At 42.8% G+C, this 72,089-nt stretch overlaps 1 protein-coding gene across 1 annotated transcript; it reads left to right on the top strand.

Moving 5' to 3' along the window:
- The first annotated feature begins 24,647 nt into the window (after positions 1–24,647).
- Positions 24,648–49,748, top strand: LOC147603919 (cytochrome-c oxidase/ electron carrier). The gene is made up of 3 exons (XM_086796093.1): positions 24,648–24,891; positions 41,809–41,981; positions 49,374–49,748. Exons 2-3 carry the CDS (start codon positions 41,811–41,813, stop codon positions 49,419–49,421), a joined length of 219 nt encoding a protein of 72 aa, XP_086652219.1. The 5' UTR covers positions 24,648–24,891; positions 41,809–41,810; the 3' UTR covers positions 49,422–49,748.
- Positions 49,749–72,089: the final 22,341 nt, after the last annotated feature.

Here is a 72,089-nt window from a genome sequence, read left to right as displayed (position 1 = left end):
TCGTGTTTTTTTAAGTGGGGTAGGATGTAAGATTCCTCCCCTAGCCCTTCAACATGTCCAGTTTCTCCCCCTGTAGTAATCAACCCTCCTTTTCAGAATAATAACAGATCTTGTTTCTACCTATTTAGACTTAGCGAGAGAAAATGTTCTAGAGAGAGATTATTCAATTTTTAGATATTTTTAGATGGAAAAATATCTCTTCTTATTAAAATAAATTTCCCTGAAACAGAAGTTCAAAAAGAATTTCAGAAGGTACATTAGAAATAAATTATAATCTATTCAAAAGGCAAGGCCTAAGGATCAAGATTTTCTGAAAATTTTAGATTAAGGTTCTGAGGGGCCAATTAGATTAATCCAAATGTAGGGAGGAGATAAATTGGAGAAATAAAGAAAATCCCCCCAAAAATGAGTAAATACTCACATAAGATGAAGAGTTGACTAAGGACAAGGTTATTAGTTAAAAAAGAAGAGATATTTAGAGGAAATGATGCATTTTTGACACCTCAGTGTGGGGAAATTCTCCTCATGAAGGAGGCCCCTATTTCACATAAGTGGTGGAGTTTTAAACTCTCAAATAATGAGATATTTCATCTCTCCTCTCTCCTATTTCAACTAGAACCAAAAAGTAAGCTAAACTGACCTAAAAATGGTCAAAAAGTGACCAAACTCATCTGGAAAATTCTAGAATCAGTTTGCTTGGTTAGAGGCTCACTTTTTCCTATAAATAGAAGCCTCCCTCTTTGTAAAAGCTTAATAGTGTTTTATGCACTGTTACTCTGCTCCTCCCCAGAGCCAAAAACATTGAATTCATTGATAATTCACTTGTTTTTGACTATTTCCTCTACAAAGAATTGGTGGCCACACTTGATCCAAGCAAGAGTAGAACGCTCAATCCATCAAGCCAAAGGATAGCTCATAAAACTCCATGCAAGTTAGAAATTCTACTTTTTTCTAATTCTATTCTATGGTTTATGATTTCTTGCTTCTTTTAAATTAAAATTGGATGTTATGCCTTGATGGAAAGGCTTCCCCCTTCTCTTCATTGAATTTAGCCCTTCTTTATCCAAGATGTGTAATCAATTAAATAGAGTAAAACTTTTCGTATTGTTCGCTCTTAAAAAAATGAGAATTGATTAGATTAGAGTGCTAAATTCATCTTGGGTTAAATTCTAAGTAGAATTAGAATGCAAAAATTGAAAAATGGTCAGCCGCACAAAGGAGGTTATGGCAAAAGTTTCTTAAATTTTGTAGAAATAAGTTTTATCTTTATGTTATTTGAAAAGAGTAATCCCCTTCGTTTGTGTATTCTAAAAGTGTTATTTTCATTCTATGCATAGAAAAATGTATATTGGATATTTTTTATTATAAAAGTATAATTTTCATTAGATTCAAATTCTATGCATAGAAAGATGCATATTGGATTTTTTTTATTATAAAAGTGTGATTTTCATTAGATTTAAATTCTATGCATAGAAAGATGCATATTGGAAATTTTTTTTAATATTAAAATGTGATTTTCATTAGATTTAAATTCTATGCGTAGAAAGATGCATATTGGATATTTTTTAATTATAAAAGTGTGATTTTCATTAGATTTAAATTCTATGCATAGAAATATGCATAAAGGAATCCATTTTTATTTCAAAAGAGTTATTCTCATTTTATGCATAGAAAGATGCATAAAGGAATTCATTTTTATTTCAAAAGAGTTATTCTCATTAATTTTGATTTTATGCATAGAAAGATGCATAAAGGAATTCGTTTTTATTTCAAAAGAGTTATTCTCATTAATTTTGATTTTATGCATAGAAAGATGCATAAAGGAATTCGTTTTTATTTCAAAAAAATTATTCTCATTTTATGCATAGAAAGATGCATAAGGGAATTCATTTTTATTTCAAAAGAGTTATTCTCATTTTATGCATAGAAAGATGCATAAAGGAATTCATTTTTATTTCAAAAGAGTTATTCTCTCATTAATTTTGATTTTATGATAGAAAGATGCATAAAGGACATTCATTTTTATTTCCAAAGAGTTATTCTCATTAATTTTGATTTTATGCATAGAAAGATGCATAAAGGAATTCGTTTTTATTTCCAAAGAGTTATTCTCATTAATTTTGATTTTATGCATAGAAAGATGCATAAAGAAGTGATGCTTCTCTCAACCAGTCATGTTTGATTTTTCCATGTCTTATCCATGGTCTACCCAACAGCATGGGATACGATTCCGAGTTGCCCTCCATACGGAGTACCAAAAACACAATGGGGAAGTTGCGTCTGGTTACAGTGATATGTTCTCCTCGGACAAGTCCGAACGGCCTTACTCTGCTTTGATTGGCCATGCGCACCAAGAAAGGAGATGGGTGGAGCTTGGTGATCCCTAATTCCCTAGCTGTTGATTCTGGAAGTATGTTTACTCTTGGCCCACCATCTACAATGGCTCCTCTGATTTCTTTTCCCCTCAAATGTACTGTTATTTGGGGCACCACATTATCTACTTCTGGAACATCCTTTGTCTCCACCACCTGACATTCTGCTTCTTGTGCTGATTTAGCTTTGCTCTGTGAGTGGTTAGACTTTTTCGTTTGTCCCTTGGGACTCAATAGCTTCTTGATGAGCTGCTTCCTGTAGTTAGGCACTAATGACAGTAGAGCTGATCAAGGCTTATGTCCAGTTTCATGGTTTTGAGGTCCTCCCACAAGTCATACTGCTCCTCATTGTTTAGTTTGCTGCTTTGTTGGGCACTTTTATTTTCTCTCCTCTCTCTTCCTTAGGCTTTTTCTGAGGACTCCGCCTCTTCTGAGTGTTGAGGTGCTGTTTCAGTCCCTTTTGGGGATACTTTCTTCCCTTGTTCCCTGATTTGTGTCCCGTGAGGATCATCTTCTCTCGCATCAAATTCTTTTGTATGAATGCTTCATCCAAGGTGCCCTGGGTCTTTATTTGTGATCTTGACCGGGTTTGTGCAATTTCTTTCCTACCCTTGGCTTGTGCATTTTACACTTCTCTGACTACTTAATCCCTGACCTTCCTTTGTTCCTCCCAATCCAAGGGGGTTTTCTTTTATTCCACGACTTCAGGTGTCAGATGTTCTGCTGCATCTGCCTTTTCCTTTTCCTTTTGGCTTCTGGTGACAACAGCCACCATTGGAGCCCTGAGCTGTTTGATTTCTACCATATTCACGGCAGGTGATGTTGCTTCTACTGAATCTCTAAAGTTTCCCTGAAGCTCCTGCTGATGTTTTAAGTATATCGGACATTCAATTTTCCTATGTCCTGACTTCCGGCAATAGTAGCATTGGAATGCACTATGCTATTGTCCACCACCCCTTCCTCTACCAAACCCTCGGCCATAGTAGGATCTTTGTGGTGTCAGCACAGTAGCCATTGGATCTGCTCCATCAACTGCATTCACTACTGCTACTACCCGACTTCTTCCATTGTATCTACAATTCTCTGTCAGATGCGTGAGTTTGAGAGATGGCACATGTTGGCTGCATCTTGCATTCTTCTTGTAAATGCCCCTCATTTTTGCAGATTGGGCAGAACACACTAGGTCTGTAGTCTGACATGCTAGAGTGTTTGCTCGAGCCTGTAGCCAACTTTTCAGCAACCCTCTTGGCCAGGACATTCACCTCATCCCTTTTGCCTTTTTGTTTACTTTTCTTGCTATGCTTGGCTTCCTCCTCAGCCCCTGACTCATTATCTGATTCCTCTGTGTCTAACTCACTGCTTGAATCGCTGTCTGATGAATTGTTCTTTTGTTCTTTTTCTTCTGGAACTTCTTTTCCAAGCCCATGTTCCTCTCTGCCCTTTTGGCTGCCTCAACTAGTCCATCAAACCCTTGTAATGCAATGTCTATTGTAGCCCATGGTTGGTTTGATTCTCTTGTGTAGTTCGTGCAGAAACCAATCCGCCAAGATAGCCTCAAATGGCTTATATTCCTAGGTTAGTCTCGCACATAATGTGCAAAACTTTGCGACATAATCATCCACCACTGTGGCAGGGACTTCTGCCTCAGGCTTCTAAGCTTCTCTTTCAACTCAGAAGGTGTTTTGACTGTTCAAACCCTTCTGAGGAATGCTTCCTTCAGTTCTTGGAATGTGGTAAAATGGTCGTGTGCATACTAGGACAGCCATTCTGTAGGAATGTCCCCAAATGTGGCTTGGAACTGATCCCTCTTCCTTTCATCAGCTACATTCCCCCGAGGATGGTTCCCCCTCCACACTGCTTCAAACTTTGTGACATGTGTGTCAAGGTCCTAAGACTTTTTGCCCTTATATATTGGATACTTGTGATTACCTCCCTGATTGGCCATTGGGGACATAGAGGCTACACGTTGCCTAGCCCAAGAGAAGCGGGCTCTAGTTTAAAATTAGTATATGAATACGAATTAATCCTAATCTTATGGAACTTTATTTATGTTTGTATGTGTATGTACATACATACATTAAAAAAATAATCCACAAGAAAGTGCACCTGTGAGCAGGGATTGCATATGCACACTCGACTTTACAGGCCCAAAATGATAAAAATACCAAGATGAAATTGTTTGGGATATTGGATAGGCAATGTTTGAATTTGGGAGGAAATTTTTGAAACTAGGGTTTTTGAATCCAAGGAGGGAAATTCAAAATTCAATGGATAAACACTCATGCCATACTCATATTCAAAACGAGGGAGAGAGAGGATAATGGGGATTAAAATTAAAATTCAAAGTCACATTCAAAAATTGTGAATCTAAAATGGGGGAGAATGGCACTACTGCCATTCTCCATAATGCCATGGGGGAGAATGTTAGTGGTGCCATTCTCCCCATGAAGGTGATGGGAGGCCTTGATAATGGCACCACTATCATTCTTCCTTGAATGTAAGGGAGAATGGCAATGGTGCCATTCTCTCCTTCAAGGTGACGGGAGGCCTTGAGAATGGATTCACTACCATTATTCCTTGAGAATGGTAGTGGTGCCATTCTACCCTTCAAGGTGATGGGAGTTCTTAAGAATGGCACCACTGCCATTCTTCCTTGAATATAAGGGAGAATGGCAATGGTGGTGCCATTCTCCCCTTCAAGGTGGTAGGAGGCCTTGAGAATAGCACCAATGCCATTCTTCCTTGAATGGGGAGAATGGTAGTGGTCCCATTCTCCCCATAAAGGTGATGGGAGGCCTTGAGAATGGCACGACGGTCGTTATTCCTTGAACGTAAGAGAGAATGGCAGTGGTACTATTCTCCCCTTCAAGGTGATGAGAGGCCTTGAGAATGGCACCACTGCCATTTTTCAAAGAATGTAAGGGAGAATGGTAGTTGTGCCATTGTCCCCTTCAAGGTGATGGGATGGGAAGCCTTTAGAATAGCCGTGGTGCCATTCTCCCCTTTAATGTGATAGGTGGCCCTAAGAATGGATCCTCCCCTTCAATCAAAATAATGGGATGCCTCAAATTGGAACCACTGCCATTTTCTTGAATTTAAGAGAGGTAGGCAGTGGTGCCATTTCCCCCCTTCAAGGTGATGGGATGCCTTGAGAATGGCACTAGTGCCATCCTTCCTTGAATGAAAGGGGAGAATGGCAGTGATGCCAAGGTGATAGGAAACCTTGAGAAAATGGTAGCCACTGCCATTCTTTCATGAATGAAAGGGGAGAATGGCAGTGATGCCATTCTCCCCTTCAAGGTGATAGGAAACCTTGAGAAAATGGTAGCCACTGCCATTCTTTCATGAATGTAAGGGAGAATGGCAGTGGTGCCATTCTATCATTTAAGATAATGGGATGGGAAGCCTAGAGAATGGCAGTGGTTCCTTTCTCCCCTTTCAGGTGATGGAAGGCCCTGAGAATGGCAATGGTACCATTCTCCCCTTTAATAAAGGTGATGGGAGGCCTTGATAATGGCATCACTGCTATTCTTCCTTGAATGCAAGGGAGAATGACACTGGTGCCATTCCCCCCTTCAAGGTGATGGGAGGCCTTGAGAATGTCACCACTACCATTCTTCCTTTAATGTAAGGGAGAATGGCAGTGGTGCCATTCACCCCTTCAAGGTGATCGGATGGGAGGCCTTAAGAATGACACCATTGCCATTCTCCCCTTTAAGCTGATGGGAGGCCTTAAGAATGACACCATTGCCATTCTCCCCTTTAAGCTGATGGGAGGCCCTAAGAATGGCAGTGGTGCCATTCCCCCCTTCAATCAAGGTGATGGGAGGCCTTGAGAATGGCACCACTACCATTCTTCCTTGAATATAAGGGAGAGTGACAGTGGTGCCTTTCTCTACTTCAAGGTGATGGGAGTCCTTGAGAATGGCACCACTGTCATTCTTCCTTAAATGTAAAGGAGAATGGTAATGGTTTCATTCTCCCCATGAAGGTGACGAGAGGCCTTGAGAATGGAACCACTACCATCTTCCTTGAATGAAAGGGAAGAATGGCAGTTGTGCCATCCTCCCCTTCAAGGTGATGGGAGGACTTGAGAATGGCAATATTAACATTCTTCCTTCAATGAAAGGGGAGAATGGCAGTCATGCCATTCTCCCCTTCAAGGTGATGGGAGGACTTGAGAATGGTAGCCACTGCCATTTTTCCTTGAATGTGATGGAATGGTAGTGGTGCCATTATACGTCTCAAGATGATGGGATGTGAGGCCTTGAGAATGCCAGTGGTGCCATTCTCCTTTTTCAAGTGATGGAAGGCCCAGAGAATGGTAGTGGTGCCATTCTCCCCTTCAATCAAGTTGATGGGAGGCTTTGAGAATAACATCACTCCCATTCTTCCTTGAATGTAAGGGAGAATGGGCCATCCAGTCTTGAATGTAAGGGGAAACGACAGTGGTGCCATTCTCCCCTTCAAGGTGATGGGAGACCTTGAGAATGGCACTACTACCATTCTTCCTTTAATGTAAGGCTGAATGGCACTGGTGCCATTCTCCCCTTCAAGGTGATGGGATGGGAGGCCTTGAGAATTGCACCACTACCATTCCTTGAATGTAAGGGAGAATGGCAATGGTGCCATTCTTCCCATGAAGTAATGGGAGGCCTTAATAATGGCACCACTGCCATTCTTCCTAGAATGTAAGGGAGAATGGTAGTGGTTCCAAGAATGGTACCACTTTCATTGAGAAGGTGATGGGAGGCCTTGAGAATGGTACCACTTCCATTCTTTCCTTAAACAAAAGGGGAGAATGGAGGTGATCCCATTCTCCCCTTCAATCAAGGTGATGGGAGGCCTTGAGAATGGCAGCCACTGCTATTCTTTAAATGTAAGGGGGAATAGTAGTGGTGCCATTCTACCCCTCAAGATGAAAGAGTGGTACTATTTAAGAAATGGGTAAGTTTTGTCTTTCCTTATTTGTCATCTATTACATATTTATGCTACTTTGTCAAAGTAAAAATTGAAAATTCGTCAAAAATACAAAGGAGACTCTACCAAAAGTTTTCTGAAATTTCCCACAGTATACAAAATCTTGCATATTGTTACAAGCTCTTAACTTCAAGACTGCATGGGTATGGATGCCATCATTCTTAACCCATAAAAAACGTGACTATTCTTGTCCACCCACCATCACTCGTAGAGGAGTATATTAGGTCTAAGTAGGGGGAGGGACATGTTGAGGCCTTCAGCCTACATGATTTTGATTACCACTTTCAAAATTAAGAAAGTGGGAAAAGGGCCATTGGAACTCATCCCAAAAGGGGGATATTATTAATTTTTAATCAACAGTTCCAGCCCTGTCCTCCAAGGGGTATAGTGTAGTAGGGAAACTTGAATACTGCTGTTAAAACCCTAAGATCTCTCTAGATAATTGTTATGCATAAACATGCATAAATCAGGCATAAACTCAACCACCCAACCACCCCCGAGCCCAAGGGATGCACACATGAATACATCATACCTCTACCTTGATGTCCCATACCATCAAGAGGTATAATTCCAATCCAATAGCATGTCGCTATAGTGTGAAATGGTAGGTGAGTAGATATGGACCTCTACACAAGAGACCATAGCATAAGCCTCCAAGCCCCTGCCTTGAGTGTGCCCCATGTCCCTATTATATAGGAGGGACCTCAAGTGACTCTTGACTCTTCATTTCCCATGTGTGACCCTTGGATGCTTGACCCTAACCTTAACCCTTAAGGTTAGTCCTAACCCATGCTCCACACTAGAGCTTGTTCCCATGCTCCCATGCTCACAAGCCTAATGTGGGTTAGCCTCCTAGTATATGCACACATAATGTGCATATAACATACTTCCCCTCTCTCAAAACATTGCACTCTTGCAGTGAAAAGAATGAGAACTGCATTGAACAATATCAACCGACTCCCAAGTCGAATCCTCTATTTCCCTATCTTTCCACCTAAATTTAACCTCAGGGATTAGTCAACTACAAAGTTTCCTTTCTATGAATTCAAGTACCTTATCAGGTTCATATGGAACATAGGATAAATCTTCGACTTCAATCAGTTCTTGAGGAGTAGCTGTGTTATCCTCACCTCCCAGTTTCCCTTTCAATCTATTGATATGACATGTGGAGGTAGTTTTAAGTTCAAACGCAACCGTGCCAATCCGATGTATAACTCGAAAACAGACCGCAATATTTAGGAGATAAATTCGAGCATTTTTCTATTGACAAAGTCTGAGAATCTTTAGGAACATTAAAATAAACCAATGCTCCTGGTCCAAAAGACCAAGATGAGCGTCCCCTACTATCAGTATAAAATCGTACTCTATCCTAAGCACTCCTGATCAAATCTCGAGCTTCGGTCAGCATTTCCTGCATATCTCGCAAGAAATCCCTCGATGCATCAAGCTCGATGTCCTTAAGACCGACATTAATAGGTGCCCTGGGTTGATACCCATACATAAGTATGCACCGACTAAAACCAATAGCTGTATATTTAAAACTGTTATAGGCAAATTCTATCATTGGAAGATATTTTTCCCAATATGATGATTTTCTAGAGACATATGCACGAAGCATATAGTCTACAATATGATTCATATGCTGTGTTTGCCCATTAGACTACGGATGATCAGAGCAATTCACATTCAAAGCAAATTCCTCGTTGTAAACCATTCGGAATAAAGTAGGAAAACATGGCATTATAATAGCAGAAATCAGGGATTCATCGGTGCCCCGACATACCCACATCTACATATGGAATAATCGACGTCCCGAGTTACCCATATCAACATAGAGAGTCATCAGCATCTAAATGAGTCAAATATGTCCATCCGTAAACCATCAGGTTGACTATATAAATCACCTAAAGTACGGAACTAGAGAAAGAAATGCCAACAAAGGAAGAATCCAAATTTCCTTATCCGAACACAACAAGATAAACTTGTTTAAACTCTAAAGAAAGAGATTTCAACAAGTGAATATGCCGACGAGATTACCCTCACATCAAAACATGTAGGCTATAGATAAAAGAAGTTTATCTAGAGAATGCCCACACTATAACTTCTAGTGAATTTAGAAAATGAGATTGTCTTTGAATGTTGAGGTCAACATGCTATAAGTGATGTAAGCAAAGCAACAATCTTGAGCCCAAATTATCCCATAAGTTTTATATGGACTCATTAGGTTCTGCCTAGATCACTTTAGAATTTGACTTAGGCTTAAGAAATTAAGCACAAACCACACTTAAATAAGTGCAAAATAAATTATCATGGAAAAGTGTCAAAGGTGAAACACACTCTGAACGCAAATAATAGCCATCAAAAGAAATTAAGGAACATGTCCAAAAAGAATGGCTAAACAATGGTAAAAAATCATGAAAATATCATTTAGAATTAATCCAAACAGAAATATCCACTAATACGAGGTATAATCGTATTAATAATATGTGAATAATCTGTATCTATCTAATGTCAGCAAGAGAAAACGTACTTCAACATTAAATAACCCTCAAAAATGTTAAATTCTTGAGAAAAAGATTTATCATGATTTTTTCCTAATTTTTCCTAATTTAATAGGGCCTCAAAATACGATAATTTTGAATTCTTCCAAACCTATCTTATGGCATTCCAAACCTATATTTTTTCAAAAAATTTCCTGCAAATAAATTTGCTAAAATACCATTGATATTTTAAAAAATACCAATTTCTAGGATTTTTAAAAATAATTTCTAAAAAATTCCTAATTTTTCCTAAGAATCCCATCGTTCACGAAATTTCCAATTCCGCCCGACAATTCTCAAATCTAATGACAATTTACAATTTTAATGGATTTTTTAAATTTTTGGATCAAAAAGTATATTTTAAACGAATTTGAATGGTCACGGGTGCCCGAATGGACACACCACATGCCAAACACCAACCCCACATTTTCCTAAAATTTAAAATAACCTTTGTCTAATTTTCAAGAATTTTTTAAAAATTTTAATTAACCCCAAACGCATTTAGAATACAAATGGTCAAAAAATTTTGAAATTCCAATGGTTTTCCCGGAATACGGAAAGCTAATAGTTTTGGGAAAATGAAAAGACAAAAAAAAAATCGGAATATGAAAGGTCAAAAGTTTCCGGAATACGGAAGGACAAAAGTTTTTCCGAAATTCGGAAAGCCAAAAGGTTTCGAGAAAGCGGAAAGCCAAAAGTTTTCTAGAAGATGAAAAGCCAAAAAATTTTAAGAGAAAAAAAAACCAAAAATTTTCAGAGATTTTTCCTCAAATCCCATAATTTCTCATAATTTTCAGGCTTTTTTCAACCTTTTTTTTGAAATATTTTCAAAAGATTTTTTTATTTAAAAAAAACTCATTTTAAAAAAAATATACAAAAATTATATTAATAAGGGCCATGGAGGATTGGCCACATTTGGATGCTCAATAGGTGATTATATCTCCATGGGTCAGGACTTTTCTTGTGGCAAAAAAAATGACATGTATGCTAGGATACAAGAATTTTTTTTGCTAGCATGTGACCCTACCAGGGAGTACAAGAAAAGGAGAGTAGTTCAATGGGAAGCAAATTTCATTTTCTTGGACTTTCCCATTGGGGAGAAGTTGGGTGTTGGCTCTCCATTTCCTCCTAGAGGAACTTGCTTTTAGAGGACTATGTCAAATACGGTTTAGCCGCGCTTCTAGTTTGGGAGATAATGGATGGCTTGCTATGCTTTGCTTCATTGTAGGTAATGTAGGATATTCATATGCTAATTGATAAGTGTATGCCTCTTTTCTTGATTTATATGATGATTTTAAATACTGTGCTACATTGCCAAGTCCTTTATTGACATGGATGGAGAGGTACATCAAAGTCCAGGACCTCCACATGCTGAGAAGAGTGGTGGTGTTGGACAAGAATGAGTATGGCTTTGTTAAACATTATGGGGAGGACATGCCGGTACGTACATCCGCTTCATCTCTATTATTGAAAATGGTTTCTATTGGAATAGATTTCCATGTTACATGAAGTGTCTACTCTTGTGCAGCTTCGTACTTCTATGTTGGTGTTTGCATGTCACAATGGAGCCACGCTGCTCATATTCATGGTCGAGAGCCTTTCCCTATTTGCGAGCGATGACATGTGGACCCACTACATGCTAGTGGCACATTGGACTCATGGGCTCTCATCTACGAGTGCACCACTTCAAGGCGCTAGGAGCGCACTAGAGCACTCATGTGGTTTTGCTTCTATGATTTTGAGTTTGCTATGTGTGCCGAGAGGTCTAGTATTGGAGATGGATTGCTGCACAAGCCCTCTCATGAGGTCATGTCAGGCTAGTGGTGGAAGATCTTGTTATTCATTTGATGTGGATGCACTCATAGTGGATATGCATGTGTTACCACTAGTGCAGGTATCCGTTGGCAAGAGAACTCGTAGGGATAACAAAGAGTTTGGGGAGGATGATTATTCAGCAAATCCCACTTCTAATCCCTTTGATGACTAGTGAGACACTTTACTTTCATTTTGCAGTACTACATTGTCTAGTGACATGCTTATTTATGTTTGATTTAAAAATGGCTCTTGTCATGGCATATTTTTTTCCTAAACCCATATGTTTTATTTTCCTTGTGATTGTGGCGTATAAGCGAATGGTTGACTTAACATCATTATATTCTTGGTCATTGTATTCCTCGATTCCCAATATGAACTTATTCTTCTTTGAATTTTGTTTCTTGTAGTGTTTTGCCTACGTATGCGGAAGGAATGGCTAGAGCCATGGTGAGAAACAAGCGATATGATCAACAGAGCAAGGAACATTCACGCATTTATAGTCTAATTGTGGATGACGAGTGTGAAGACAGTGGTTGAGGTGTTTTAAGGATGTTTGAATCTTTTGGAATATTGAGTACATGGAATATTGAGTACATGGAATATTGAGCGAGAACTAGCATGGAGTGTTATTATATTGAGTACATGGAATATGGAGTACATGGTCTATCCCATAATGACTTGCTTTTGTTCATTTTGAGGATTAATCTTTATTGAATACGTATTCAAAACTTCCATGAGTGAATGGAAAGGACCAATGATTATTCTATGTTTTTGTTTATGTGAAGACAATATGTAAAAATAAATTGCAAACAGAGTTTTAAACAATGTTTCTCAAAAGCATCGCTTGAACTCTAGGCTCACTCGAACGTAGTCGCTCGATGTTTCGGACTTACTCCATTCTCTGGGCCTTCCATAACCTAAAAGGGGAGAATGCCACCACTGCCATTCTCAGGGCCTCCCATCCCCTCATCTTGAGAGGTAGAATGGCACCACTGCCGTTTCCCCTTACATTCAAGGAAGAATGGCAGTGGCTACCATTCTCAAGGCCTCCCATCACCTTGATTGAGGGGAGAATGTCACCACTGCCATTGTCCCCTTTTGTTCAAGGAAGAATGGAAGTGGTGCCATTCTCAAGGCCTCCTATCACCTTCAAGGGGGGGAATGGCACCACTGCCATTCTCCCTTACATTCAAGGAAGAATGGCATTGGTTCCATTCTCCCTTACATTCTAAGAAGAATGGCAGTGGTGCCATTCTCAAGGCCTCCCATCACTTCATGGGGAGAATGGCACCACTACCATTATCCCTTACATTCAAGGAATGGCAGTGTTGCAAAGATTCCAGGAGGTGTAGATCCAACATGTTAAGAGGGGTTTTAATCAAGCAATTGATGCATTGAAAAGAGGGGGGTTAGGCAAGGATTTGGAAGAAGCTCATGTCTTAGCTATAGTCTACCCCGCCTATATTGGAAGGATAATTTTAGACTTTTGTCATGCAATGCAGTTGTTATATGCACATTATGTGTGTATATACTAGGAGGCTAACCCACATTAGGCTTATGAGCATGGGAGTATGGGAACAAGCTCTAGTGGAGCATGGGTTAGGACTAACCTTAAGGGTTAAGGTTAGGGTTAGGCATCCAAGGGTCACACATGGGAAATGAAGAGTCAAGAGTCACTGAGGGCCCTCCTATATAATAGGGGGATGGGGCACACTCAAGGCAGGCTTGGGGGCTTGGAGGCTTATGCTATGGTCTCTTGATAATGTGTAGAGGTCCATATCTACTCACCTACCATTTCACACTATAGCTACATGCTATTGGATTGGAATTATACCTCTTGATGGTATGGGACATCAAGGTAGAGGTATGATGTATTTCATTTATATTTCATGTGTGCATCCCTTGGACTTGGGGGTGGTTGGGTGGTTGAGTTTAAGCATGGTTTATGCATAACAATTATCTAGAGAGATCTTAGGGTTTTAACAATGGTATCAGAGTAATCTCTAGTTAATTGTTATTGATTTTTTTGAAGTAAATTTTAATATTTACTAATAAAAATATTATTTTGTTGATTTGTATTGATGATTTGCACGTGGATCGTCAATATCGCGATTGGAACGCGTGTTCCTACTATTCAATGGACGAATCGACATTGCGGGGGAATTTCGTGAGTTTAATGCTTATTTTTTCTATTTTTTGTGGTTTAAAAAATAGCATTAATGGAATTTTTTACAAAAATACCACATATTCTATTGTGGATATTTTTGGTAGAATGGATTCCCTAAATTTCTAGAAATTTTATGAATTTTTTCCTAATTTTTAAGAAATTTTTATGGTTAAAATGTATTTTTAATACATTTTTGCGGGTTTTTCCGTGGGTATGCGATCAAATATCTGTCGATTTTCTGCTGAAATGCAGTAGGGGATAGCATGTTGATGCATGAAATGCTCTCTCGTGTGCGTGGGACCCTCTCCGCTTCTCAATTCTGATTTTCCCGTGTAAATTTCTCTTAAAAGGGATTTTTAAAATATTAAACATTAATCATAATTAATATTAATTATGATTAATAAAAAGTTTAATTAAAAACCTTAATCAAAAGATTAATTAAGGTTAACCTCTCTGTTAACAAAGAGAGAAGAGATGGGAGGAGAGAGAATGGAAGGGAGGAGAAGGAGAGGAAAGAGGGGAGAAGAGAGAGGGAGTTTCTCACTCTCTCTCTCTCTCATTCTTTGCGCACAGACCCGGGGGGTGGGTTCACTGCAGAGCAGGCGGCGAAAAAAATCGCCACCCCCCATAAAAATTTTATATAAGCTTTATATTAAAGCTATTCTTACCAAGGGAGAATGGGATTCTTACTAAGGGAGAATGGCAGAGTGGTGCCATTCTCCCCTCATACCATTCCTACCAAGGGAGAATGACATTCTCACTGAGGGATAATGGCAGTGGTGCCATTCTTCCATCCAAACAATGTAAGCAAGGGGAATGGCAGTGGTGTCATTGCTAAAGGAGAATGAAACCACTACCATTCTTCCATCCAAACAATGTAAGCAAGGGGAATGGCAGTGGTGTCATTGCTAAAGGAGAATGAAAGCTCTACCATTCTTCCATCCAAACAATGTAAGCAAGGGGAATGGTAGTGGTGTCATTGCTAAAGGAGAATGAAAGCTCTACCATTCTCTATGACTACATTGTTTGGATGGGATAATGGCATCATTTCCATTCTCCCTTAGTGAGAATGCTATTTTCCCTTGGTAATAATGGTGTGAAGGGAGATGGCACCACTGTTATTCTCCCTGGGTTAGTAATGGTTTAAGGGGAGAATGGCACCACTGTCATTCTCCCTGGGTTAGTAATGGTTTAAGGGGAGAATGGCATTACTACCAATCCCCTTGCCTACATTGTTTAGATGGGAGAATGGCACCACTGTCATTCTCTCTTAGTAAGAATGTCATTCTCCCTTGGTAAGAATGATACGAGGGGAGAATGGCAGTGGTGCCACTCCTTCTTGGTAAGAATGGTTTGAGGAGAGAATGGCACCACTACCATTCTACCTTCCAAGCAATGTAATGTGGAAGAGTGGCACCACTACCATTCTTCCCCCAAACCATTACTAAGGGAAGAATGACACTGGTGCCCTTCTCTTCTCATGGAATTGGGATTCTTACTAAGGGAGAATGGAAATGGTGTTATTATCCTTCTAACTTTTTTAAGGTATTAAGATTGCATGTATCTTATATATCTTTTGTTTTTTGCAGAATTTTATATCAGTGGCTAGTGTATCCATGAGTAATGACTTTGTGACCAAGGATACACACATGGTCACGTATCCTCTCGACATATATGAGAGGTGGATCAACATTTTGAATGCAATAAAGGAGAGGAAACTCAGTGGTGGGCGGTTGCCAACCATAACTAATATGAGGTGCCTTCTATTAGGCTTGAGTGAAGAGAATGTTAAGTGCATCTAGGACAAAATTGAGAATGGAACCATTGTATTATTCAAGTCTAGACAAGATAGGAATGCCGTCGACATTATAGAGAGGGCAATGATGATAAAGCAAGATAAGTTCTTACAAGAATAATTACTAAAGGTCTTTAACACAAAATGCTCATCGAAGGTGTCCAATCAATGGCACGAGCTTGCAAAATATTATCAAATTGGCAAGGAACAATATGAATGCTTGTATGCATGTTGTGAACCTTGGTTAAAGGCCAAATTACAAGTAGGAAAGACAACCCCTGAGTTCCCTCCTGCAGAGCTATGAAATATGTGGAATGGATCATTAATGCAAGAGAAGGTATCTCTGCCTCCGAATCTTATTTTCCATTGAAGGTTTGTATGGTAAATATGGAGATGGAGGATCAAGTGTTTCTTGCACTTCACTTCCATGGAGAGCTTTCTCCAATTGGGTTGTGTGCTTGACACCTCCATGAGTCCAGCCAATGATGTGAAATGGATTTAGGATAGGTTTGGAATGCTAATCAAGGGCTTGATGGAGGATACATTAGCCCCAAAACAAATCATTATATTGTCTTTTATCAAATTGAGGCAGTTGATAAGTCTAGAAGATGTAAGTAAACGTGCAAGATGGTCCAAAATATTTGTGAGAATAATCAATCCAGACAAGGCCCCCTTCATGGGAAAGATAGAGAATAATCAATCCAGACAAGGCCCCCTTCATGGGAAAGATAGAGACATTCATTGTGCTTACTTTCTATAGCCAAGAAGAAAGCTTTGCTAGATACAAGCACGTGCTAGAAGCCACCCGACCATACAATTTAATAGTTCAATATAATACCGAAGATACGAGGACGTGCTAGAAGCCACCCAGTCATACAATTTAATAGGAGTTCAATATAATACTGAAGATATGGAGGATGCACAAGGTCATCTAAAAGATCGTCAGAGTAGGTGATTTCATCAACAACTTATGTAAATAAGATCAAGGATATGTAGAAAAATTATGTGAATTTTGTATCAAAAGATCCAGATCTTGAGGAGTGGGCTGGCATCAAGAAGGTTGATTCACCTAGAGTTGTGGCAAAAGAGGAAAATGAAGATTTGATGAAGAATCTCGACCAAGATAACCCTTGGAGCCTTTAACCAAAGAGCAACTTGCTAAAGTTCCACAATTCACAAGCATTGAAGACATTGAAGGTGCTCACGCAAATAGTTCATTGTTTATCCTTGAAGTTGAAATTTAGAAATACTGGATTGCATTTTTTTATAATAAAACTTTCACTCTTGCACATTTGTATCTTTGTATAAATCCTTTCATGTCTTTTAATGTTACAATAATATACATGTGAGTCTTTGTTACGCTTAATTTGAGATAGTGAAGTAATAACAAGACTCCATTCATAAATGTCTTTTTTAAGTTGAGATATCTAATTAATATTGCAAGAAATGTCTAGTTTGTTTCTACTTTGTGTTCTTTTTATTTGTGTATTGCGAAAGACATGATTATTTTACCAATGATAGGAAAATCTATATGAATGTGATAATGTATCATCCCTCCCCATTGTCTTAGTAGTACCACTCTTTCCTCCTACATTACCATATACTACAACTAATTTTCCAAGAAGTGGATGGTAGTGATTTGGCATTTTGGTTTGGGGGAGAATGGAACCACTGCCATTCTCCCCAAATGATAATGCACCAATCTCAAACCAAATATTCAATGGGGAATGGGTCCTTTAATGAGGAGTGAGTTCAGAAAAGTCTAGCTAAGATGACATTGTGATTGGGGATAGAATGGCACCACTAGTATTCTCCCCAAAATGTTAATGCACCAAACCAAACAGAGCCATGATTCATGCCTTCATTATGATCAGAGCAGAGAGAACGGTGGAACTGCAATTCTCACTTGGAAAGTTTAATGATTAAACTTGAGGATGGCACCATTGCCATTCTTCCTCGATTTTATACAAGAGGGAGAATAGCAATGGTGCAATTTTCTCATCAATTTTTTATTTTTGGAGGGACGAGGGGAGAATGGCAGCACTATCATTCACCTTTTAATTTTCTCATCTCAAACCAAAATTTTCAAGGAGAGAATGACACTGCCATTTTTCCCTAAGTAAGGGGGCCACCATCTCTATTAATGAGATGAGAGTGGTACCAAATCCATCATTGACCCCTTAATCAAATTTCCAAAGAGGATTGGAGAATAGCACCACTTTCATTCTCCACAATGATAGAGGATTGGAGAATAGCACCACTTTCATTCTCCACAATGATAGAGGATCCTAAACCCTTCCATTCTAGTGGGGAAAAGTGGAGAATGACAATCTCTCTCAAAACCAAGTTAAGGATGGGAGAACAACACCCTGCCAATCTCTCCTATGATAGTGGACCAAACCGATGAAAGTCAAGGGAGAGAATGAAGTGGTGCTATACTTCCATCACACCAAAATTTAGTGTAGATAGTTATGATAATAGAAAGTTGGTGAGTATTTCTATAAGTGTATTTAACTAACTATTTTTAATATTCGACTTCATAGAAATGGAGGACACGAGGAATGCTATTGATACAATGTGACGTGAAACAAAGATCTACAGAGCAAAGAGGGCTACTATCCCGGGTAGATGGTGTACTGCCGTCACGAGGTAAGGTAGCTGGCAGATGAGTTGAGCATAGATGGGCTGCTGTCCCAAATGGTAGATGTCATCAGAGTGATGAGTAGAGAGTCGGATGTTGTCCCAAATAGGTAGTTGTCAAATTGAGAAGAAAAGGTTACTGTCTAGGTACAAGTATGTAGCAAGTACAGAAAGATCTTGGTGCTGTAGATCAGGTCACAGGACTGTAGGTGTAGAAGATCTCGATGTTGTAGATTAGGTCACAGGGTTGCAAGTACACAGATCTAGGCTCTACAACAGGGATCAGACTAGGGCAATAGAGAGTGCTACACCACACTATAGGTACAGGTGGGGCACTACTAATGATGCCTATAGGATGATCAAACAAGGCGCAATGTTATGCTAAGAGCACTGCCTGAAGATGATAATTATAATTCAGCCTAATGTATGTGTTGGCTTGCTGAATTATGAAGCGTTTGTATATATATGTTGTGGGGTTGCTGGTCGGGGCCAGGGAAGGTTGTCAGCCAACAAGAAAGACAAAAAAAACCAATATAAAACCCTTTTTGGGTTGGGTTAAATACCATGTTTGGGCATATTTTCACACACCCCCTCTCATGTGACAAAAGGGGACCATGAGAGAACATGAGAGAACAAAAGGGGACCATGAGAGAACATGAGGAGGAGTGAAGAGGAACATGAAGAAGTATTTGGCTTTGGGTAAGTTTGGTTGTCAAACGGGTGTAGATCATGTGCTCTTCGTCTTTTGTAGTCTTTTGAGTTTGGGCTGTACTGGATCAATGCCATGATGCGAGAGGTTTTCACATGCATGAATTCCCATTTTTGGGTTTTCATTCATACATGCACCTCAAACACAAAAAACAGAATGCTATGCAAGATGGTAAATGCTATGTAGTGGGTTTTCACATGAGCAGTGCCGGATGTGCAATAGGAATTGTCGGGTCTAGAGTTTGTGAGCCATATAAGTTTCCCAACCACTTGGCGGTAGGCTCGCTCTTCATGTGGTGGTGAGTCCTCTTCCTTGAAAGTTTGATGGTGGGATCCAATGGGGTAGCCACATGGATAACACCATTAGGAAAGTAGGAAGAATACTTTTGTTATTGTGACACAAAAATACCGTCAAGATGTTGGACCACCTCCATGCCAAGGAAATACGAGAGAAGACCAAGATCAATCATCTCAAAAGTTTGTCTTAGCTGTGCCATGATGTCAGCCACTTTGGCTTGATTTGAACTAGAGATGATTAGATCATCGACATACAACACTAGGTAGCGAACCATCCTCTGGTCAGTGTGGATATAGATACTGGGATCATGGTGAGAACCTTGGCTACGTAAAAATTTGTCAATGCAATAATACCACGCTCGAGGGGCTTACTTAAGCCCATAAAGAGCTTTATGCAAGCAGAAGACTTTGTCTTCGTACCCAGGGAGTGGAAAGCCCGGAGGTTGGTCAACATAGACTTCCTCCTCGAGAATGCCATTTAGGAAGGCACTCTTGACATCCATTTGGTAGACCGGCCATTTGTGGTGTGCAGCTAGATTGAGTAAGAGACGGATTGTTGTCATTCGAGCTGTAGTTGCAAGGGTCTCGTCTCGAAGTCAATCCTTCTTTTTGGCGAAAGCCTTACACTACAAGCCAAGCTTTGTACTTGTCCAAGGTACCATTTGGTGTGAAAGATCCATTTTGTTCCAATGACCTTCTTATGGACGAAGGTGTTCAACAAGGGACCATGTGCCATTTTGGTCAATGCTTTCAAGTTCTTGTTCCATAGCCTATTTCCAGTTTGGTTGTTTGATTGCCTCCTTCCACGATGTTGGTTCATCATGCGCCACATAGTCTGCTAAAAAAATAGAGGCAAATGAGGCACGAGGAGTGAGCCTAGTGGACCAACGAGGACCGTCCAAGGGGGTATCGCGGCGGGGAAGCATGCCTGAATCCTGCATGGTCTGTTGGTACTAGCAGGGTAAAGCGTCCTTGGGTGGCTGTCAGAAGGAGGAAGGCTCCTTATGTGGTGGAGTAAAAATTGACCGATTGGGTTCATATGTCACAATTGGAGATTCTTGTTTGGGTGGTATGGACAGCAGAAGGCGAAGTAAATCCCGCTCATCAAAGATAATGTCTTGAATGAATGAAGACTTTGCTCGATCTTGGATCAAAGACTTTGTAAGCCTTTGATTCAAAAGAGTAGCCCACAAAAATGAGGAATTCACTCCTTGGCTTAAGCTTGCCCCTCGTGTGTGTGTGTGTGTGTGTGTGTAAGCACGACACCCAAAGACACGGAGATGGGAAACAGTCGGTTTTTCCTCATAAAATGTCTCAAACGGGATCATGTGAGGGACAACAACCATGGGGCAATGGTTCAGAAGGTACACTGCAGTGTTGATTGATTCTAACCAAAGGCATTCAGGCAGCTGTGCTGCAAAGAGAAGGAGCATGCCATATCCATAAAACGGTTCGGTTCTTGCACTCAACCACTCCATTTTTGTGAGGAAGAGTTGGCATTGAATACCGTATTCTTACAAGAACTCGGTAAATTGATGGGAGATAAACTCACCACCATTGTCACTATGAGCAATCCCAATCGAGACGCCCATTTAGTTAATGACTAATCGAACCCATGTGAAAAAGTATTGGAAGGCATCTGATTTATGCTTTAGGAAATACACCCACATGTACCTTGAATAGTCATCTACAATCAACATGTAGTATAGAGACCCATTTAAGGAGGGGATTTAGGGATTTCCCACTCAAGTCAAAGTGAATCAACTTGAGGATACCCTGAGCACGATGAGTAGCATGATGTGGGAACGATGTATGATGATGCTTACCCATTTGACATGGCAGACATCCTTTGTTAGTTTGAGGCATGGTATGCCTTCAACCAACTGGTCTCTAGACAACTCATAGAGTGTGTCATATGATAGGTGACCATAGCGATAGTGCCATAGTCATTCAGTGTCCGAGGGAGCTCTAATCACATATAGGCATGAACCCAATGAGACTTAGAACCCTCGAAAGATGGCTGAGATAAAAAAGTAGACATCCGGATAAGCCATCCTTCTATGCTTGACCTTGGGAAACAACGAGACCGGTAGTCTCATCAATCACCTTGACAACTCGCTTGTTGAAGTAAACTCCATGATCGAGTTGGATCAATTGGGATACAGAAAGTAAATTGAGGCCCAAGTTAGGAACAAGATAGACATTGTCCACCAATGTTGCTTGGTTAGGGCTTTTGTTGGTGTCAAATAAAACAGTGCCAATAGATTTGATGGGCATCGGGGTATTCTTACCACATCAAACTTTACCCTTAGCAGGATGTTGAGAGATGAAAATGTCGGCATTGCATGCCATATGGTGTGTAGCTCGACTGTCAACTATCCAAGTGATAGGATGGCCACGTGGCAGAGTTGGGTAAGCTTTGATGATGGGCACAGGTGGATCATCAGGTAACTGACATATCTGAATGAGGACAGAAGCTTCCACACGCTGACTGCCTCATCTAGTCTATTGTTTCTTCTTCCTTTCGGAAGAGTGGTCAAAATCAACCTCAAATGTGACCTAATTGACATTGGCCGAGGGGCCAGGATGTGGTGAAAGTGATGACCAATATTGTGAGTAGGTGTAGATAGGCTGGTCGTCTCCTAATGTAAGACCTAGAACGGGGCTCTCCAATGAGTAAGAATTACTATCAACATCTGCTGGTGACAAAGGTTGGTCCTCCAGAATCATGGGTAGATGATCTTGTGTGCTCTTAAGGTCTTCCATCCCTTTTCCATAGCGGTGATACCATGTGAGGGAAAAAGGACCTAGAAGAGGGGTCTCCAATGAGAGGGCATGTAAAAATACCTATAGCACAAATTAGGGTTTATAATTTTTTATAAACCCTAATTTCACCGCCCAAATGATGTCGGAATCAAGAGTTTAAAGGCTTGATGCAGAGTCCTTATGGAGCACTACAAGAGAGTATAAAGCTCTAGGCAATATCTAAAAACCTCAGTAATAACTGAATCTACAGTCTAGGTTGCAGATATGCAGGGAAATCTTAAAATTTTCAGCAGCATTTTGGTTGCTTTTGGAGTCGAATCTGAATATTTCCAAGAAAAACCATAGATTCCCATCAAACACCTCTTGCCATTTCCATCACAAAGCATCCATTATGCATCAATAGGCATCATTATCCATCCAATTAGTGTCCACAAAATGCATCCAAAAGCATATCACTTTGCCCCTTCCAAGGCATCCACTTTCCAATGTGCCAAAACTTTGCCACATTAAGCGCGTGTTGAAGCCTGCCGATCTCTCGGCCAAGCTCTTCCAATCCCCTTACTCAAGTTTGAAATCCATGAAAAAGGGTTTGGGCCATATCTTTCCCACCAAGTACCTAATTCCTCACCATACCGCTTTACCATGGCACTCACGCAACGGTGAGTTCAAGCCATGCTCCCCCCGGTCTCTTCTCCACATATCAGGGTACCCTTACACATCACTAGTGACTAGAAATAAAAAGTGTAATACAATGTGATGTGGATAGTGAATGAATCTTAAATAGTTGGTTGAGATCACTTACAAATTAATTGTAAGCATGACTCATGCTCTTACAAATGTTCATATACTGAATCATGTACTCATGCTCATCCATGAATCTCCCAATGATCTTGAAACATCAAGTTTCCATAGTATGCCCTTACCATGGCATAAGATAAACATAGGCAATCCAACAAAGCATCATCCAAGCATAGATTGCATCAATGCATGTGTATGATGAAGACTCTCCCCAAAGCCCTTGATTGGATATGCCAATTGACTCAATCTTGCTAGATATGGTGTGAATCATGCAAGAGAATCTCAATTCAAGGCATTAACCACTCCATTATGCATAAACTCCATCATGAAGCTTGGTAATGGTAAGATTATCAATGTATAATATCAAATTTTCCATCAAGTAACAAGAAAGTGATCAATGCTTTAATTGAAGAAATATGGTTGCATATGACCATCATTGAGGCATAGTATGGCTCTCAATATAACACTACCTCCTATAAATAGATTGCTAATCTCTCCAAGGCTTGTATCCAAGGTGCCTGCGGGGCGGGCGGCGCATGCTCCTGACTGAAAATCTAGCCTCTCCCAAGTCCCCTCTATCTTCCTACAAATCCCACAGTCTTGGATGAGGCTATTTGGAATCTAGGTACTCAAATGTCTGTCATGCCTCCTCTAGGGATTGGAGAAAGTAGTGCAAAAATACCAATCATGCCACCACGACCACAAGCCCACTCCTCTACATAGAACCGATCTAATTTAGGGAGGTTAGGGCTAGTACTCCTCTTGTCGGATCTAGAGAGGTTAGGGCTAGTACTCCTCTTGTCAGATCTAGAGAAGCATAGGCTCTCGGGGTTGCATCCAAACTCTCGAAGATGCCAAGGGTCATGTCCCCCTTGAGAGTCAAAATCAACACCTCCTAAGTCGAGGACTCTATACCAGATACTGTAGCTATGCCACGTCTCTACCAACTCTAGCATGTTAAAATTCGCACCCATACACCAGAAATCTACCGGCAGGGCAGAAGGGACTGACGAAGTGTACTCTAGAAGGTGCCCCTACCTACTGCCATGTTTGGTGCATATACATTTAGGAAGCCCACACAATCCTTTCCAATCTTGATGGTCATCCACTAGGCTCATCCCAGTGACAATGGTGCCTAAGTTAGTAGTTGCTCCACTGATGGAAATGCATACTTGGAGGGGCCAAAAGAATGGGACCAGAAGGTTTGACTCTTGCCTTGCAAGATCTTCTTGCAAAAGCAGTGGGTACGTCCCTCTGAAAGATGCTACTCCTGAATGAATTCATGGGTAACAGAGTGTCTTTGAGGTTGTCTCTCATCTCTAGTAACCCTTACCAAGAGCCAAGTTAACTTGGCAATCAAAGCATTCAAGTTGCATTCAAATGCAACTTGGCCTATCCTTTTATAATGGACCAAAATTAGCCAAGTTACATGTGCTTTCCACAACACATTACATTATGCAATCTCAAGCTGCCTACTTAACAGTATAAGCTACACTTCAATGCTTTCCTGGGAAAGAAAATAAAAGAAAAAAAGCGGGAGAGGTTATTGAAATTACAACTTCTATTTGGGTCATTCGAACCCAATACCTCTAGTTTGAGAGGTAGGGAGGCCAGTTACAACCCAAGAGGCTTTAAACTGATTTGCTTTCATGGAAAAGTTAACTTGGCCTTGAAGAAGTCTAGTGGTAGAACGGTTGGGTCCCATAATGGGGCATGGGTTTGATGTGAGTGAGCTACGCGACGGGGTAGGTTGTGAGTCGATGGCTTCCCACTAACCAGAACCCTCGCACAATTCACACAAGTCAAGCAAGGTGGGCAACGTTACCTGTCCGGTCACAACGACTGCTGATTGGGCAATGAGTATGTAAAGGACTTTGTCCGAGATTACACACATTGGCCAGACGGTCACAACGACTTGCTTGCGACCTTAATTAGGGCCGTTGGTTTGAGAGGCAACAACAGGCTTCCCCGATTCTAACAGATCTCAAGAGCCCCGTGTAGTCTTTTAATCAGGTACGCAGCGTTTTCGTCATACTCGCCATTTTCTGACTGCTCTTATTTTTGCAAACAGGGATCCTGTTTACAAGCAGTCGAAGACCCATTATTTGATTTTAATCTATTATGGTAGAAATTTTCGCTGTTTGCTAGGAGCCCTATGGCTGAAAGGCGGTTTTTAATTTCTCTTTTTTCCCCAAATTTATTTGTGGCATTGTTTCGGCCTTTTCCCCCCCAGAAATTATCCCTGAAGGCTCAATATCAGTGCCCAAGTACATGCATTCACAGTTCACTGCCCTTTCGTGCTTGTGTGTGTGTGTGTGTGTGTGTGTGTGTGTGTGTGTGTGTGTGTGTATACTCATGCATGCATCATGTATACATACTCTTGATGCTACATGTATCTATACACATGGGATATGCTGACAAATGAACATCAATACCTATTTTAGAGCTTTAATGAAGAGAAGCTTGTGGAAGGATTTACACTGGCCGAGTGTTTGAGGAGCGTGGTCTTGGCAAAGACTAACAGATAAAGATATTGTGGGTCTTTTTGCGATTAGTGCTAAATATTTCTTGGTTGGGCTGAAAGAAGTATGAGACTGTTTGAGGTGTTTTTTGTTTAAAAATTGGAGATGGATGCTGCATTTTTGGAAGCACTGTCCTTTTGTGTTATTCATGTGTGAGTAGTTTTGGAAAATTCTAGAGAACATGGCTTTGGAAGCCATGCACATTTAGATGCCCTCTATGGTGTAGTGTGTGGGAATGTAATCCCTTAGGATGTTTTGAGGGGTTTTCTTGAGACACAAGTGACACTTTTTTCATGGCAAAAGAAATCATGGAACATCAACTTCTGCTGAAAAAACAAATATAAGGTTGTGCCGGCGGAAAGGAAACTGTCCTCAGAAGTGACCATTTCACCCAAAAAACAGTCAAATTTTACCATTCAAGAAAGGTCACCTCATTAGTTGGAATTTGCAGCATGTGGGTTGCAATTTTTTTTTTTGGAAAAACGATCCTTCTATTAGTTAATGAGAAAACGCCATAAGGCTACAAAGCTCACCTCGCAAGGAGGGATAAAAAACACAGTGAACACCTGAGCTCCACCCCCGTTTGGCTGGCCACTCTCTGGGGGGGGCTACCTAGTAGTACATGTGGGAGGTGAGAAAAGCCAAACTGGAGGCCTATAGTGCCAAGTGACATCCTCGCCCCTCGCGGTGAGGAAAGGGCCAGGCTGCCAAGTGCGGAGGAAAGCCTTGCGGCGCCCTCTCATGCGATCCGAGTCGCCATGGAGTTTCCCCCAGTGTCCTCTCAAGGTGCCATGGCCCTGTGAAAATGGAGCAGTACAAGTGTGGGCATGGTGGTTGCAGAGTCAGAATATTTTATGATTCACATGGGGGGTGCCCGGACAGAGTTTAAGATGTGTGGACATCCCTAGGTGTGAAGGGGGGAACTAGAAACATTAAACTTTAATGTTTATTAAAGTTTGCCCCTAGGCCTTAGTGGCCCTAGGGAACTTATTAAAGTTTGGGGCCCTAGGGATTATTTTTGGGAAGAGGGCCACTTATGGAGAGTTTCTCTCTCTTCTCTCTCTTCTCTCTCTCTCTCTCTTCCCTTTTGGGGAGTCGTGGAGCAAAAGGGATTCACAAGCGTGGAAAAGCACCAAGAAGGAGGCGGCTGCTGATTTCTGTGTGTTTGCTGCTGTTTTCTTCTGCTCAATCAGCTGTACTTTCCCACGTGTGCAGCCCGTACAGCACTGTACGACTGTAAGTACAGGCTGCTGCTGAAATCTGCTGCAAACGTACTTCTTCTCTGCTGGATTCTCTGCGCCCAGGCCCTACACAGGTTGTACCAGCAAGTACTCAGCAAGTACAGTACTGTACGGTTGCCGTACAGTGTACGGACAGCCAGGTACAGCAAGTACAGTGCTGCAGGTGGTGCAGACAGGTGCTGGACAGGCCTGTGTACTCAGATTCAGGCGACCAGAATCAGGACAGCAGACTGTTTGTGCAAGTACAACTCCTGGCACGTATCCCGAGGTGGTACACGGGTACAGTGCTGATTTTCAGATCTGTATTTTCAAGGACAGCATAAGAGTGAACATCAGGAGGAGGATACAGGCAAGTACAAGCACATGTGTGAAGCAGGGTTGTGGATACAAGTGCCTGCAAGTACAAATTGGTGCTGTTGCTTCCTCCAGTACTGTTTCACGAGCTGAACTTGGTAAGCCTTGTTCCTGTTCATCTATCTCTCTTTCTACTGCTTGATGTTTGTTGCAGATATGTGTTATCTGGCCCCTTGTGAGAGGAGGGGTATGGCAGATTGACAAGGGTTGAGACAGAGTTTGGACAGCACATGTATGTTTGAGCTGCGATGATGTATCATGCACTTGAGTTATGCCAGATGTATGCCCATGGCTGGCCTGCTTAGTGATCTTGGCTGATCAGAGGGAGACACAGTGTGTTATTTGGAGACACAGATCTGTGTGCATAGATCCTCTGTGCTAAGAAGGATTTGTGGGCCGTCAGATTGGATATACAGGTGTAAACTCTTGGCTGATCTTTGTGTTGTACTCAGCCATTCATTTTATTTTAATTGAATAAAGAAATACCGCAAGGGGCGCCAAGCTTTGGGGCCAACAGGTGTCGCTGTGTTTTCAGATTTGGGCACTCTAGCTCCGTCTTGTTTTATCATCTAGACTACAAGTGGACGGGTGATTGCTAATCTACCGCACTCTGGTTTTCTATCAGAGGCCGGTTTCAAGGTTCCGTCCCCGGGAACAATCATCAACTTTCTGAAGGGGGTGAGCTCGTGGTTGTTTTGAAGAAAGCCATCGCTGAAAATTCAGCAATCATGTCTGATACAGAGGATGAGTACTTCTATCATGAAGAAGAAGAGCAAGAGACTTCTCCTGAAAGAGATGTATCTGAGGATATTTTTGCAGGAGAACAGGCTGCAGATGTTGAGCCTTATGAGGATGTAACACAGCCAGAAGATGTGCATGGTAAAGAGGATGATGATGCTCGGTTCAAAGATCGCTTGGCTAGTGTTATGGATACTTGTATGCAGCTCACACAAAGCGAGAGATTTGCTGAATTTTTGAGATCTCGCACAGAGCCCCGCACAGAGCCCCAAAAAAAGAAGAAGAAGGTTCGTTCGAAGAATCTTCCACAGGGTCATTGTGGTGCCATCCCACAGGAACCATCTTTTGGCCAGTTTCCGAATATGTAGCATGCTGATGGTGCAAACTCTCAGAGTTCCTTCTATGGACAGCCACCTATTCCTCAGCAGAATATGCATCCAGGTTATTTTGGTGGTGGCTCGGTGTTCCAATCCATGACTGGGGGTTATCCTCAGGGAGGCATGGGTATGTATGGGCCTTTTGGAGCCAATTTTCAGCCTGGCATGCAAGGGAATATGTATGGTGGTATGCAGTCCGGTATGGCTGGAAATATGTTTGCAGGCATGCAACCTGGGATGCAAGGCAATATGTTTGGTGGCATGCAGCCAGGTATGCATAATGGAATGTATGGAAACATGGCTGGAATGTATGGTATGCCTGGCATGGGAATGGGAAATGTTGACCCAATGATGGGTATGAATGTTGGGGGCAGTAATCTTACGAAACCACTTCCGTATGACAATCTAACGCCTATGGGAAAGGCGAAGGATTACAAGGAAGGGGGAGCTGCGGTGAAGTTTGACACATTCAGTGGGGCCAAGGATAAATTGAAGGCACTTATCTTTTTACAGCAGTTTGATGCTGCTTTTTCTGGTGGGAATTACACAGAGTCCTCTAAGGTGAGGAAAGCTGCCACTTTTCTCAAGGGCAATGCTTTGCAGTGGTGGTCTACTCTTCTTTTGCAGGGCATAGCACCCACCACATGGGTCCAATTCAAACAGGTTTTCTCTTCCGTATGGCTCACATCTACATTTGAGGTGGATGTTATGACCGCATGGCACAAGCTGGATGCTTCAAAGTGTGATAGTTTGGAGGATTATAACAAGAAGTTTTGGGAAGCTCTTCTCCCAGTGACTTATCGTGCCGTGCCATTATCTGAGCAGGTAGAGAAGTATTGTTGTGGGCTGCCCAAAGAGGTACGAGATTATTGTATAAAGACAAGAGTAAAGAACATGTCACAGATGATTGAAAATGCTATGACAGCTAATGCGTTACTCACAAGTGGCTCTTTTGGGTTTAAAGGCAGTAAGAAATTGGGCAAGAAAGCTGAAAAATTTGGGCATGCTTCTCGTGATGCTAAAGGGTCTTCAGAGACAGTATAAGAAGTTGCCAATGCCCAAAAGGACTTCTGAGGAAAGACAGGCTTTGAGAGATGCTCAAAAGTGTTTTTACTGTACTGAAGAGGGGCATATGTCATTCAATTGTCCCAAAAGAACGTCCAAAAAGGACCCTGACAATAAAGGAGAGCCCAAGCCAAAGAAACCAAAGCCTTCTGCAGGCTTAGTTCCTGATCTTGTGGGGGAGCAGCTCGGTGGTGAAGCTACAGTGTTGTGCAGGGCATGGGGCAAAGTGAGAGATCAGAATGCTTTGATCTTCTTTGACACAGGTGCTAGAGCCAACTTCATTTCACCAGATTTGGTTGGCCGATTGGGGATTCGCGCAGAGGAGATGGGGCCGTTACATGAGGCAAATATGGCTTGTCCAGGGTATGCAGAGCCCGTTACTCCTATCATTGGGAAGCTTCGGCTTCATTTGCAGGGTTACGTGGACAGCGAGGAGTTCTTCATCATGCCTTTGGATGGCTGTGATGTTTTGTTGGGGATGCCATGGTGCCACAGGGTACATGCGGTGGTGGATACTTACAATAGGAAAATTACTCTGACTCATAGAGGGAAAGAGCATGTATTGGATGTAAAACCCAAAGGGGAATCTGTTCCTATTGTATCCGCTTCGGCGATTTCATCAGTAATGAAAAAGCATCTTTCCGCGTACTTGATTTATGTAAAGGATGCACAGGATGATGAGTCTAAGTCTAATTTGTCAATGTTAGATAAGGATAGGGCTGATTTCTTAAGTGGGTTTCAAGACTGTTTTTCCGAGTCATTGCCAGGAGAATTACCTTCTGAGAGGCCAGAAGATCATGCCATAGATCTGATTCCTGGTAGTACTCCACCGAATAGACCGCCGTACCGTGTTAGTGCAGCCCAACAGGAAGAGATTATGAGTCAGGTGCAGGAGCTATTGAATAAGGGGTTGATTCAGCCTAGCTCATCACCCTTTTGCTCACCTGTGCTCTTAAGTGCAGAAGAAGGATGGTTCTTGGCGCATGTGTATTGATTACAGGGCGCTGAACAAGAATACCATCAAGAATCGATTCCCCATACCGAGGATCGATGACATCTTGGACCGCTTACAGGGCTCCACAGTTTTTAGTCGTATTGACTTGAAAAGCGGGTATCATCAGATACGCATTAGACCCGAGGATGTGCATAAGACAGCATTCCGAACCACGTTTGGGTTGTGTGAGTTCTTGGTTATGCCCTTTGGTTTGACAAATGCGCCTGCCACATTTAACAGAATGATGGACAGGATTTTCAGGCCTCATAGAGAGTTTGTGGGCACATTCTTTGATGATATGATTGTGCATTCACAAATTGAGGAAGAGCATAGAAGGCATTTGGCCATTGTGTTTGCAGAACTCAGAAACCATAGGTTGGTGGTTAATGGCAAGAAGAGTGAGTTCTTTTTGCAGGAGATACATTTCTTGGGGCATATTGTGTCTGGTCATGGAGTCCGTATGGATCTAGCCAAGGTAGAAGCAATACTTAATTGGCCAGCTTTGAGGACCGTCCATGATGTACGCAGTTTTCTAGGATTGTGTTCCTATTACAGGCGTTACATACGGCACTTTGCTGAAATTGCTTCGCCTCTTCATGCTTTGACAAAGAAAGCAACTCCGTTTAGATGGGCTGATCGGGAAATTACAGCATTCAAAAAGCTCAAAGAAAAGCTTACTTCGGACCCAGTATTGGTGTTACCGGACCTCCGAAAGGCTTTTGTTGTCCAGTGTGATGCATGTGGAAGTAGCATTGGTGCAGTTCTCATGCAAGAGGGACATGTGATAGCCTATGAGAGTAGAGTTTTGCAAGATGCTGAGAAGCATTTACAAGTGTATGAGAAAGAGATGTTGGCTGTAATTCACGCTCTTTCTACATGGAAACACTACTTGCTTGGGGCTGATTTCACTGTACAGACAGATCATCAGACCTTGCGTTATTTCCTCACGCAGACTAAGCTTTCAGAGAAGCATATGCGTTGGGCAAACTTTTTGTCAATGTTTCACTTCCAGATTGTGCATGTAGAAGGCAAAAAGAATGTAGTGGCAGATACTTTGTCACGCAAGCCACAGGTCTCTGCAGTTTCACTTGCTTATCATCATGAGCTTGATGAAATGAAAGAGCAGTATGTCCATGATGAGGACTTTGAAAGGTTGTATGATCAGATGTCTGAGGGTCAGCGGCATGAGCACTACACTCTCAGAGATGGGTTTTTATTGATGCATGGCAGACTGTGTGTTACCAGGCCATTGCGACTCAAGGTTATGATTGAAAGTCATGCTCCACCGTATGCAGGTCATAGAGGTATTGACGCCACGGTCAAAGCAGTGGAGACTTTCTTTTATTGGCCAACCTTGAGAAGAGATGTTGATGCCTTTGTGAGGCAATGCATCGTATGTCAGAAGGTAAAGTTTGACCGTCAGAAGACACCAGGGTTATTACAGCCTTTACCTATTCCGGATAGACCTTGGGAGAGCATTGCCATGGATTTTGTATTTGATCTTCCACGGACACAAACGGGAAATGATGGCATCTGGACTATCATATGCAGGTTCAGTAAGCAGGCTCATTTCATTCCCGTGCGGAAGACAATTAAAGTGGATCATATGGTGAAGTTGCTCATGGCGAACATCTTCAAGTATCATGGCTTGCCTACGTCTATCATTAGTGACCGTGGTCCACGGATGACGAGTTTGTTTTGGAGAGGGTTGTTCGACAACATAGGTACAACTCTCAAGTTTTCATCGTCATTTCATCCACAAACAGATGGTCAGTCAGAAGAGGCTAACTCTACAGTGTTGGATCTTCTCAAGTGTTATGTGTCAGAGCACAAGCAACAATGGGAAAAGTATCTTCCTTTGGTGGAGTTTGCATATAACAACACTGTACATAGCTCGACAGGCAAGGCGCCTTTTGAGATTGTAGAAGGAGGGAAGAAAGTACCACCCATTTTGCATACAAAGGATAAGATCTTTGAGGCTGATCAGTATGTGGAGAGCTTGGATGAAGCTTATCGGAGAGTTAAGTTGGCCCTCCGGAAAACTCAGCAGAAGCAAAAGAAAGCCGCAGACCGTCACAGACGTGATTTAAAGTTTGCATTGGGTGATTGGGTTCTTTTGCGCTTTGAAAAGGCTAGACTCAAGAAGATGAAGGGTAAAGAGCGCTTATTCCCTAAGTTGAGCGTGCGATATTATGGGCCTTTTCAGGTTTTGGAAAAGATTGGTGAGGTAACCTATCGTTTGAAGTTACCAGATCACTGGAGGATTCACAATGCTTTTCACGTGAGTCTTCTTAGACCTTTCCGTGGGGATGTGCCTGAGGATGTATCAGATGAGGCTCAGCCGGAAGTTGAGGAACTTGATGAGGTTCTGATTCCAGAGCAGATACTGGCACATAAAGAAAGGAAGGTGCGAGGTAAAGTTTCCCGTCGCTATCTTGTGAAGTTCAAGAACTATTCACCGATGGATGCGAAGTGGATGGAGAAAGGTGACTTAACAGATTCACCTCAGGTTTTGCAGCTTTATCTCGATGCCTTTGAGTTAGAGCCGACTCTTATTGTGGCTCATTCAGGTTCAGCAGAGCATGGGTCTGGAGCATTACCTGATGCTCAAGAGGGGGGTAGCACCTCCACTCCCTTGATACAGACAGGCTCAGATGACATCTAGAGGTCGCTTGGTGCAGATTTTCTCTCACCCGAAGGTACTGAGGCTGACAGTACATCTGTTTATGGGACTTCTATGATATATGTGTACTAGTCACATGGAGATTTTTGTGGATATGTATGGTTCACAGTGGTATATAACTTGGACTATTACTATGCCATTGGTTTGCAGTGAATATTGATACATGTATATGGCTTAGACGCTTGCCATTTTTCAAGAGGGGGGTATGTCATGGCCCTGTGAAAATGGAGCAGTACAAGTGTGGGCATGGTGGTTGCAGAGTCAGAATATTTTATGATTCACATGGGGGGTGCCCGGACAGAGTTTAAGATGTGTGGACATCCCTAGGTGTGAAGGGGGGAACTAGAAACATTAAACTTTAATGTTTATTAAAGTTTGCCCCTAGGCCTTAGTGGCCCTAGGGAACTTATTAAAGTTTGGGGCCCTAGGGATTATTTTTGGGAAGAGGGCCACTTATGGAGAGTTTCTCTCTCTTCTCTCTCTCTCTCTTCCCTTTTGGGGAGTCGTGGAGCAAAAGGGATTCACAAGCGTGGAAAAGCACCAGGAAGGAGGCGGCTGCTGATTTCTGTGTGTTTGCTGCTGTTTTCTTCTGCTTAATCAGCTGTACTTTCCCACGTGTGCAGTCCGTACAGCACTGTACGACTGCAAGTACAGGCTGCTGCTGAAATCTGCTGCAAACGTACTTCTTCTCTGCTGGATTCTCTGCGCCCAGGCCCTACACAGGCTGTACCAGCAAGTACTCAGCAAGTACAGTACTGTACGGCTGCCGTACAGTGTACGGACAGCCAGGTACAGCAAGTACAGTGCTGCAGGTGGTGCAGACAGGTGCTGGACAGGCCTGTGTACTCAGATTCAGGCGACCAGAATCAGGACAGCAGACTGTTTGTGCAAGTACAACTCCTGGCACGTATCCCGAGGTGGTACAGACGGGTACAGTGCTGATTTTCAGATCTGTATTTTCAAGGACAGCATAAGAGTGAACATCAGGAGGAGGATACAGGCAAGTACAAGCACGTGTGTGAAGCAGGGTTGTGGATACAAGTGCCTGCAAGTACAAATTGGTGCTGTTGCTTCCTCCAGTACTGTTTCACGAGCTGAACTTGGTAAGCCTTGTTCCTGTTCATCTATCTCTCTTTCTACTGCTTGATGTCTGTTGCAGATATGTGTTATCTGGCCCCTTGTGAGAGGAGGGGTATGGCAGATTGACAAGGGTTGAGACAGAGTTTGGACAGCACATGTATGTTTGAGCTGAGATGATGTATCATGCACTTGAGTTATGCCAGATGTATGCCCATGGCTGGCCTGCTTAGTGATCTTTTGGCTGATCAGAGGGAGACACATTGTGTTATTTGGAGACACAGATCTGTGTGCATAGATCCTTTGTGCTAAGAAGGATTTGTGGGCCGTCAGATTGGATATACAGGTGTAAACTCTTGGCTGATCTTTGTGTTGTACTCAGCCATTCATTTTATTTTAATTGAATAAAGAAATACCGCAAGGGGCGCCAAGCTTTGGGGCCAACAGGTGTCGTTGTGTTTTCAGATTTGGGCACTCTAGTTCCAATCTGTCTTGTTTTATCATCTAGACTACAAGTGGACGGGTGATTGCTAATCTACCGCACTCTGGTTTTCTATCAGAGGCCGGTTTCACAAGGTGTGAATGATGTCCACCCAGAGGGCCTGTATGACCTCCGTCGGTGGAGTCGCCTGGCGGTCAATGGCCTCCCTGCATCGGGCTCTCCATATGTGCCAAGCCGTCATGCTGCTGATCATCTCCCATCTGTGCCCGACCCCCTCCTGAGGGGCTGCCGAAGAGAAGTCTGGCGTCGGAACCACCGCCATCGCCCTGTCAGAGACCTGGATGGTCGCACTGCCAGGGACGTCCTCATATCCAAGGGCCGGGCCGCTGTCCGTGGCCCAAGCCACCGCACCCCACGTCACCAGCATCTCACCTGGTGAGTCTGCAAAAACCATCCTGAGAGCGCGCTGCCAGACCTGCTGTGCCTGTGGGCAATCCCATAAGCAGTGCCGCTGCGACTCCTGTGCATGGCCGCACCGAGGGCAGGACGCTGGGTGTCTGCCAAAAGCTAGCCAAGCCCCCACAGCCAGTCCTCTATGCGCTGTGAGCCAGAGAAAAAGCGTCACCTTCCGGGGCCGGAAGCTGGCCCAAAGGCGTTTGCAGAAGTCCCTAAGAAAGGCAGGGGAGAGCCCCTGTTGCCGCCAATGCTCGGCCGCCGCCGGGGTGCTCGCTATCCTGTGCCTCTGAATCTGCCGCCCCAGCCTCGCTGTGTACTGAAAAAAGGGGATGCCTGGGCTGGTAGGGGCCGAGTAGGGATCTCGCCAAAACCACTCACCTGGATCCCACTGAAGGCGAATAAGAGGCCTGCTGTCCCAAGCCCATAATCTCCAAGAACAGTCCTCCCCTATCGAGGCTGGTGAGGGGTCTACATGCCACTGTCTCTGATGAAAGCCGACCACCCGCACCCTCTGAAGAATACAACCCTGGAGCCCATCCAAATCTAGTCGTGTCCTCTGAAGCTGGCCACCCTCTCCCACCTCGAAAGTGAGTGGGGCGACTTTCTCCGCTGTGCCGCAGACCGCTAGAAGGATCTCATGCCGAGTAAAGACACCCATCCACTGTGGAGGTGGAGGGTCCTGTACTGGGGTCCGCCACTCCCGGGGGATGGCCGCCTCAATGTCCTGTCTCATCAACTCTCTGCCCCTCATCCCACTGAGTCTCCTCTCCTGAGCCTCTAGAGGCAGCTGCTGAAAACATATCTAGTCATCTAGGGACTGGGCTGGGCCGGAGCTCAACGGGCCCCACGACACGTGAGACCGCAATCCAACCATATGGCCACTGGGAAGTGGAATCAAGGGGTTCCAGATCAATGGCTGCCTCAGGCGCTCCTCATCGGTGCCCGGGGGAGTCTGGAAGAGTGACGGCCTCAGATGCGCCCAGGCCCTCAGAAGGCTAGCTGCAAAACGCTCCTCGAAGCCAAGGCCCACTCCTCTGGATCGCTGCTCTGTAAAGATCCACCTGATGCTGGGGGTCCAGGGGCCGCTAAGAGAAGGAGTGCGGCTGAGCATCCTGGAAACAAGAAACGCCTTCCACGGCTCAGCGCCTGGCAGGAGGCCACGAACTACCAACTTGCCAAGCAAAGCTCGGCTTTGGCAAATAGGATCAACAATGCCAAGGCCGCCTCTCTCCCTCGGCTGAGTGATCACAGCCCATGCCACCTTGGCCCTGGCGGGCCGCCCGTCGCCACCGGACCAAAGAAAGTTCCTGATGAGCCTCTGCACCTGGCCAATGCACGCCCGAGAGAAGGCCCAGCAAGAAGTGATGTACCACATGGTAGCAAGCAGAACCTGGTTGGCCACAACTACTCGGCCAGCTAGAGATAAACGAGCGGTACTCCAATACAGAAGCTTCTTCCGAATGCTCAGAAGAAGGGGGGCTATCTGCTGCTCTGGAGATATGTCAATGCCCACATAGCATCCCAAATAACGCACTGTAGTGCCGGGGGGCAGCCACTGAAAACCATCAACTGGCCTCCAAGTCGGGGGGGGGCATAGAACTGACCCACAACCCACACGACTTGTGCCAGTTGATCAAAGCGCCCGAAGCTCTGCAAAACCTGTCCATGGCTAAGGCGAAGCGGCGGAGGTTCTCCTCACCTCCCTGAAGATAGACAGCAGTGTCATCCGCAAAGTCCGAGTCTAGGAGCTCCTCCGAGGTGCGGATGGGAAGCTGGAGGCCCCGCAAACTTGTATCCTGTGCCGTCAAAAAATCACGGCCTCCGCCACAAAAAGAAAAAGAAAGGGCGCCAAGGGGCACCCCTGCCGCACCGAGCGCGAGGGCTAGAACCTCTCTCCGCGCACGCCCTGTATCAGCACCTGGCTATGAGCCGATGTGTAGAGTGCAAAGACCCCACGGATCCACTGAGGGGGAAAGCCCATCCTCTCCATAGTGCCTTCCAAGAAGACCCAGTCCACCCGATCATATGCCTTCTCGAAGTCGAGAAGGAGCACTGCCAGATCCTCCTGCCGAAATCTAGCCAAAGCCGTAGCCTCCCAGAAAGAGAAAATGTTATCCAGAATGCTCCTATCCTGGATGAAGCCTGTCTGCGTGGAGTGGATGATGTCCGGAAGGTGAGGCTGAAGCCGCCTGCTGATCGCCTTAGCTAGGACCTTGTAGGCCATGCCTAGCAAGGTGATCGGTCTCCACTGTCTAATCTCTAGTCTGTCTCCTCCCTCTTTGGGGATCAAGTGGATCAACCCCTCTGCCATGCTGTCCGGCATGACTCCCGACTCCATAATCTCCTGGAATGCCAATCTGAAGCCCCTATGTAAGAGGCCCCAGTACCTCTGGAAGAAAGCCACTGAGAGACCGTCCTCTCTTGGGCATTTGCCCCGAGGTAATGCCTGAAGAGCCTCCTCCAGTTCCGTATCCGAGAAGGGGGAGAGAAGGGAGTGCTGCAAATGGGCCGGCACAACCGGTCTCGTGAAGCTCCAGACTGCCTCCCGAGCCTCTCTCACCCTGTCATCTGCTGGCTCAGCAGAGAGAAGATCCCTGTAAAAATCTGTGGCTATCGCTCGAACCCTGGGGGGATCCACCACAACCTGGCCATCAGCCTGCCGAAGACGCCTGAGACCCTCTCGTCTGAAGCGAGGCCCTGTCGCCTCAAAGAAATCTCGAGTCACTCTGTCTCCAGCCTGTGTCCAAAAAGAAGCCCGAGCATGGAATCGGAACTCCACCCTCCTCTCCTCGATGGATCTGATCTCAGTGCGAGCTGACTCCATCTGCTCTGAGATCCAAGGGCTCGTAGGATCCCTCTCCTGGAGTCTCTGGAGAGACGCTAGACTCCTCCGTTAGGCTCCTCTCCTGCTCTCTGAAGGCCTCCAGACGGTCCAAGGTAGCCTGTCTGAGCATCCGACTGATCTCCTGCAAGCCACTGGCAAGATCGCTGGCTGCCGATCCTCTCCTGAACTGCAGCTCCTGCCAGACCTGCTCAACTCTGATCGCAATCTCGGGCTCCTCTATGAGACAATCTGGAATCCGGACGCTCTAGCCCCGCTCTCCTCTCGTAGGGTCCTCGATCTGGAGAAGCACTGGAAAGTGGTCTGAAAACGAGGAGCCTACAAGTATGCCCACAGTGCCACCTCTATCACAAGCCCACTCATCAATGTAAAACCTGTCGATGCGGGAAAGGTTAACTCCTGTGGCCCGTCTATCCGAGCGCGAGAAAGATAGACTCCCCTGCAACCTGCCAAACTCCGGGAGAGTCCACGGATCCTGGCCTCTCACCTGCAGCACTAGTTCCTCCCAGGCAGCGAGCTCCGGCCCATGAATGGTCTCCTGGCTGCCCCCCATCCTGTCCTCTGCATCCTCCAGCATGTTGCAATCCCCTCCGAGGCACCAGTGGTCTGCCAAGGGGAGGGACTGCCTAATGGTGCTCTAGAACTCGGCTCTCCCGGTCGCCCCATTAGGGGCGTAGAAGTTGAGGAAGCCAATGCGGTCTTCCCCAACCCGAAGGATGATCCACTGCGCTCGACCCTGGACCAGAGTGCCAGAGTCCACAACCTCGGATAGAAGCTGCTCGCTGACTGAGATGCATACTCCACCCTGGTTCCCCTGGGAGCCATATGCCGGTGACCAAAAAGTGTTCCTGGATGAAAAGGATATCTATGGGTCCTCCAACGAGAGCCCTCTGGATCTCCTGGCGAAGTCTGCCCTGACCAATGTAGCAGCGATGTCCACCGAGACCCTGGATGTTCCATGAGAGGATCCTCATGAATGAGCTATGGCAAGTGAAGCAGCCGCCACTGGCTCACCCCTCTCAGCCGGCCTGGATGATCTGCCCTCCACTCTGTGAGTTTTGGGCGCCGGCTTGGAGGGAGAATAGTCACTGTCTGTCCGGGTGCGGAGTCTCTCCAAAAAGAGGGTGACCTGTCTCTGTGTCCAGCCCCACTCCGCCTTCGCCCTGTCCAGGGCATAGGCGTGAGACCAATCCTCTGCATATATGTATCTAAAGGTAGGCTGCACCCTCGGGGCGGCATGGAGGAGAATCAGTAGCACCGCCTCAACTGAGGTGTGGACCGGATCCGCCCGCCAGTCTCCTATACCAAACAAGCTCATGCGGGCTGAGTGTAATCGGGTCTGCAATAGGTCCGTGAGCCCCAAGTCACTGAAGTGGTGAGAAAACTCCAGTATCTGATCACGCAAAACTTCCTCTACAGAGTTGCAATCCCATGCTGTGTCTGGGGCAACACTGACAGGAAAGGAGAAGGCCACCATGCTGCTCACCACTGAAGGAGAACGAGAGGGATGGCACACCACGCAAACTCGCAAGGGCGCGACCAGTGTCTCGAACGGGCCAGCATCCAGCTGGAGACACCTGAAAAAACTGTAATCCACTGGTAGCCCCATCACTCGCCGGGGCCCCCCAGGGGAGGCTGGAGAGAACTCTGTGGCGGGCGAAGCTAGGATCGCCATCTCCACTGGCCCGGAGTGGCGGTGGAACAGCCGCTGGACTGAACTCTGGCCTACCCAGCTGCGCTGCCCCGGGGTAGTGGGTGGTCTGGCGAAGTATCCTGGAGAGGCCGAGGGAGGGATGGGGGCTCGCGGCGGCGAGGAGGGGGGAGAGCGAGGAGAGGATGGAGAGGCATCTGCCAGAGGATAGGTGTCAGGGGGGGTCGCCGGGGGAAGCGGGAGGGGGGGGGGCTGGGGGGGGAGAGGGGGGGTGGAAGGAGTGCTCTCCGGGTGAGGGGAAGGGGAGCCGGGGGTCGCAGAGTGCGGCCTGGGATCCTCAGGAATCTGCTCCAAGGAGGGGGCGGGGCCCCCCGCGGGGGGAGGTGGGAGCGGGGTCTCCACGTGGGAGGCTCCACCAGCGGCCTCAACGGGCACTGAGTCTGAATCCTCGTCCATCGGGGTGGGACCTGCTGGCCGCCTATCCCTGACTGGAGCATAAGTGCGGGTAGGTGCCTGTACGCCAGCCGGAGTCGCCTGTCCGCCAGCCTGTGCTGCTTGCTGGCGTCTGCGACGGTCCTTGCGGTCCGGGCGTTTCCGCCGGCGAACCTCCTGCCATCCGCCAGCCTCCTGGGACTGCGCGGCATCCTCCGCCGGGGCCTGCTCGTCAGATGATAGCGCCTGCTGTGGCGAGCCAGGGATGTCCGGTCTCTGAGGTGGATGGCCACCCCTCGGGTCTCCTACAGGGGGTCTAGAGGCGGCATAGCGTGAAGGATGAACCCCCTTGCGGGGATAGGCGCGTGCGAGATGGCCCATCTCCCGACCTGTGTAACATTGGCCGGGGAGTTCGAATACTCCACGCGCTGTATCAGATGTCCTCCAGAAAGACAAGGGAGGAGGATCGTCTTCGGGAGGGACTCCGGTGACGGAACCACAACACGAATGGCCGGGAGTCTTGCTGCCCGAGCAATCACTGAAGCCGCTGTCTGAGGCGTCTCCACCACCTGCCCTAACGCCTTGCCAATGGATGACAAGAGGGGCAAGTACTCCCTACGGAGTCCAAGAAAGCAGATAGTGACGGGGAAACCTGTCGCGCCTGCTAGCGGGTCAGAAGCGGGGTCGAAACCATGAGTCCATCGCGCCAGGAACGCCCGGGATGAGCGGAGGGCAATGGGGCTCCGAGCTAGCACCATCTGAGCTGCCTGGGGGGACTCGAAATCCACTTGGTAGTAGCCACGTCCCAAAAAATCTACGCTGACGATCTTGGCGGGCACGCCAACAAGGCTGCCTTGCAGAAGGTCGCGAAGCTCTCTCCGCATCGGACGGCTACCCACTATCTTGCAGACCAAGGAGGAGGCCTCAAGAGCAGATACTGTGGAAACAAACAACTGAAGATCTTCAGCTGTGAACTCCAGACGGAGACCGGAATCGGCAGGGGTAGTCGGAGCGGCTTCCATGGAGTCCTCCAGAGGGAAAAGGCCAGAAACCGGGGTCACCAACGGGAGGGACACAGCCCTGCGAGGAAAAGGAGAGGCGGAGGGCTACAGGATAGGGGGGGCGGGGCGGGGGGGGGAGGGGGGAGCTGAGGCGGGGGGAGCCAGCGGTGGGGGGAGGGGCGAGACGGAAGGGGAGGAGAGGGAGAAGGCAGAGGGGAAGAGACGCGCAGCGGAGGAGAAGGCGGAGGGGGGAGAGGTGGCGGGGGAGAGAAGAGAGGCGGAGGAGGAGGAGGCGAGGGGGGTAGAGAGGCGGGGGAAGAGAAGTCGGGGGAAGGAAGCAAGCGGAGGGGGGAATGGCGGGGGAGGCAGCGTGGAAGGAGGCGGAGGAGGAGAAGGCGGGGGGGGAAGAAGGCGGGGGAGGAAACGAGGAGGGAGGCGGGGGAGCGATGGCGGGGGAGGATGCGAGGCAGAAGGCGGGGGAGAGATGGCGAGGAAGGGCGCAATGGAGGAGGCGGGGGAGAGGACGGAGGAGAAAGGGGGGGACTGGCGGGGGGGGGAGAGGGGGGCGCGACGGCGAGAAGCAGCGGGGGGGGGGGGGGGGGGGGGGGGGGGGGAGAGGCGGAGCTCGCAGGCGAAGTCGTCAGTCGTCAGTTCAGCACCGAAATGTCATGGGTTGCATTTTCTCTTTTGTTGATGCTCTTAAACTGGGGTTGACGAACGCTATGCTCTCCAGCTAGGTGTCAGTTTCACATGCCCTACGGTATACCTAAAGGGCCATGGTGTGGATCCACTTTAGAATCTTGCCAGGAATTTTCACCACTCATGTAGGTGATTGCTGGATTGCTGGATAACGGGGAGGGTTAACCTTTCAATTGTGCATATTCAGGGGTGATGTGTGATATGAATAATGACTTATTATGACCATAAGTTATATAAAGCTGGGTGCATGTGTTTTCAAAAATTATTCCTGGTCTTTGGAGTTGGCTTGCAGAAGTAAGTTTTTTTATAGCAATTAAATGACAAGAATTAATTGATATTTTCTCTCTGTGCATCAGAAATGGCAGAGCATACAGCACCAACATTCACTCAAAAAATTCCAAAGCATGTTTGGGAGAAACAACAATATTATCAGAGTGTAAACAAGCACACTTTTTTGAAAGGTCCTCGTGATAAGTTCACGAGTTTACTCATCCCCTCTGTCCTTGTGGCCACGGCCGGTGTCTTGATGGTAATGTCTCACTTCTTTGTGAATATCACCAAAGTTGTGTTTAGGAGCATATATTGCCATTTGCAACATTTTTTGGTTGATTGTGAGATGTTTGTTTTGTTTAACAGTGTGAGGTAAATTATTTCATTTACTTTTCTTGCACAGCTGCAAGTTTCTACAGGTATAGCAAACCACATCTTAAATGCACTTCCATGAAGATTCCTGACAACAGGAGGGTTATTAATTGTGAAATCATGTTTGAACATGGGCTCATTTCACAGCTAGTATCTCTCATGGCCTTTAAACATTTGTGTGCTGCTGCCTACTATGCTGCTGCCATATTAGGCCTATTTATCCCCTTTGAAACCATTGACCTTGTCTTGATTTCATGCGCAGCTCCACCTTGGGGCAATGAGGTGGGTCTGACTTGGATGATGGCTGTGGCAAGACACTGGGTAAAACCCATTTTTATAGGTGGTGACAGAATCAGCTCACAAATTACAGGACCATATAAGCCACTACCATGGAAGAGCTTTTAGGTATCTTTGAGGAACAGAAACTCAGCAAATGGGCTGAAGGGAGGGATGGGAAGGACGGTTTTTGGAGAAGCAAGAATCTGACCTACCACGGTAGATCATCCTGTCACAGTTGAGTACTCAAGGAGGAAAGCCCTGCAGATTTGTGAACTTCAAAAAGCCCTGCAGATTTATGAACTTCAAAAAGGCCTTTGGTACTGTTTGCAGTTTAAGCCGTCAAGCGAGAATGGAAAATATTGGGGTATGCCACCAGGTTGTAGAACAAAAACAGCCCACCTTAGTGAGAAGGGACTGAAGACAAAAGAATGGATGTGGAAACCCTTAGTACTCTGGCGGCTGCTCATCTCTCCCACTGTGTGTTTAGGCTTTGCTCAAATGAGCCAGAAGCGTGATTATGACAGTAGCAGGCATCAATGGACCTTAACTTGGGCAAAATGCAGTGTTCTTGCTCGTGTATGTGGATGATGAGACTGGGATGATGGCCATAAGCTCAAGCTGAATAGTACTTGGGAACCACAATCCTGCTGTGGGGCAAATAGATACAAAGGTACTTTTACTTTTTCAGATAGTTGGGGATGTTACAGATCAAGGGTCCATACAAAATGCAGTACTTAATTATCCCTAACTTCTCTAGGATCAATGCGAGTACAAGATTATTCTTGGTCCAATTACTCGCATAGAGAGCTCGCTCTCAAGAATATGAATTTTGTTGCTGGTCCACCATTTAAACTTCCGGTCTTCGGGAATGGGGTAGAGAAGTTCTTCAAAGTGACGTGCCCACTTGGCTTGCTCCTATTGTTTCTGGGAGGCAAAATGCTGAGATGCAGATGTCAACATGTCCTCTTCCATGGTAAGATCAGAGATTCCAAACAAGCTAGGCTGCTAATTTTCTAGAAAGGGACAAGAGATTTTCATAAGCAACATGTAAGTTTTTCCCAAAAACCTTGCCTTGATACCAAATGTAAGACCCCTATCCCCATATCTATCCTAACTATGGGAATAGAGATGCTTACTTGTTATGTACTTGGACACCAATCTACGGATTAGGGACATGATCTAGCGGGGTTAGGGGCCTGGGGATTAGGGATTAGCAGGTAGATACTTGGTTAGGTTTCCTCGATTGATAAAACAGGCTTAATGGCTATTTATAGCAGGTTAGCTCTTTATGTCATAGTTATCACTATAAGTGAGGACGTGGGTTATTATGAGACACAATTGTGCGGATGCACACTGAAGGTCTTTGACTTGACTTGGAGAGCAGACATGCTCAAGCTGTGCACATGGCGAGTACGTAGGTTGGTGTGTCTAAGGCCTTTGAGGAGGCTTTGGTGGAATGGGACGCCACAATTAGACACGGGCCTATGGGATTGTGCAAGAGCCCTAGCCTTGGCTAGGGGGAGATTGGTGGATGCCGCTCATGGTCGGGAGGTGAGCTAGCCCTCTACCTGATGATTTAGTTTGGTACTAATCGTGTTTTTAGTTGTGTTTAGTGTAAATTTTGGGAGGTATCAGAGCAACCCTAATGTGAAGGCTTAAGAGGTATGCATGTCTGGGGGGAAAAGTGAATATTTGGGTTTTCTTTTATTGCACTTGGGTTATTTGGAGTATATTGTGCTTCCTTACCTCACCAAACCCTTACCTCATCGCGCAGGTTTGAAATCCCTTGCCCGGTCCTTGATCACTAGATATTTGTCATGGGTTCACACCTCATTGATTTGCTTCTTAGCATGAAGGCATTCATGGACGTGTAGGCAGCTAAAATCGAGGCTATAGGATGGAGTTGGCACCTCGAGCACCTAGTATTCCGGATCTAGAATCTACAAGGACCCATGCTTCGGAGCAAGTGTTGGACAATTCCGAGGACAAAGTGACAAAACTTTATGGAGGAGGGTTTTTCACTCCTTTGGATGCATGCAAGTATGTACTAGGGATGAGCTTCGCTCCCAGTTCGCCAATCATCATTCTACACCTTCGCGTAGTCGGCAGGAGAGATGTTGTTCGCGTCATCGACAGTCTCCTATGAGGAGTCCCCTGCACCGGATTTCCTCGACAATTCTCGCTTACCTTCATCGGCTCAACGTCAGGGGGCCATCGGTCTAAATGAGAAAGAAACCATTGATCTTGCCATGCAAAATGTCAAAGAAGGTTGGCAAAAGAATGGTGTCTCTGTCATCAGTGATGGATGGAGCGATAGCTGTTCTTGTTCTATCCATGGCGTTATGGCCTACTCTCAGGGCAATGCATTCTTTTTGTCTTCCCATGATGCTTATTCAGTAGGCAAATCTTTAGATGTCATTGTGGAGGAGTGGGCAGAAGCAATCGAGCAAGTTGGTGGTGTGGACGTCATCCAAGTAATCGGTGATGGAGAGAACTCAAATCGAGCAGCAGGTGAAAAGCTTTTGACAAGGCACCCGCACATCACATTCACTCCATGCATTGCACTTGGATGAATAATCTCTTGAAGGACATTGATGCCCTTCCTTGGGTTGCTCCGTGCATAGCACAGGGTAAAGAGATTGTTAGCTTCATTATGCGGCATCAACTCATTCTATCCGAGTTCAGGAGGTCTCTAAACAAGAACCTGCTGAATAATCTGATACCCGCTTCGCCTACAAATTTCTCATGCTGGAGAGGTTGACTGAGGTGCAAAATGTTTTCAAGCAGATGGTGGTGAGCAATGATTGGAACAATTGGCCAACCTCTTGCACAGCACACAGGGAAGAGCATGCTACAGCCATATCATAGAATGATGGATGACAGCTCATGGGGTGAAGTGAAGCATGTTGTTGACATCACCAAGCCTATCATCCACATGCTACGAATTGTGGATAGCAGAAAGCCATGCATTGGTAAGGTGTACGAAGGCATCAACAAGATAGTGGAGCGCATCAAGGAGCTGGAAATAGATGAATACAAGCGAGAGCAACTGTTAGGATAGGTGGGATCAATACCATTCAAATATGCATGCGGCTGCATTTGTGCTAGATCCGGAGTTCTAGGTCAATGGGCAAGAGAGGGATAATGAAGTCTCTAAAGGTTGGGATCTTGTTCTTGCGAGATTGGTTCCAGATGTTGTGGTATGTAGAGCAATTAGAAGCCAGCTCTCCTTGTATAGGAGCAAAGCTGGAAAGTTCGGTTTTGCAAATGCGCAAGCGTACATGACACATGTGGGAGGGCCTCTTTGGTGGGAGGATTATGGAGCAGCAACTCTGGATCTTCAATGTCTTGCCATCCGCATTCTTAGTCAGAATGCAAGTTTCTCTCCTATTGAGCAACTATGGAGTGTCTTTAGCCATGTTGCCTCAAAGAAGAGGAACCGCTTGTTAACAACTAGAACAAATGATTTGGTGTATGTGGAAGCCAACTTGCGCCTTTTGGCTCAAGTTGCAAGTGGTAATCTTGACAATGAGAGCTTTCATATCCATGAAGGGAGATTCGGATTCAGATTCCGATGAGCTTCCAGGTACACCATCTCACGATGCAGCTACGAATGATAGTTTGGATGATATTCTAAGCTCTATTTGACATTCTCCTTTTTCGAGTGCCTTAATAGCTCTTTGTATTTATTTCCTTAGTTATCCAAGCCCTCTGTTGTACCCTTGTTTTCTTCATGAGAAATCTATGAACATGGCTTGCTTTTACTTTTGAAAATTGTTCTCTTTGAAGTTTTTCCCAATTTGTATGCTGTAAATTTATTGCATTCTTTACTCTATTTGTCTATCTTGCTTTTTTGCAACATTATTAATGTCTCATTTCTATCTAAACTCCATCTCATGATGACGTGTCATTCCCGTTCCCGTCACGATTACAACCATCCCCGCTCCCCGTTTTGAAGTCGGGCCCGTTCCACGTTCCATGTGACTATGCTGGGATCAGCCTTGCACATGTGAAACCCTAAAAACGCAGATGTGGTCCAACATAGCTGCAATACCATGTTGGAATCAGGGTATCTTAGGAGGAGCTATGGAGGATGAAAGATATCCATGATAGGTGTGTAGGAGTAGAGTGCAAGTACAGAGATGATATGGAAGCTCAAGTTGCACCACACAAGAATGATTGTATTATGAACATACTTCCACCATGTACAATGCTTTTATAGGCACCAAGGCCTTATCTTTGACACTAAATAAGAGGGTGTTCACACCATTGAGGGCACTTGACGTGACTCCAAACTAACTCCGAAATACCCAACAATGGGTGCCCATGATTCCGCACCTAACTATTCCAAGTACAACAGATAGATATGAATCAAGCAAGCCAGCTTCGTTGATTCCCAATCACCTGGCTGGATGAGGAGAAAAGGAGCAAGAGTTTGCAGATCCTGATTTCCTTGGCAGGAGACAAGGGCCAAGGCTACTCATATCTTCATCATCCAGATTCTGCAAAAGTCTTTTGTATGCATGTAGCTAGCTTCGCACTGCATGCACGATTCAAATCTGTGCTTAGTTGTTGTGGCCTTAACTATGCTTGGGGTTTAACAATCCTCATCCTTCATGATGCCTGCTCTTGCGACAACTGTTTGGGACTTTAGTTATGGTGGTTGTGAGATCGTCCATCACGACAATGTTCATGTTGATTGTGAGATCGTCCCTCATAATGATGGTCATGTTGATCGTGAGATCGCCCCTGGTGATGATGGTCATGGGGATCGTGAGATCGTCCCTCGTGACGACAACCCATGTAATCCTTATAGGACGATGGGATGGCAATTTGTGGGACGTCGCTCGTGCCGGTGGTTGTCCTCCACATGCCTAGAGAGGCAGCCGGTTGTGGAGTTGAAGTTGTAAATATTTCAGCTTTGTAATACATAGTAGGTTAGATTGCATGAATCAAGCCTTCTGTTGTCATTCTCTTTCATCACTTCCTATTCTGCGTGTATTTTCAGTTTTGTGCTTCACAATATGTTGAAGAATCATGCTTCTGTGAGTGCTATACTCAGTGGGGTATCTTAGGGTCTCATGCATAAGCTCCACATGGAGACATGAAGAGCGGTAGATGTGATGCAGGAGAACCACAAGCTACATTTATGCCTACTGTGTGCCATGCATGAGACAGATGCAGGAGCACGACATTGTGATTCGTGTGATGTGCAACATACCATAAGATTTGAGGGAGAGTTCATCCCTTCTTTCTAGAGGGATTTCGTCCTTTCTGCCGAGTCATTGAGTATGAAGATCTGTTAAAGCAACTACATAAATCCATGGCACTGCCTCATGGCAGCAGTTTTCTTTGGTAGTGACCCAGTGCAATCTTTGCCACTGTGCCAGCTCTACCACGAGAATCAGGCAGCCATTGACTGGACTGCAGAGACCCTGCAGGATCATGGTCAATATAGTAGCCTTCCCCAGTCCACTTCAACAGCCTGTGATGGCCGTGCACACGAGAATCAGGCAGCCATTGACTGGACTGCAGAGACCCTGCAGGAGCATGGTCAATATAGTAGCCTTCCCCAGTCCACTTCAACAGCCTGTGATGGCCGTGCACACGATCATAAATTGAAGCAAATAAAGAAAGCATACAAGGTTATTTCACCATTAAGAATATATAAGGAGTACACTCTTTTAATGGGATCTTACCTGAATGGGCTGTCCACATCTCTGCCATGCTGATTTTGCCTATTCTCTGGTGTCCAAACAATGCTCCTTTCAGTTTCCAGCCTGAAATTCTTACAAGCCATGTGCCTTACGGACTTGGAAACCCATCACAGGTGTGCCTCTAGTACCTTCACTTCGGACCACTGTCCTGTTGTAGCATAGGTCTCACAAGTTGCCAGAAATGTTTCTCTATGATATGCATCCTGGTATGAGGATGATGCATGTGACATCCTGTACTTCAAAGACGGACAAAGATTCAAGCATCTGTGCATTGCACCCTGAGATGAGGTTTAGGTTTTTTTTAAAAAAATTATTTGTAAAATAATTTTTTCCAAGAGGTCTTATTCCATTCCTAGTTGCACACGGGAATTTCACCTGGCTTCACACACACCATACTAACCACACACCCCCCAGTACCACAAGGGGTTACCACCCTTCCAAATATTGGCCACTTTGTGGGCAGTGGACAAGCCGCGGGACAAACCCCACAAGTTAATCGCTCGGCCGATTGGAGTGAACACCCTGCACAGCTTTGGTAGAACTGGGTGTCGCAAGTTGAGTCACGCTCTTTGATGTCCATGGCAAACCATCATCCCTGATTCAGAGCGTCAGCTTGAAGGGCAAGCATTGCACCCTGTTGTCGCCGTAGGATCGCCGAAGAGGAAGGTGGAAGCAAGCGCTATGACGATCGAATGATGAAGGCCTAAGGTGTGCGGATGGCTGCCTGCGTGCCCACTTGCATGCGAACACACCCTTAGTATAAGATGTCCCCAAGAGGATTTGAACCCAAGACCTCCTGTTATAGGAGTCCTGTAGAGAGTCCAAAGTCTTATCCATTAGGCTACGGCCTTGGGGACTGAGATGAGGTATTTCATTTAACTTATTACTCAACTTGGTAGTAGTGGCTTGTTAGGCCACGGTATGTGTTTCTCATTACTATGGTTCTCAGTGAACCACGCAATCTCTTTCTCTCTCTCTTTGCTTTTCTTTGCTACACATTAAGTTTTGGGGTGGAAAACCTTTTCTGCTACCCTTCGTCTGTATTTTTGTGTGAAGAGTAGTGATGATTTATAGCGCACATCTTTAAAAGAAGTATTGTAATTTCATTCATGTATTAAGGGCTTTTTAAAGGACTAGGTTGGAAGTTCTGGTGTTAACTTTGCCCATATATATCCCCTCCCCCACAAAAAATCCTCCCCCCCCCCCCACCCCCCACACACACACACAATTCCCTCCCCCAAAGTAAATTATAAATAAATCAATCATATGCCATGTCTCTGCAGGTGCGTGGACTCTGGAATTTGGCACATGGAACAGGGAAGAAGGAATAATAATTTGGAATGTCTGTTTGAAGTGAAGTCCTCAGTACTGCTTATTTTGACAATGACTTGAGATCCCTGAACGAGAGCAAATAAGTTACACCTTATAAGTTTCTAGGCTGGAAGCTGCTAGTGGCAGTGAGGATTTGGAGTAAAGACACTTATTAATGCTTGTTTTTAGTGGCAGGGCCGATGCTGGATTAGGTAGCCTGACACACACAATGCAAAAGTTTTAAGTTTCTATTGAGTACTTTCAAGCATTTATCACTGTGGGCGGTCTTTGTGGCCACTAATCTTTTAGTTGGATTTTTGTGATCTAAACACTTTGTTTGGGTGTGTACTATGCCTTGCTAAGGTTTGTGTTGCTTAGTTCAAGTAGGAGAGGGGGTGCATGCAGTCGTGCATGCAGTTCTCACAATACATAGGTGAGATTGTAATTATAAGCCTGCTGCCAGGTAGTGTGACTTTTGTGAAATGATTAAATCTGCATATCTTTTCCTTTACATTGGTAATCTATTAGTCCAATATGATAAGAGTTTTGATGAGCATTCACGGGACTGGTGCTTGAGGTGTTGGGAAAGCTGCAGCAGAAGGGCTGCAAACCACCTCGATGTTTGCCAATGCTCCTGCAATTTCAATGCTTTTGGTCAATTTTTGTGTTAGTGAAATAGGTTCACAATGATTTCAAAATGTGAATCTACTTAGTATTTTAATGTTTAGTCTAAAACCAGTCAATGCAGGGAAGACAAAAAAAAAGATGTATTGCCACAAACAAATGGTTAAGTAGTGCTATTTTTATTGCTATTGATTGATTCTTTGTATGCTTGCACTTGTTTTTCCTTCGTTTCCGTTGAGATTAATTTTTATAGCTTTTATCTTTTAAGGTTGAAGGTTTTTCTTTCATCACTTTAGCTGTTCTGTTTTGCTTTGCTTGCTTTGAAAAGGATTGTCGATATAAGGTCTCTGCACACTTGAGAGGTAAAGGCATCTTGTGTGCGCTTTATTTCGTGCAAAGTCTAATGCATCTCTGAATGGTTAAATTTTGTCTAGATGTTTGGTTCCACATTCGTTGCATAGGGATACATTGCATTAGTAGCCATGGGCACCCTAGTGTACTTATTTGGGTACTCTCATGACACTATATGGGCTAGGCAATGAAATCACTATATTGGTGGCTTTTTTTTTTTCATAGTAGGAATAAATTGATTTCCAAGTTGGGGTTCCCATTTGGTTTGAATATTATCATCGAGCTCCTTGTTTTATGGGTTTCAGAGCATTGATGCCATCTTTCACTAGGATGGATTGGCTAATTGGTGATGTGTTTGAAGAGTACTCCATTATTGATACAAGTGATAGCACAAGCAATGAGGATCTAGATGTCGAAGAGCCTCATTTAATCCAATTTAGCATTTATCTTGGTACTTTTTTCTCCTTTGATTAGGATAGCTATAACATGATGATGAGAGTGAAAATTTGATGTGACCATGACATTAGAGATGTTAAAATCGTGTGATAGTAGAGGGGTGCTTGAATTTGAAGAGGTGGCGAAGAATTAAAGATGGACAATGCTTGGAAGAGGGAGAGGATGGTTCCCGTTGCCTTTGTTTTTGAAGGAGACACCGAAGTTAAGGATCACATGTCTCAAGGTTTGGGAATGGATTGTCAAAGTTGGTTATTGTGGTGAAGGTGAAGGACCTCATCGAGGTGTAAATGGCACACTTCAATCAATCAAGTTGACGTGGTGCATTGATATTAGAAAGCATGGAATACACACATCTTACATCAAGGAGTTCATTAATGCATGTGGGTGCACGAGCACCAAGAACCAACTTGCCCCTTTAACTTGGCTGGATCTAAACAAGGAGCCATCAAATGTGACTAGTATAGATAAGACTAATTTGGGCACCCATTTGAAGGACGTAATGATTGAGCACAAGGTGAGGCTAAAGTGCAAGTGGAATACATGGATAGGAAGGACGAGGCTATCATTATTTTAAACCCAGTCCATGAAAGGCATGTACCGAGTACAAGGAGTGATTTGTATCACTTGCCAGTCCACCTATTCGTTATTGAATGTCGCATGGAAGATTTGTTCGATGTGGGTAGCTCCCAACATGCGGCACTTTTGTCCTTGTTAAAAAAAAGATCTCACATGGAAAGAGCCTCTTTTCTTGATTGAACTATCTACAGATTCTTCATGATTCCTCAAGAAATCTCCTTGTCATACCAAGATCGCAATGCAAGTGAAAGTCTTGTCTCTTAATTAAAAGTGGCCATGGTTTAGCCTTGAGGATGGTTAGGGTTTCTAGATTGACTTACATTGATGGATTGAATTTCTAACAGATGTAGGTAGGTTCTCAAATGATGATTGGGAATCAATGTACATGGAGGCTTTAGTTTTGCAACAATAAAAAAGGTAGCATTCATTACTTTAGTGGGGCTTGAAACATGCACAATCTCTCTCATCTCATCCATTGTGCCACGTAGGTGTTAACCATATAACCCCAATGCAGAGAAGGTGAAAGATAGGCCATTCATCTTAATTATTCAAGATGAATGAATGTTTGAAATGTCTATATGTTTCTCTTGAAGCAATTCTTGGGTCATAGATAGCACCTTCAAGACAAACATCTTTGGATTACCCTTCTATGATACAATGCAGCTTGGAATATGGCTCATGATGTGCACATGTGATCAAGGGACCATCAAGAGGTCATTACCTTGGAGCTAACTCTTAGACTTATTTTCTTTAGATTAGGTAACGTCCACCCTATAGCTCTTGTGATTGACAAGTCACAAATGGAATTAGAAGCTATACTATATGTGGTCAATGAAGACCCACATTGTTGGGTTCTTGAGGAGAGCGGAACTTGATGCCAATTCGCATGCCACATTCTATTGTGTTGCTACCATGCTAAGAAGGCATGGGTCGAGAATATTCTTCCATATAGCTCTTGTGATTGACAAGTCACAAATGGAATTAGAAGCTATACTACATGTGGTCAATGAAGACCCACATTGTTGGGTTCTTGAGGAGAGCGGAACTTGGTGCCAATTTGCATGCCACATTCTATTATGTTGGTACCATGCTAAGACGGCATGGGTCGAGAATATTCTTTCACATGTAAAGGCATTTCAATATTTTTCAATCCAACATTGTGATGTTTGTGTACTTTGATTGTAGAGTATTATTGGCATTGTGGGATTTCAGGTTAAGACATGCAGGATGATATATATAATGAAACATCAAATCTCATGCCCAATGCCATAGACGAGGATTTTGAGGGAGGTATCAACTACTTTTACAAAGGTATTCAACACATAACACCATTGTCCGCTATGTCACCAATGGATGGTGTGAACAATTGCATTGGAGGAGACGGTGACTCAAATTTAGACATTTGTTTAACCATGGAAATGTTGATACAAAAAATTTGGTGGAGAGGTTATGGCAATATATCAAATACACACTCTTGGATACCCGTATTAAGACCTTCTCCATGCACTTGTAGGAGATTCCAAAACTGGCGATTGCATGGGTGGAGCCTTACTTAAGTTCTTCAAGCAAAAGCAAGAAATAGGTACATCACAATAACAATAGTTTCATGAATGTTGTGTATCCATCACCTTTCATTTTTTTAATATTTGTGTGACAGTTGATTCCGATCGATTTAGCATTCATGGATCGTCACAAAGAAGCACACTTCTAGATTTCTTGAGGGAGAACAAATTCTACAATGGTATCAAGAGGACTCACCTTGCTTGCAAATTGTGAACAAGATGACATTGTATTTCAAGATACAAAAAGGAGCTCTAATCCAAGCTTTTGAAGGAGGTTTGGGTCCCATAATCCAATTGCTAAACCACTGTTGGCGGAGAAAAATCCAGAATGGAGAGTTTTTAATCTTCTATAAAACAATTTCTTTTGAAGAAGCTTTAATCGCTTTTTGTAGGCTGATTTTTTTTTTGAAATTGAAGCTTAATTAATTAAGCTTCTCTCTTTTTCTCTCACGACAGCGTAGATTTTCATCTCTCCCTTCTCTTCAATCACGGCAACGAGTGGAAATTTCAGGGTGTCTCTTCTTCTCTGTGCGCGACCGCCGACTTGCTGTGAAGGAGAGAATAAGCGCTGTTTTTTTCTAACTCAAAGCTTTGTAAAGCTTTGCTAAGAAAGCTTTATAAACTTTATAATATAAGCTTAAAAACCTCTATCTTCAATACATTGAAGGGATCTCGAAGAAGAAAAAGGGTTTATCAAAAGGAAAAGTTTACAAAAAAAGTTTTCTTTCCTCTTTCAAAAAATTGAAAGCCTCTTGCAATAAAATTTTTGGCATCAAAGGACATCAAGGAAAACATTGGCAAATTCTTGGAGGACGGAATCAAGGCCAACCATTGGACGATGAATTCAACAATTCTAGAGCTAAGTTTTTCGTCTTCATTTATTTATTTGCATTATTAAATTACACTTTCTTTATCTATTTAATTGTAATGGCCACCTTACCTGCACCACTCACTGTGCAAGAACAAATCTTAGCACTTCAAGAGCAAATTGCCAGTGAGAGCGAGAACTCCTACACACATTAGAGCATCAAGTGAAGCGTTCCAAATGTAAATGTGATTCTTCCAACTCTTTCGACTCAAACGAGGAAGAAAGTGATCATGTTAGACGCACTGTTAAAGCTACCTTGTGTGCTCAAAGTTCTCGTAATAAAGACTCATGAATTAGCCAAAAGGCGTTCACTTTTTAAAATTATGATGGGGTAAGGAGGATGCACGAGTTCTTATTGCTTGGATTAGCCAACTAGATGACTATTTCTCTGACGAAAAGTTCTCAAAAAAAGGATAAAATTAAATGTGCTTGTAATCACTTGATTGAAAGTGCTTCCTTATGGTGGAATGTCATCAAATAGGGTGAACATAGACCTTCAACATGGAAAGAGTTCCAAAAACTCTTATAGAAGCATTTTCTACTGAGAGTTCCAAAAACTCGCAGTAGTACAAGGCTAAGGCACATCAACGATGGGATACTCTATGATAGATTGAAAAATAGAATGTCCAAGTTTATATTGACAAATTTTGGGATATTCTTTTACAAGTTCAAGTAATTAAAAAATTCAAGATATTAGAGCAATGTAGGAAATTCATTGCTGGACTTAAGTTTACCATTAGAGCTGACGTTAATATGTTTCATCCACATGACCTTAGTTTTGCTATGGACCTCGCTTTAAATTCAGGATGTAAAATGTCTATATCTAGAGATTTCACGATGCAAGATAAATCTTTTACAAAGTCTACTAAATCTTCTTTCCCTTCTAGTACTTTTGATAAATCCAGGATGCAAAAGGGTAGAGATGTGATTAAAGGAGATGCTCACAAGGAAAACAACAACAAACCCTTGAATAGTCCAACCAAAGAATCGAATCTTTAGATGTTACAAATGTCACAAGGAAGGACACCTCGTGCAAGACTGTCCTGACAAAAAGAAGAATTCCGCATTGGTGGCTCGACTCAACGTTACTGAAGAAGACGACGATGATTCTTTCAAGCAGGAGGGTAACTTTGATCCTGACTATTTGGATGGATATGTTTTCAATTCATGCTTTATTGAGAATTCAAGGGAAAATAAAAGGAAAATCAATTTCTATATTGCATGATGATGGTAGCTCGCATGATTTTATTTATGAAAAAGCATTGAAAGCACTTAACCTAGATGCATCGTACTCTAGTTACAAACTCTAGTTACAAAGTAAAAGCTGTATTTCAAGGTACTAAGTACAACTGCACAAAAGAGGTTAAGGATTTATAATTAGAAATGGGTTCACTAAAAGAAAAGAGAACATTCCTAGTGGCTCCTTTGCAAGGTGTGGATGTCATCTTAGGTATACCATGGAGACATGGACATAATCCCCAGATTGACTATGAAACCCATACCATATGGTATGGTTAATAAAAGGTGACCAAGAAATTTGTCTTCAATGTCAGACCAAAGGTGAGTTAGGACCATTTTTGACCCATACTCAAGCAAAAAGAGCTGTACGAAAAAAGGAGAAAACATTTTTTATTTTTGTCAACCAGTTTACTGCCCAAGATGATTCCAAATCAAATGTGTCTCATGACCCTTTCATCTCCAAGTTCTCTAATTGATTTATAGATGATTTACCACCTAGCTTACCCAAACCATGTCCAGAAGACCATAGAATTGAGATAATTCTTGGTAGCTCATTGCCATGTAAAGCTCCTTATAGAGTCAACATGCTTGAGCAAAAGGAGATCCAAAGGCAAGTTGAAGAACTATCACAGAAAGACTTGATTAGACCCAGTAGTTCTCCATTTGAGAAAAAGGAGATCCAAAGGCAAGTTGAAGAACTATCATAGAAAGACTTGATTAGACCCAGTAGTTCTCCATTTGGTGCTCCAGTTCTTTTTGTTAAACAGAAGAATGGTACATATCGATTGTGTGTCGATTATTGTGTACTAAATAAGATTACTGTCAAGAATCGATATCCGATACCTCGAGTGGATGACTTACTAGATAAGATTAAGAGAGCCCAAGTCTTTAGCAAGATCGACCTAAAGTCTCGTTATCATCAGATTCAAATGGACGAAGGGAATATCTTTAAGATTGCCTTTAGAACCTAAACTCGTCATTGAGTTTTTAGTTATGCCATTCGGTTTGACTAATGCTTCGGCTACTTTCAATAGAATGATGAATAGAATATTCTTGAAATATCAAAATTTTGTTGTAGTGTTTTTTGATGATATCTTAGTTTTCAATAAGAATCGTCAAGGGCACGAACAACATTTAGAAAAAGTGTTCTCACTCCTTTAAGAGAATAAACTCTATGTCAATTCTGAAAAGAGAAAGTTCTTCAAGAAGAAATTGAATACCCAGGACATTGTTTCTGCTGATGGTATTCGACTAGACCTCAAAAAGATCGAAAGCATTGCTAATTGGACGAGACCACATGATATTCATGAACTCCGATCTTTTCTTGGATTATGTAGCTACATGAAGTTCGTTAGAAATTTTGCATACATTGCACATCCTTTGATGGAACTTCTTAAGAAATCTAGACATTTTGATTGGAGTAGCAGACAGGATCATTCCTTTGTTGAACTTAAGAAAGCATTGACCAATGCACCAATTCTTACACTACCAGATTTTCAAACGACCATTCTTTGTTGATGCAAGTAGACAAGGCTTTCGTGCTGTTCTTATGCAAGATGGACATCCCATTGCTTCTGAAAGTCATAAACTTAAACCAAAAGAAAGAAATTATAATACATATGACAAAGAATTAGTTGATGTTGTGCATGCTTTAAGACTTTGGAAACATTATTTAATGGGATCTGAATTCATAGACCAGTAAAGTATTCGTCAATTGTTAACCCAACCATTGATCTCTATAATCGACATATCAAATGAGCTTCATTTATCCATAGTTTTAAATCCATGATTCAATATCAACCAAGCAAAGAAAATATTGTGGCGCAGATGCTTTAAGTAGACGTCCTAGTGTTCACAACATTTCTATTATTCAAAGTGAACTATTGAGTCCTATGTGAGAATCCTATGATATGGACCCAAATTTTACTAAAGTTTGGACTAAGCTTAGAGATAATAATTGAAACCCTATTGTTGATTATTCATGCCATGATGGTTATCTTTTCTTCCAAAGGAGATTGTGTATTACACAACCTTTCAGACAATTAACAATTAATATTGGAGAAAATGCATCAACCACCATATATAGGTCATCGAGGTGTTTCAGCTACTTTATAATTAGTCTCTAGATAATTCTTTTGGCCTCATCTTAAACACGATGTAGCAAAATTCATGGTGGCTGAATGTTCAGAAAATTAAAAGCTACAAAGGTAAGACCCAAGGACTTCTTACTCCTTTATCAATTCCTAATGATACTTGGGAACAAATATATATGGAATTGATTACAGGTTTGCTTACTACCTCGAGTTATAATGATATGATTTGGACGATAGTTGACCGTTTAAGTAAGCAAGCATATTTCTTACTTTATAAGAAAACTTTGATTTCTCAGCAAGCCCCGCAAATATGTTTATCAAACAAATCTTTATACATCATAGATTGCCAAAAGTCATTGTTTCTGACAGAGACTCAAGATTTTGTAGTAACTTTTGGATCACTCAATTCTTCAACTTAGGCACTAGAGTAGATTTTTTCACAGCTTTCCCTACGGAAACGAATGGACAAATTGAAGTTACTAATAGTACTGTCACATGACAATGGTAGTACTAGGAACCTAGAGAGGTCAACCTTCTAGACAAGGCACGGGCGGGGTTTAGGGGAACCAATATGGCCGATAACGGACTCAAGAGTGGTCAGGAACTAGTAAAAGTGGCTGGACACATGTGAAGGGCATATAGCTATTAAAAGAGTATGAGTCAAGAGATAGGAACCATGTGGAGAAGATTGGTTGCAACAATGCCAGAAACACAAACCGGCAACAAGGCCAACGGTTGTAAACGATGCAAACAGTCCACGTGCAAGAGGGGAGTAAGCAGCATTGCAGGTGTTGCAACAAATCGTGCACCCTAGATCATGATGCAGTAGACGGAGCCTTCATCATCGCCTAAACTCAGGCGTTTGTTTAGCCCACGCCACCTCCTAGGCCGTCGTTCAGCTGACAGAATGTTGCAACAAACTCATGCCCCATCAGAGCTGCGTTGTAGCTTCGAACTCCAGAAGATTTTTGTTTTCCAAACAAAAGAGAGAAATAAAACTCCAATTTCTTTTATAGCCTTACAAAGGTTTATACCTTTGCATCTAAGGCCCGCTGTTCATGCGCTGGAGTATTCAAGTGGATTTTTGAGCTTTTCTTACAAAGATTGGAAGGTGCTTCTCAACGACAACTCTCAGATATTCATATCGCACCGACAACTTCACTTCGAGCTAGTAATCCGATTGATTTCCCAAGAGCTTAGACTTAAGGTTAGTTCTTGTATTTATTCTCTTGCATCGCATTCATAGGATCCATATGAAATCTAATAACCCTAATGAGTCGATAAGTGGAGATCCCAGTCATTTGTCAGACGACATGGAAAAAGCAGTGGCCGATTCTGATGTCACGATGACAGATGAAGACCTTATTGATGATAATTTGGTCAGCACTAAATAATTTAAGGCTCTAGAGTCCTATACTTTGGACGTTGAGGCCAAGTACGATAAGATACATCTCTTTCTTCAGGAGTTAAAGGATAATATGCAAGCTTCTACCACTGTAAGTGCTTCAGTGGGAGGGATGCTAGTAGCTCGCACCCAAGGGGGCAAGAGGAGATACACGCGCTTGAAGCGAGATTAACTCTAGGAGGTAAAGCATACAAGTGGTGGATGAGCTTGGAGTACGGAACTCGGCCTATTACGTGGGATGAATTTGAAAGTGCATTCATGAAAGAATTTCTTCCTGAGAATGAGATGGATCGTAAAAATTGGAAAGCATGGGACAATTGTGAGATGAGAAATCTCACATTGATTCAGTATATCTCCAATTATAGAGAAATCATTCTCAAATTGAAAGGTATGGATAACTTTCAAAAGATTCGTGAATTTATTCGTAGATTAGACTTGGACTATAAGAATCAAGTTAAGCAAAATGAGCCAAAAACTTTAAAAGAAGCAATTAAGTTTGCTCATATTTTCAATGACATTGTCGAAAAGAAAAAGCGTGCACATAATGCACAATGGACACCTAGTGTGTCCGAGGGTTCTAAGCATCAAGGTCAAAATAAGGGGAAGGGACCTAACCAAAAGAACGACCAATTATGAGGATTTTGAAAGAGCTAAAAAAGTAAATTTATGTTTTCACTGCATGGGAAAGGGTCATAGTAAACTATAGTGTCCTAACGTAAAGAAAATGAGACAGGGTGATCAAAGTAAAGAATCAGGGTGATCAAAGTAAAGAAAAACAAGTGCACACTATTCAAGTGTTCCCTCTAGAGACTTCTCGTAAGTTTAAACTATAGTGTACTAAACTTAAAGAAAATGAGAAGAATTAGGGTGATCAAAAGTAAAGAATCAGGGTGATCAAAGTAAAGAAAAACAAGTACACACTATTCAAGTGCTCCCTCTAGAGACTTCTCGTAAGTTTAAAGAGGTTCAAGCTTACCATGTTGATTCTACTCATGAGTGTTGTGTCACATCATCGATGTGGGTGACAACATTTGGACCACATGAGTTGGTTCGAATGGATGGTCACAAGATATGAATTATGATTGATGATAGTGCCGCACACAATTTCTTGAACTATACTTTAGTCAAGAAATTAAAGTTGTCGGAAAGTTCAAGTGACCATAAGTATATGGTTTCTTTGATTAGCGATTATGATAAAGATGTATGGGATACAATAGTTCGTGATGTTCCATTAGTCATTCAAGGTCATGGGATGCATTTGGATTTGCAAGTTATGCATGCCACTCGAGCATATGCTATTCTAGGTTGTGAGTGGTTATATAACATTAGTTCATCTTTGTCTAAAAGTTATTTGCATAATTCTTTATCTTGGAAGATGGCATTCGTATGGATCCAACGAAAGTTGAAGCCATATTAAAATGGCCACATCCCACAAACTTAGAAAAATTACAAATTTTTCTTGGTTTGTCTAGATTCTATAGAAAGTATGTTCGAGATTATGCTAAGATGTTTCAATGTGGCAAATCAGCTTAAAGGAAAGGGAAAGGCCTTCGTTTGGGGGGATTCCCAACAAAGAAGTTTTGAAAAACTTAAGGTAGCTATAGCTATAGCTCCCATTCTCTAAGTTGTTGATCTGAATCAATCCTTTGTGGTAGAGACGGATGCTAGTAATGATGTAGTAGGTGCAATCCTCTTACAAGGAGGGAAACGTATTGTATTTGAAAGTAGAAAAAGTAGGATAGAGCTCAACAAAATTATTCAGCTTATGAAAGGTAGTTATATGCTATAATTCATGTCTTAAAGAAGTGGAGGCATTATTTATATGGTGCCAGATTTGAGATAGTCTTTGATCATGAGAGTATCAAATGACTATCTAGTCAAAGGATGTAAAGCTCAATGGGCAGAGTTTCGCCAAGAGTTTGACTTTCAATTGAGATATAGAAAAGGATGTTACAATGTGGTAGCTGATTCAATAAGTTGCATGCCCATGGTTAACAAACAAGGGTAGAGCATGTATACCCTTGGACTCAGACATTAGGCACCGTATTTTATAGGAATGTCATGATAGTCTGAGTGTTGGTCATTCTAGAATACAGAAGTCATATGCACTAGTTAAGAGACAATTTTATTGGTTTGGCTTAAGTAAGGACATCCAGGACTATGTCTTAAAGTGCCAGGTCAATAAAATAAAATGCCTAAAAGTAGGTGGTTTACTAAGACCACTAGAGATCCCAAATGGCAAGTGCGAGAGTAGACACATCCACTAGCGGTGAGTCTCGAGAGATGTCTCAAGGAGACATGTCACTTACGAGTGATGAAAGAAATCATTGTTGGAAGATTTTTTCTATCGATATAACGATTACTTAATTTACAAAGGTAGAGAATGTATATCCTCGGACTCAGACATTAGGCGCCATATTTTATATGAATGTCATGATAGTTCGAGTGTTGGTCATCCTAGAATACGAAAGACATAAGCACTAGTTAAGAGATAATTTTATTGGTTTGGCTTAAGTAAGGACGTCCAGGACTATGCCTTAAAAATGCCAAAAGTGTCAGGTCAATAAAACAGAATGCCTAAAAGTAGTTGGTTTACTAAGTCCACTAGAGATCCCAAAATGCAAGTGGGAGAGTATCTCCATGGACTTTATAGTTGGATTACCTAAAATGAACAGAGGCTATGATTTGGTTTGGGTGGTCAGATAGGTTGACAAAAATGTGCCGGTTTATTCTGATAGGAACGATAGTACTACGCCTAAGTTAGCACACCTATTCATTGAGCATATCTATTGACTATATGGGTTACCCCGTCGATATAGTTAGTGATAGAGATACAAAGTTTAATAGTCATTTCTGGTATGTTGTGTTCAAGAGTTTGGACACCATGCTAAGTATGAGTATTGCTAATCATCTGCAAAAAGCGATGGTCAAACTGAGAGAGTCAACCAAATCTTGGAAGACATGCTACAAGCGTATGTAAGCAAAAATCAAACCAATTAGGAAGAATATTTACCCATATTGGAATTCGCTTATAATAGTGGCAAACATTCAATAATGGGTTTTAGTCCATTTATGTTGATGTATGGTTTTCAACCCGCGAGCCCCAATGGCCGTTGGACTCAAGAAAGAAAAGATACAAAAGGTTAAAGATTTTTTTCAAGATCTCAAAAAAAGAGATGACAAAAATCGTGAAAGATAATGTTAAGAGAGCACATGATCATGTGCTAAACATTATGCAAATAAAGATCATAGATAAATCATCTTTGAAGAAGGTGACAAAGTGTTTTTAAAGGTTCCGGAACACTCCGAATCTTTGAAAATGGGGAGAAGTTTGAAGCTATCTCCAAGGTATTGTGGTCCATTCACAATACTTAAAAAAGTAGGTAGTGTTCCTTATAAGTTAGCTTTACTAGAAATCTCTAAAGTTCATCTAGTTTTTTATATCAATAGAGTAAAAAAGAAATCGGGTGATGACGATAATCTCGTCAGTCAAGAGATCTTAGTAAAACTTCTTGAACCCCCATCCTTACCACACGGACCAGAAAAAGGCTTGGATTTCCAAGAGAAGAGAACTCGACACTCTGTATGACATGAGTGTTAGACCAGAAGAAGGTTCTATTTGGGACAAGGTAAGTACACTCAGACACAGAGGTTCTCGAATTTCATTTTCGAGGATGAAAACTCCTCTTAAGGGGGGAGTAATATCATGATAACGGTAGTACTAGGAACCTAGACAGCTCAACTATCCGGACAAGGCACGTGAGGGGCTTAGGGGAGCCAATATGACCGGTATAACGGACTCAAGAGTGGCGGGGCACTAGTAAAAGTGGCTGGACACATGCGAAGGGCATATAGCTATTAAAAGAGTATGAGTTAGTACTATTTTGGATCTACTCAAAGCCTATGTTTCCCAATAACCTAATTCATGGGATAAGTACATTCATCTTCTCTAGTTTGCTTATAATAATACTCCTCATTTGGCTAGTGGTTGAACACCTTTCGAAATTGTGTATGGAAAACCTTTGCCTATTTTGGCAACTAGAATTTTCCACAAAATCGAAGCTACTAATCAATTCACTATAATTTTAGTACTTAGCATTTTGAATGATGTAAAACATTCTATTGCTCATGGTCAAGAAAAATATGTTAAGAAAGCAAACCGTAAATGTAAAGCGGTATCTTTTGAAATTAGAGATTATGTACTTTTGAGAATTGAAAAGCGTCGACTTAACAGTGTTGACAAATTTCCAACTGTTACGCTTGCCCTAAGATTTTATGGACCTTTTAAGGTGATTCACAAAATTAATGATGTTGCATATAAACTTGAATTACCTTCTCATTGGCAGATTCATAACTCATTTCATGTTAGTTTGTTAAAACCTTTCAAGGGATCACTTCCCACTCATCCAGTGTATGAAGAACCACCTCTTATTGAGATTGAGGAAGAAGTTTTACTTCCAGACACTATCATTGATCTCATCAGATTACATTAACTCAAACTGGAAATCAATATAGCAAATATTTAGTAACTTTCCAAAATCATTCCCCGTGAAGATGCAAGATGGGGTGCCTGAGAAATATTTTCGTGCTTTCCCTGAGATCCTCCGTTCTTTTTTAACAAACCGGCAATTGAGGGTAATTGCAAACTCAAGCAAGAGGAAATGTTATGGGAATATATTTTAAGCCCTCTTCAAAATATTATTCTACCCTCTTAGATAATTTGGACACAGTTGGATTATCTTTGCGTCAAGCCAATTTATGTTAATATCATGGGTGATGCCATTATAAATATTAATACGTTTGGTGAATATTGACGTATGTTTGGTGAATATTGACGTATGTTTGGGGCCTCCAATTGTTTGTTTCAGTTGGTTTGTATGGAAGTGTGATTTTTGGGTTACTTACGCATGACAAACATGTGTGTGGTTATGGTTTGTATACTAATGGAATATTTGTTTCACCAATTTATTGTTGGTTATTTTATAGGTGAAGAGGATTCTGAAGATCGAGGAGAAATTGTACAAATTTATTACCTGGCACACCATTTTTGTAAACAAGCTTTGTATATACATGTGCTAGCTTATGCACATTTTGATTTATTTGGAAAGCCTTAGTTTATCAAGCATAGACTTGAACTGTAATATTTTGTAAAGCGTGATATGCTTTAAACCCTAGGCTCAATCTATGGGCACTCTATTTTGAGCATAAGAGAGTGTCGTGCAAGAAAAGCACCTTTTTGTTATTTTGGAGGCTATATGGCCTTATTTTTGCCTAACATCTCGCATGAAATGTTAGATAAGGTCCCAACAACAAAGTGGAGCTCATCTTAGTGACAATTAAAGCTTTGACGAGACACTCTTTCATTCGTTGGTGGCTCCACGGCAAATCGACATGCCAACTCAAGGTAATGTGCAAAAAATTAAAGCCCATGTCACACAAACTTGCCTTGGTCATGGCACACCACAAAGGCCACAAGTAGAAGTGCCGCAACCCATGGATGCACAAGCCACAACTCAGGTATCCAACGAGGAGACACACCAAATAGGTGCTCTAAGGAAAAAGCATCATTGTGGCCGACATCACGTGCGTCTTGAAAAAGGCCTCACATTTGGTGCCCACATTGTTGCACCAAAACCTTAATGGTGGATCCTAAAATTACCATATCATGTCACACTTGCCATGCACTACTTCCTTTGACCATGAGGCATGCGCCTCATGCAATTCTCTTGAGCAAGGAGGTCCAAGTCTATGATGATTCCAATAGCTTTACAATAGAATAACTTCTTGTGAAGTATTGTAGCTCAGAGGATGAGTAGAAATGTTTCACTCTGACTCTTCCGAATGGAGTGATATTTCACTCTGACTCTTCCAAATGGAGCTCACTTTCACAATATCTTGGCATCCAAAGTGAGGATACTCCTTACGTACACGCAACATATTCCAACTCAATTTCACTTTATCTGATGTGTGATATGCTCAATTAAACTTTGTATCCCAAGAATTGTTAACAAGGTTTTGAAATCACCAATATGTGCATAAGTGTGGTTGATTCATAAATAATGCCATGGATTACTACAATAAAGCCATGACACTACATGAAGACATTTTAGCTCTCTGTAAGAAGTTGCAAAGTAATCTCGGGATTTCGAGATTACTGTGAGTCCGAGATCACCATGCATTATTGTCCAAGATTGACCAATGCTCTCTACCAACACAACACAGTAATCTCGGACTGTGCAAGAAATCTCAAGCCTTCCACTAATCCAAGAGTACTTTCCATAGACAGAGACTTTGACTTATGGTTTGCTACTTGCATAGTAATCTCAGACTGTCAGAGTAATCTCGGGCCTCTCGAGATTACTATACTTGTAACATGGTTTGTCAAGTGCCAACATTGTAGTAATCTCAGACTGTGATAGTAATCTTGGGCCACCCGAGATTAATATAACAGACTTTCATGGACAGAGACTATATCATAGTTTTCTCCCTGCCACCAACATGGTAATCTCAGGCTGTGAGAGTAATCTTGGGTAGACCGAGAGTAATCTTGGGTAGACCGAGATTACCTTGACAGACTTTTCATGGATAGAGACTGTATCCCGGTTTGCCAAGTTTACTATGAAAGCTTGAGATTACAACCAACACTCAATCTCCTCAATATCTCTCTAGCCAGGCTCTGCAAAGAGAGAAGACGTTCGAACATTCAAACATGCATGAACCACTTGGCACGTGGCACCGGACACCCACCTGCCCCAATGTCACTCAGCTTCACTTAGGAATACAATCGTCTTCCTAGCAATCTAACCTTCAATTTTATCCTGTTCAACACAAGCTTGCCAAAGGCAATGGCTTTGTCGACATACTCCAGGGAAGGCAATGTGAGAGGTTTGTGGCTTTGACCACCAATGGGGATCATACTTATGCTCCATGGAGTCTATTCTTGAGGGTGTTTCCATGGTCGGTGGGAACTCAAATGTAATATCACTATTATATTGTCTAGGAATCTCCACGGCCTTGATAGCCTCTTTGACATTTAACAAAATCTTTGTTAATGTGTTTTCTTTCTTCATGCTAAAAAGGTATTCTAAAATTCTCTTACCATGTCCTCTTGCAACACTGGATGAGCTTGATGCATCGGTATCCTTATTATCTTGAAAGGGGTTGCATAAATCTATCACATTTTTTTGAGTTGGAAGACCTTTGGGCGGGCTGTCTAAGATGGCTATTGGTTGTGGATTTGAGTTTAATGAAGAATCAACTATTGCTGAGTAATTGGCTGATTACTACATCAAAGAAGTTGGCATTATGAAGCAGTGCCAACATTATTATTACATCAAAGAAGTTGGCATTATGAAGTAATGCTAACATTATTACAAACCTCAATACTTAGGAAACACACTCATTAGGCTCTACGACGCGCAACCATTGATTGGGCCGTATTCCTAATTAATTACTCGTTCTCATCGTTGATGACTTTGTATGTCCTCTAGTAAGCAATTGCACTTGATATTCTGAGCTCGAACATATCTATCGTTGCCAGGTCGTTCTCCTTTGCTTTGATTATTTGCTTCAATTCCAATAATAAACTCCTTGAAATCTCTCTAGCTTGGTACAAGTTTGGATTGTTTGAGTCATTCTTGTACATCTCATCAAGTGCCATGTATCCTTGCAAGATGATACACTCCATAGTAATCTCCTCTAATGCTAGCGTGGTCACGACACATAAAAAAACATAGAAGTGCACACTGATGGAGAATAAAGAGAAATTCGGCCTTGATTACTTGCAGTGATAAGAGAGGGGGCGCTTGGAGAGGGCGATAGGAAGTGGGCGTCTACACGCTGATGGAGAATAAAGAGAAATTCGGCCTAAATTACTTATACCCCCATGAATTCATTCCAACAAATAAGAGGTTTCTAACCTTACCCATTTCTTTGCCCTCTTACCTTGTACTGCTCCCTCAATTAAGAACATCATGATGCATGCCATTGCATAATATCCACAATCGACACCATTGGTTTGCTGCAACATCTGATACATAAGAGCACAACCATGTTGATAGAAGAAAGACAACAATAAATATTAGAAACACCCTAAAGATGAACGTATTAGCATACCTCTACTATTGTGACATCGCACCAGTCTTGTGGGCTCTCAAGCTCACTCATGTTCAGACTAGAAAAAAACTTAGAGAAGTATTGCAAAACCCTAATACAACATGGTCATGTCAATGCAAGGAGAAGACAAAAATTGTCTAAAAAGTAAAGAAATGTGAGTTGCATACCTATGGAGTGTGGTAAATAGTCCATCAAAGAGTGAGCAGACAAAGAATCAAAGTAAAGTATAACAGGCTGTTTTCTTGGCAATCCATGTAAGCACGCCAAGTGTCCATTGTAGAAGACCACAAGCGTCCATGCGATCTACATGACAAGAAGCTTATGAGCACCCCATTTTTCTTTCACACTATGCCTATCAATGAGACAGGGAAAAAGGTGAACATATGAGTAGTTAAGTCTGGTGTCCCAAAGAATTTCTCAAAGTGGTGTAGCTTAGGTGAATGTTTGGTTAAATAAGTGTACCATAAACTATCTATAAACCACACTCGATCAATGATGTTCTTTGGAAAGGTGTTCTTCATTCACCTACATGAAATTTTGTGAGCAATGTTATATTATATGAATACATGATATCTGTAGATACTCACAATGCAAATATGTTTAAAATATTAGTGCATTCTTGGACATCCGCCGACGACTTGGCATTGACAAGTTTGGCATCCAAATATGCAACTAATCCTAATCGTGCAGTGGAAGACCATGCCAATCCTCAATCTACAACAAGAATACCATTCTCTAGTCCAAGTTAGGGAGTTGAAATTACAAAAAGAAAGTACATTGAGGTGCAAGCTATGACAAAAGGCACCTCTCTAAATAAGAGGCCACTGAGTTTGGGAGAGGACTTTGACATTCAATTTTCGCTGCTGACCACCATGAAGTCAACGTTATTTTCTTCACTACTCTCACCTGGAGACATGACATTGATGATAGTTGATCCTTTGTTTCCTCCCTCATGAAGCTCCGATTGTGATTTCACAAAAACATTCACAATGGAATTAATTAATGTGCATAGTACACCCACCACTTTCAAACAAGGAGAGGGTAATCACCTCAAGAAACTCCCATATCACCTTCTCGTCATGCTGACCAAGTCTAGTAAAAGGGGAGGAAGCATCAAAATTTCTTCTCCTACATGTTTATTGTGGAGATAATGGCACATCAACCCTCTACAATGGTAAGAGTGAAACACATTAGGATACTACATAGAGAATTATCGTGTATAGTACACCTATAACAAGGATAGGATAATCACGTGTGGCAATGCTCTTGTCCACTAGTAGGGGAGGAAGCATCACACTTTCTTCTCTTGGGTAAAGGTACATCTTCCCTCTTGTTGCACTCACTTGTTGTCTACATTGGAAAGAGTGCATCACATTAAGACCCACAACACAAGTAAGAGGTGGACATTAGTCTGCACAATATGCAATGTAAAGACTTACGGAGGTAGTAACATCATCCTCTACCTCATCATCATCCCTATCCTCATCAACTAGATGCTTCTTATGGCTCAACAAGGTACTTCACAGTTCATTAAGTTATCTCACATGCCATCTTCAAATCCTACTAGTTCCAACACTTTCAATCTCGGGCTGCTTTCACAAAGAACACTCACAATGGAATTAATTAATGTGCATAGTACACCCACCACTTTCTAACAAGGAGAGGGGAATCACCCAACGACACTCTCGCATCACCTTCTCATCATCATCGACGTGCTGGCCAAGTCCAGTATAGCAGGGGAGGAAGCATCAAACTTTTTTCTCCTATGTGTCTTTTGTGGAACTAATGGCAAATCAACCCTCTACAATGGAAAAAGTGAAACGCATTAGGATACTACATGGAAAAGATTATTGTGCATAGTACACCCACAACAAGGATAGGAGAATCACTTGTGGTGACACGCTCTCATCCACTAGTAGGGGAGGAAGCATCACAATTTCTTCTCTTAGGTAAAGGTACATCTTCTCTCTTATCACTTGTTGTCTACATTGGAAAGAGTGCAACACGTTAAGACCCGCAGCACAGACAAGAGGCAGAAATTAAGACCCACAAGCAAGAGGCACAAACAAGCACAAGTTATAGATTGTTTACTAGATGGCATGTTGCTTCTTTCCCCATCGCTCTTGCCTTCTTTTGCGGCTGCCGTGCAGTTTGGGTTGCTCTCCCTCTTCCTCTCATCATTGCACCGATTGCACAGGCTTGGTAGAAAAATGTGTGTCTTAGCTTTATTTGTGTATTGGGGCTATGCCATGGGCATGCAGGCAGACATGCTCTCAGAGCACATGCACGGGCTCAAGGCTATGGCCTCCTCCTATAGCTATGGGGACTTTGGCCTCTTAGGAAACAGGCAAAGCAGGGCTATGGGGCAAGTGAAGCAAGGCTATGGGGCGGGATCACATGGCTATGGCATGGGTGAAGTAGGGCTCAAGGCTATGGCAGTCTCCTCCTATGGCTATGGCTATGGGGGTGATGGCCACTTAGGAAACGGGCAAACTAGGGGTATGGGATGGGCTCATGGCTATGGCACGAGAAAAGCAGGGCTATGGCATATGCACCCACAAAGCATAGCTATGGAGTGCATGACACAAGGCTATAGTGCAAGCACGACGGGCGAAGCAAGGCTATGGTGCAGGCATAGGTGAAGCAGGGCTATGGGGTGGGTGGCCTCAAGGCTATGGGTCGGAGCAAGCAGTCATACCCTATATGGGCAAGTAATCTTAGGCACCGCCAAACTAGATGGTGCTATTGTTTGGCCCCTGATGCATGAATGACAAATGGCGTGCATACCGAGGTGCCGCTGTGCTAGTTGTATAGTGTAGATGTTGCCATGTCTCCATTCATGCTAATGATCAGAGTAATCCCAGATGAGATCCGACGACCACCTAATTCTAGCCACTCGAGATTACTTGCAGCTCGGGATTGCTGAACGGTGACCATGCACCTACCTACCATATCCAATCCGACCCCGTTCGGCCCCCTGACCATCGCACCACCAAAATGGATCCAATGGCCCTCCTGCCCCCGATTTAACCTCGCACCATTGATCCCCGTACCCCCCTCCCGTATCAAATAAAGTTGAGGATGCACCATCACTAAGGCCACGAATTGCTTCTCCTCTTCCCAAGTTTTTAAGAAGCTCCAAAATGGTAGTACTATGTGCATAAAGATAAGGGGATAAATGTGTCTAAGAGAGTTCTAGGCACGGGATTTTGTGCATTAAGGAATATCTTTGGCAGTTCCTTGAAGTATTTATGGATGACCTTTGTGTCAATTCCTCTTGGAAGGAGCACCTAGTATGTCTGCGCAAAGTACTAGAAAGATACAGGTTATATTGCATCTCATTGAACCCTCTCAAATATCAATTTTGGGTCCAACACAGAGTGATATTGGGACACATTGTCTCCAGGCATGAAATTTCAACCGATAAAAACAAAGTGCAACTCCTTCTTGAGTTGCCCCCACCCACTAACTTCAAAGGTGTCCAACGCTTCATGGGACATGTCAGCTATTATCGGCGGTGATTAATTTTTATGTACACTGATATTGCTAGATCCTTTACTGTAAGATTTCTCCTCGGCCCTAAAAGATGTATAAGCTCTCACCTCAATCCCCTGTAATCATCCCCTATTTCAGAATGCAAGAAAATATTATTTTTTCTTGTTTTGGCTTAGAGAGAGAAAATGTTCTAGAGAGAGATAATTCAGAATTGAGATATTTATGGATACAAAGTTTCTCCTAATATCTAAGATGAATTCCCTGAAACAGAAGTTTAAAATAAATTTCCCAATGTGCTTTAGGAATTAATTAAATATGTGTATTAAAGGCCTTAGCAGCGTAAGGGTCCACATTTTCAGAAATTTTTGGATTAAGGTCCAAATAAGGTTCCAATGGGCCAATGGGATTAATCCAAGTGTTGGGATGATAAAAATGTAAAGAATAAAAGAAAATACCCCAAAAATGAGTAAATGCTCACATAAGATGAAGAGTTGACGGAGTACAAGCTTTATTAGTTAAAAATTGGGATATTTTGATAAAATGATGAATTTTTGACACCTTAGTAAGGAGGGAGAGCCCCATCAAGTAGGTGCCTTTTTTATCATCATTACTTGGCTTTTTTAATTCAAAAAAATGAGATATTTTTATCTCTCCTCTCCCCCGGTGCAAACTAGATAAAAAAGGGAGCCCAACTTATCCAAATCTTGTCTGAATTGGGTCAAACTGAAGCTGGAAGGCTCTAGAACCCAGTTGGACTTGGTTAGTGGCCTCCCTCACCTATAAATAGACCCTCATTCCTTTGTATTTTCATCTTTGAGCAATACCATGCCAATATTATCTCTAAATTAGTATATTTCTATTATCCCTCTAATTTGCCTCTTCTCTTGGGAGCTTTGGAGCTTCTCTATTCTCCATCCTCTCTTGGAGATTACCCTCCCCCTCTTGGTGGCCAAGGACTTGCTTGGGGGCTTCACTTCTAGCCAAAGAATCAAGCCATATTCAAAGGTAAACTTAATTTAATGGTTTTTTTTTTCAATTCTCTCAATGATTTTCTTCTTCTCAACCCCTCTTAATTAGTCATTCTTATGGCTAGATCCTTAGTAGAAGGATGATTTTTAATGATAATCTCTTTATCTTAATCCAAACTCTAGGCTTGACAAGCTAGAGAAAGAGATTGGTTATTTTTATGAATTTTTAATCTAGAAAAAAAGGATGATTAATTCTTTTAAACTTGTTTATGATATAGAAAAATTATATTAACTCGTCTCCTAAATTGAAAGAGGGTTATGCTAACATTTTTAAAAATGAGGAATGGTTATTTTAGTTTAATCAATAGAATTAATCATAATTATGGTTATATTTATACTATGTATGCATAATTTACTTTTAGTCTAAAAGAGGAGTTTCCATCATATTTTCATTACAAGTATTCATTTTAAAATAGAAAATTAAATATTCTCAGTAGATGCAGCGAAGCTATGGTAAATTTTCTAGGAAAAAAATATAAATCTTACTTTTATGCATAATTTTAATAAAGCAAAAAGAGGAATTCCTATCATATTCTAGGTTTAGATATTTTATGCAAAAAGAATGATTTTTATTATATTTATGAAAAATAATTTTTTTATATTTATGCATACTTAGTTAATTAAGAGAAAAGGGAAATTTTTGATAAATTTATTTTCATGCATAAAAATTAAGATGTAAAAAGAGAAATTCCTATAATATTCTAGATGCAAACATTTAAATGCTAAAAGAGAAATTTTTGGCATATTTTGAATTATGGATATTTTATTTAAAAGAGGAATTTTTATTTTATTTTAAGTAAAAAATGCATAAATTAATTTAGATGTAAAAGAGAAGTTTCACCATGATTTCATGTAGGAAATTATGGGATATTGATG

This window comes from Cibotium barometz, chromosome 63 (genome assembly GCF_041138505.1).
Source record: "Cibotium barometz isolate CiBa-2024 chromosome 63, ASM4113850v1, whole genome shotgun sequence".
NCBI classification, from domain to species: Eukaryota; Viridiplantae; Streptophyta; class Polypodiopsida; order Cyatheales; family Cibotiaceae; genus Cibotium; species Cibotium barometz.
This window is presented reverse-complemented; position numbering and strand designations above follow the sequence as displayed.

Coding starts and splice junctions, on each gene's coding strand:
- LOC147603919 (XM_086796093.1), top strand. CDS start 41,811: ATGGCAGAGCATACAGCACCAACATTCACTCAAAAAATTCCAAAGCAT. Junction 41,982..49,373: donor CCACGGCCGGTGTCTTGATG/GTAATGTCTCAC, acceptor ATGTCTCTGCAG/GTGCGTGGACTCTGGAATTT.